The sequence below is a fragment of the Chlorocebus sabaeus genome, chromosome 21 (assembly GCF_047675955.1).
Source record: "Chlorocebus sabaeus isolate Y175 chromosome 21, mChlSab1.0.hap1, whole genome shotgun sequence".
Lineage (NCBI taxonomy): Eukaryota > Metazoa > Chordata > Mammalia > Primates > Cercopithecidae > Chlorocebus > Chlorocebus sabaeus.
This window is the reverse complement of record NC_132924.1, coordinates 35,297,106-35,369,194: the sequence shown is the minus strand read 5'-3', so window position 1 is coordinate 35,369,194 and position 72,089 is coordinate 35,297,106. Positions and strand designations below refer to the sequence as shown.

Here is a 72,089-nt window from a genome sequence, read left to right as displayed (position 1 = left end):
TGTATTTAGGGGAAAAACAAACAAATGACCTAGACTGTAAGCTCTGCCAGGGCCTCGAGTTTCTGGTTTGTTCATCGTTGAGCAGCCCCAGCACCTAGCAAGTCTCCTGGTCCACACTGAATGAACAAACAAAAGAATGAGTAGAAAAGTCAGTCAACGATAAATTTTGAAAAATGGAATTAATGGGTCAAAGGGTGTGCACATTTTCAAATCTTTTAGAGAATGAGTTTCTTATGAAGACCAGCTGGGGCAGTGGGAGAGGCCATAGTAATCTAAATGTGGTGAGCCCTGCAGGGGATAGTGCCTGGGGTGAGGCAGTGGCGAATGACACAGAAAAGAAAATGCAAATTTGAGATGCTCAGAGAAGAAAGTAACAATACTAGTGATAGGTGGGTTTGGGAACCTGCGAGACTTGAGCCAAAAGCACTTTTGGTTTGGATCACAAAGATGCTGTGTGAAGGATTGGAAATACCATGGTAATCCTTCACAAAGCCAGTCAGAAGCTTAGCTCATGGCAGAAGCCAAGTGTTGGCTTAAAAGACATAACTCAGCAACCTGTGGAGCAGCTCTGGGTGCACCATGCCATGGAGGAGCAAGCAGGAATGGCTGCGTGTCCAACAGCTGCCCTGCTGAGTCTGCCGAATCTGAGCCTCAGTCACTGGGCTGGGACAAGTGTGCTCCTGTCATACATATACAAAGTGTCCCCACCTCTCCTGGGGTTCCTCCCTTCTCCACCTCTCTGAGCCATCCTGCAAGGCATTGGTGTTTTCCATCTCTTCCCTAAGCTTTTCCAGAAAGCCCAGCCCTTGGAGAGCCCCTCCAGCCCCGGAACACTCCTAGTCCTCATGGCCTGTGGTGTTTATTTGATGCCTATCCCTGCCTGGGTGGCTCGCTGGATATGCACAGGGTGTCTCCCTAACTGTATGACAGGACAGGGAGAGCAGGGTCTGCCGCAATTTCATACTTTCCACACTTCTCATGGGATGCTCCCTCAGGCCATCTGGCTGACTGAATGACACTGATAAACCAGGCAACTTCTGGGAATGTTCCATTTCCAGTTCCCTCCTGATCCATATGCTTTTTTGGGATTATCCAGCCCATGAATGCCCACAGACTGGATCACAAGCAGGTCTCCTGAGACTGAAGAGGGGCCTGATTTCTTAGAGCCTCGCAGTGGAAAAGTACCAGGAGGTGCAGCGTCTTCTCCTTGTAGAACATTCCCACCTATAGGTGTCACCTGCTATATATGCTGAAGCAACTTGCTCCATAGAGAAATACGTTTAAAAGCTCTGCTGGCATAATTCCAGGTGGATTCAGCTAAGCTACTCTGAAGGAACATGCACACACACACATGCACACATGCAGTGAGATTATTCGTAGTGAAGGACTTAGTGACCCAGCTTTAAGGGCAGCTGTACGCACCCATCTTGGATAAACAAAGAAACCTGTAAATGAAATGATGAGATGTGATCTGTGACATTATCCTCACCTAAGAACTATAATTTGAAATTGTACTTCCATGCACCATTCCCCTGACCCCATTCTCCTGAAAGATGGGGCCAAGAGTCAGAGAGGACGGAGGGGAGCATCTTCATGGGTAGAATCTCAAGGAAATGGGCCACTTAGCTGGAAACTTGGAGGGGACTTGCTTCCTCCAGGCACCTGGCCCAGCTCCAAGAGCCCATTGCCAGAGCTAGGGGTGTGAAAATCCAGCTCACTTTCTGTCTCTCTTTCCTTTGCGTGTTCTGGTTCTTGTTTCTGGCCTCGAATAATGGGAGAGAAAGGCAGGAAAATGCTGTGTTTAGGAGCTCAGTTTTTGGAGATGGCAGTGAGGAGGGTGGGAGATAGGTTTAACTTCCTGTTACACCAGGCAGCGGGACCTTGAATAATTTGTTCAACGTCTCTGAGCTTTGGTTTCCTCATCTGAAGATGAATTGATATTTACCTCACAAGATTCTTGTGAAAAATAAATGGAATAATAATTGTAAAGCTTTCAGCATAGTGTCAGGTACATAGGAAGAGTTCAATAGGTACATGTATTCAGCAACTACTTATTAAGCACCTACTCTGTGCCAGGGATTGTTCTAGGCGCTTGGGTCACATCAGCGAATGATGGCTAGTGTTACGGGACCCAGCCAGCTTGGATCCTGGTGGAGTGGGCTGTGTGTGAGGTTGGAGAGAAGCATGGCTGAGCTTGTGATAGGGTAACCTCTATATACTATTTCTACTGAACCCCAGAGTGAGCAGTAGGAAGGGGAGAATGAGGGGGCCACATGATTGCCCACACCCTCAGAGAGACCTGGGTCCCTTCCCCATTGATAGCTGGAATGCAAAACTCCCACAGATGAGTCTAGTGCACGGGCCCCTGTCCTTTTACAGGGTAGGGGGTACCCAGTGATGTGGTCGAGAGCCTCCCTCACCCCTGCCCCGAACTCAGGTTAGCCCGAGCTGCCTCTCCCTGGAACCTGCTGTGGGCCTTCTCTGCTTTTTCTTGGTTTCAAAAGCACTGACAGAAGAAGGGGTTTAGTTAAGCATGGAACTATACTCAGGCTTCACTTGAAAGCAGTTTCCAGATCTCTTCCTAAATTCATTCCTTCCCTCCATTTACCTTGTCTGGTTTACCACGATGCTGGCCACTGCTCCCAGGGGTCAAGATTTGAGCACCTAAAAGACTCAAGGACAGAGGTGACTCTGTGGAAGTTAGGGTGGCACATTCATTTCCACGAACTGTTCCTTGGGACAACAGCAACAAAAAGGCATGGAGGAAGTAATTACAGCTGGAGCCACAGATCTTGCACATGGCAGCAGGAGTTGTTTTGCCTATTGGAGATTAAGAGGTATAGTTTCCATGTCAATTACAGGTGGGAAACCAGCCAAACTCAGTGCTGTTCTCTCATCCTTTCTGTATTTTAGGACATCTGTGCAGCCTTACCATTCTTATGGACAGAAACGCAGAAATGTTACCTCCGAACACAAGAGAGCTCGTATTAGCCAAACTCTGGGAAAAAGGCATATTTGGGGTTTCCTGGCAGCCCCTATGCCAGGGCTTGGTTTTCAAGGTTGCCTGCAGTCTGGCCTCCTGCAGGCCCTGCAGCAATGTATATTTAGAGCAATCCACATGCACAGTACTGATGGCTGGTGCCCAGAGGAGCCTGCGGGTCTCTTATGGGTAGGAAGAGAGTTTGCTTCTTGAACCAATTGATTAGGAAGCATGGGCCAAGGTCCCCAAACAAGGGGATTTTCTTAAGCACATCTCAGCATTAGGCACAGCTCTGGGGCACTTTAGGTACAGGCCTTAGGCAATGACAGCAGGGAAAAAACTCTACTTTCAGCCAGGTTACCTCAGTGTGCTACCAATGGGTATTTCAGAGTTCCTCAGCAGGGACTGCGTCCCAGGCCCTGGGACACCTTGCAAAACCGCCTGTTTCTATCGAAAGGGCCTGGGCCCACCCTACTGCTGGCCTGTGGTTCTCTTCTGCTCTTTCACCCTAGTTCGTTCTCCTAGGACACCATCACTAGGAAGAGGGGTGGCCAACCAAGACAGTCGGGTCGCCGGGGCCCCCACTGCCACTCTGGTTAATAATGATATCCCTTCCCCTCTGCTTCCCAGTACCAGAGATGTCTCCAAGAGCACCAACAACCCCAGCGATCTGGATCTGAAGTGGATATGTTCAGAGGCATCCTGGCCCACCCCACCCACCACCCCAGAGAAGATGCTGCTGCACTCAGAAGATGCCAGAGCTAGCCGCCACCCACACTGCAAGTCCGGAAGCTCCGCAAGGACCCAGCACGGCAGCCTGCTCAGCGAAGGCTTTATCTCCTGTGGCGGGTAGAGCAACATGAAGAACAGGAACGCTGGGCTGGACTACCCTTGAGATTTAATGACCAGAGCTGAGACCCCTAAGACCAGAATGACTATGGAGGGCTGTTGTCACCTTGCTTGACCCTCTAATGCCTCTCAGTTTGAGGAAGCCACTGAGGTGAAACTGAAGGCTGGTTTCATTGGAAGCCAGCGGCCCGTCCACCTGCTCCACTTCCCTGCCTCTTGCAGCCTCCGCTCAAACACTGTCGTGGCTTGGCAGCACTACGAGACAGAGTGAAAACAGATACCTCTGCCCACATTCCTATCTCCTCTTATTTACGCAGATTAAATGCTGTCTTTCCTTGTTTTACACTGCTAGGATTTTCATCACCCTGTTTTTTCTTTTTCTACATCAGCTACAAGAAGAAAAAAAAGGAGTTACTGAGCAACTAAGATGTCACAACTGTTTTCACAGTTTTATTAATGGGTTGTTACACTTATTTTACAGATAGAGAGTTACCATTATAACATTGCTCCATCGCTCATTCATCCATTCACACATCTGTCCATCTGTCCATCCACTCATTTGTCCACTCCCAAAATGGTCATCAATTGTCTACTGTGAGCCAAGCAAAGTGCTCCTTACTTTGGACTCTGAGTCCAGTGCTCTTTCTACTTCACCATAGACACATGCCCCTTGAGTATGAGGGAGCTTGATTCATTCAACCAATATTTTTGTCTACCTCCAATGTATTGGCATGTTCTAAATGCATCCAACAAAACCAAAACGGAACAAAAGAAAAACCCATTCCTTCAAGGGCATTGCATTCGGATTGGGGGAGACAGACAAAATAAAAATAATAAAGTCAAATATATATGCTAGTGACATGTGCCATGGGGAAGAATAATGTCCAATAGGTAAATGGGGCAATTAACAAATCTAATGTGAATAAATTATTTCCATGAAATCATTGACTCAACAACAGAGGGAACACAATTTGGTCCACAGTAAAATATTCCTTGGTATTAATAATTTCTTCTCCTAAAGTATTTCAGGGGCTGCCAAGTTGCTCTCCTGTTTCCTCTTCCTCGGGGCTGATTGCATCCCATGGTGTGCCACGGTTTTGAGACACTCCTCATGAATGAAAATAGAACTGTCTGATTCCTCCATCCATAGCAAGGGAGGCTGGACAGAAATAACTTCTGTGCATTTCTCCAGCTACATTTAGTTAAGTGATGCCTTTTCTTCGTTTTCTTTAAGATGTCCTATAAAACCCTATTGATTTAGCTCAGTTGTTTGAAATTTATGATGCTTTAGATAGGCTTTGGCCTGAGATTGCCTTGAGGAATGGTGCAGGTAAGCAAATTAAGAATAAAAATAAGATTGCAAAAAGTTGCACCACTTAAGGGAATAAGTTGCTTTTTTCATTATCTTGAATAATTTGTTCTTAAACGCATCAGAGGGACCAAATCATAGCTGACTGATCAGCTCATTATAAATAATTCTCACCTACTCGTAAAAGCAGGGGCCTGTTGTGCACTTGCTACCTCTGTTTAGAGAATATTGTGCTTCAAGCCCATTGGATTTGAAAGTAATAAAAATGGCCTTTTTAAAACAAACATTCTAGAATGAGCACTTCATTAAACCGAGACCCACCTTTTACCCAAATTTAGCTAGACTTTAATGTGCATCACACATCTCTAATCTGGGCTTTTCCTATAGCCTATTTCAAAAGACACATTTGTTCAGCCTTATCAGTAAGGTATTCAATCATGCTTCCCTTGTATCAGGCACCTCAAGGGCAGGAGATAACACAAATGTGCTTGGTTTTTAATAGCTGAAAATATGTCTACGTGAGGTTAACTGTATTTACCCAATGCCAGATACCTGAAAGGAGTGTGAAAAATTAAGGTAATTATTAATGTCTCCAAATAGCTGGATGATGGTGTCATATTTGCAATGCATAGATTATGCCATCATGTCGATTTGGGACACTTTGGGAGGTTGGGAATGGGATGGAGATGGGTGACAGTGAATAACATCAGACGGGGTGGATATGTAATTCCAAAGTTGGAATTAGTGTCTCTATTTTAACAGCAATTCCTTTATTTAACAGCAATTCTTTTCTGTTTATCATTTTAGGGAAAACTAGAAAATACAGAAACATATCAAGAAGAAAAAAAATTTAAAAATCACGAAAAATCCCCCCAACCAGAGACAGTTATTAATGATTGTGGTATATTTATTGTAAGCCTCTTTATTTCTGTGTTCATGCAAACAAATTTTTAAATAATGGACACTGGTATTATATTGTTTATACAACTTTAAATGCTGCTTTTTCACTCATTACAGTTAGGACTTTTTTTCATGTTAATAAATACTTTTTCCTGAAAACATAAATATCTAATTATTACATCATAATTTATTAACTTTCCCTTGCTGATAACATTTAGGTTGCTTTCATTTTTTCTTGCTTATATAAAATAAACATTCTTGAACATAAATACATGTTAACTGCTCAGAAAACTATTCCATGCCCTTATTCTTTTTGTTGTTGTTGTTGAGATAGGGTCTCACTCTGTCTCCCAGGCTGGAGTACAATGGCATGATCTCTGTCTCCTGGGTTCAAGAGATTTTTGTGCCTCAGCCTCCCAAGTAATGGGACCACAGGTGTGTGCCACCATGCCTGGCTAATTTTTGTATTTTTTGGTAGAGATGGGGTTTCACCGTGTTGGCCAGGCTGGTGCTGAACTCCTGGCCTCAAGAGATCCGCCTGTCTCAGCCTCCCAAAGTGCGGGATTACAGGCGTGAGCCACTGTGCCCAGCCATGCCCTTATTCTTGATCACCTTCCCTACTTGGAGGGGTTATGGAGACATACAGTGTGCCTAAGATCCTGATAACAGACCAGATGGTTTATTTTTTGTGGCAACGATGTTTTGCGGCAAGGATGTTTTGCATTGATCAGTTGAATTTAATAAATTAATTACTTAATTTATTCAACAGGAATTTACTAAAGTCATGCTATACGCTAGGCACTGTGGAGGGACTGCAAAAAGACTTCAAGGACTGCACCATCTTGTTGGAAAGATGCCTAGACAACATTTGAGAAACCTGATCGGTTTGATGACACATAACTGCTAACAGTTACATGGAACTTTCTATATGCTGTATACAGACATACAAATACATGTATGTGTATTTACTTCAACCTTCTCAACGGCTACTACTATTATTATGAATCCTGTTTTATAGTGAGAAAACCGAAACATGGAGAGGTTAAGTAATTTGCCCAAGATCACATAGCTAATAAGTGGTGGAACTGTGGTAAGAATCCAGGCATTTGGGCTCCAGAGTTCATACTCTTCACATACCACATCTAGTTTGAATATAACAATGTAGAGAAAAAGAATTATAGAAAGTATATGTCTAGGTAAGCATTTTCCAGAAGTCACTGTTTTTTTGCATTGGGTTTGTAAACTTTCAACAATAAAGCAGGTTGGACTTTGTATCAGTCAAAGCAGAATATTCTAATGTCACCTTTCCCAGTGTTTAGGATGTTAATGAGAATCGCTAATCCAAGAGAAGAAAATAATCTCATCTGATTTGGGTAAGTCAATTATTTGAAAGTAGAAGAACTACCCTTCCACCTCTCTTGTCCTAAGGAACCTCTGGGGGAAGTACTGGAAAAATAATGCTTTACAATAAGCCCAATAGGGCTTTTGATTCGTAATAACTATTTTAATAAATATCAATTCAATTCCTATACTTTTTAAGAAGTTCATTGAATGAATTAAAGAACAAATGAATGAGCAATGCTTTAGGCTTTAGGCTTTCAGAGGACATAATTCCATGAAACACGCTCAGTGGTATGCTGGCACCAGCTCCTATTTGCGTCTCTTTTCAACAACTTTGTGTTCAGTAACTTTGCCTTGGTAGCTTGACATCAGCCATAGTGGGAATATTTAAACTAAATAACTCAGAAAATGATTCATATTAGATAATTTTTTTTTTTTTCCTGGAACTAGGTGTTAAACATTTATCAGCACACCATTGCCTAGACTTGTTAGGAAATTCACAAGTGAGAAGAAATTCTGTGACTTCGGGAGATGAAAGAGGGAAGTGCAATGAGAATATCAACTTGAATCTTTTTATCCGTTGCTTTCTTTAATTGGGTCATTTCAGAGAGTGGGTAGATTTTGTTAAGACAGTTGAGATATTTAGGTAGGTAGAGGGGTGAGTGCAGTTGAAGAGTAAAGGCTGTTTGGGGCAGACAAAGGAATGATAGCACTCTCTCAAGTGCTCTGCTACCAGCAGTAAAAGTTGGGAGAAGGACCTAGCACCAGGACACCTATCTGTCCGGTGTAAGTGAGTGCTGAGTCAAAGGCCTGCAACTCAGGCCAGCGCTCAGGGGCACGGTCAGTTTCAGCCAGGCCCAACTCTCTTTCCCAGGTTCATGGCATGGATGGCACCCAGAATCCAGGAGGGGAGTGCTGGTGGATACACCTGGGAGGTCCTGGTGGAGGAACATTTGCGTGTAGAGATAAAGAAATAGACATGTTTGAGCTGGAAGAAAATCTTACACGTCTGATCCAATTCCCTCATTTCACAGATAAGGAAAAGGGGCCCCAAAGAGTGAAGAGGGGATGTCCTGAGGTCATGAGGCTCGTTTACAGCAAGGATCTGGACTTGACAGCAGGGTGTGACCCTCAGCTCTCCCCATACTTGCTGCTTGACATTGGATAGGTTATTTAGGCTCTATGTGTTTTCTCATAAGCACATAGAGGTTAGGTAAAAATGGTGGTGTGAGAATGAACTAATGCATGTAAAGAGCTTGCATGTAGTAAGCTCTCAATAAATATTAATAATACTGGGCACAGTGGCTCACACCTGTAATCCCAGCACTTTGGGAGGCCAAGGTGAGTGGATCCCTGAGGTCAGGAGTTTGAGAACCGACCAACATGGTGAAACGCCATCTCTCCTAAAAATACAAAAAATTAGCCAGGCGTGGTGGTGGGTGCCTGTAATTCCACCTACTGGGGAGGCTGAGGCAAGAGAATCACTTGAACCTGGGAGGTGGAGGTTGCAGTGAGCCCAGATCGTGCCACTGCACTCCAGCCTGGGTGACAGAACCAGACTTCGCCTAAAAAAAAAAAAAATTTAATAATACAGAGCCCTTGTGTTGGCACTGTTCTCTTTCATAGCCAGAGAGAGAGAGAGATTACAGGAAAGAAAAATATATTAATATATTAAAGGCATAATACTGTCAATTAATACTGATTAATTCAATGTACTATTATATAAAAAACCAGGATACTACTAATTAATAATATATGGAAAACCACCATACACATTAGTAAAATATTAACATTTTCAAATCTCCAATCCAAGCATTTCCCCCAACTCCAGATTGTGCAGGTATTTTAGTGAATGATTCACCTCACAAAATTACTTATTACATTTTTCTTTAAACTTTAATGGATTTGTAGCTGAATGAGGGGTCAGGTAATCACCAGACATCTTGGAAGGGCACACGCTCCCTCAGGCCTTTTCTTGGAGAATGTTTAAAGAAACCTCTTCCCTCCCATTAGGGAGGCCAACCATGAGTCCCTTTATGTTGACAGTGAAGGTATCTGGGGCTACACCTCTTTCATGTGCTCTGCCGCCCGCAGTAAAAGTCAGAAGACCCTGGCACAGGGCACACCTGATCTGTTTGGCGTGAGTGCTGAGTCAAAAGCCTGCAATTAAGGCCAGTGTCTGGGAGGAGGCCTGGCTCCTTGCTTTGCCTCACCCCACCCAAACACAGTGCATGTTCATCATCTGCTAGCCAGTAAGGAAGATGTGTGGGGTACAAGTTACAGGGACTGAGCCCGGAGCCTGACTCTCTCTAGGCTCTACCAGTTGCTCTCTTCATTTCCAAAGGCAAAGCACTTGACCTTTCTGAGCCCCCATTTCTCATCTATAAAATGGGGATGATGATAAAAGTGACTGCTTCATAGGATTGTTGAGAGAACCAACTCAAGTAATATGTGAAAAGTGGCGTATAATAAGTACTCTGTTTCATGTTTCTAATTTATTTTATGGTTTTTTAGTTTTTTTACTGTGGTAAAATATATGTAACATGAAATTTACTATTTTACTATTTTTAAGAGTAAGTGGCATTGAATACATTCACACTGTCATGAAACCATCAACACCATCCACCTCCAGACTTCCCCATCATCCCAAACTGAAACTCGACTCATTAAACAGTAACTTCTCATTCTCACTTCCCCTTAGCCTCTGGGAACCATTGTTCTTTGCCCATTTTTAAATGGAGGTTGTTGCTGAGTTGTGGGAGTTCTTTATTCTGGATACTAATCCTTTACCAAATAGATAATTTCAATTTTTTTCCTATTCTGTGGGTTGCCTTGACTATGTCCTTTGATGCATAAAATATTTTAATTTTGATGAAGTCTAGTTTGCCTATTTTTTCTTGTATTGCCTGTGTTTTGGTGTTAATTCCAAGAAATCATTGCACAATACAATGTCATGAAGTTTTGCCCCTGTTTTCTTCTAAGAGTTTTATAGTTTTAGCTCTTATGTTTAGGTCTTTGAACCACTTTGAGTTAATTTTTGTTTATGGTGTAAGGTAATGGTACAACTTCATCGTTTTGCATGTGGATACCAAGTTTTCCCAGCACTATTTATTGAAAAAAAAAGACTGTCTTTTCTCCATTGAGAGATCTTGGCATCCTTGTTGAAAATCATTTGACCCTATATATTAAGGTTTATTTCTGATTTCATTGGTCTATGTGTCTATCTTTATGCCAGGACCACTCTGTTTTGATTACTGTAGCTTTATAGCAAGTTTTGAAATCAGGAAGTGTGAGACCTTCAAATTTGTTCTTCATTTTTCTGGATTGTTTTGGCCATTCTGGGCCCCTTGAGATTCCATGTGAATTCTAGGATAGGTTTATCTATTTCTATAAAAAATGTGTTTGGGATTTTGATAGGGGTTGCATTGAATCTGTAGATCACTTTGGGTATTATTGACATCTTAACAATATTAAGTCTTCCAGTCCACAAACGCAAGATGTCTTTTCATATATTTATGTCTTCAAATTTTTTTAGCAGCATTTTGTGTTTTCAGTGTACAAGTTTTTTGCCTCCTTGGTTAAATTTATTCCTATTTAATTTATTTTTAACACTAAAATAATGCTAAATTTGTGTGTGGTTTTATACCAAAACTTTACAAATGTTAACTTTTCAATCCTTATAACACAACATTCTACAGATGGGAGTAACTGAGGCAAAAATATAAAAATAAAAGTGTAGCAGAAAGTTAAATAAAATACTGTGATGAATAATATGATAGGAGAAATAAGTTTGTCAACATATACAAATATTTATGTACATATACAATCTATGTTGACAAGATAAAGCAAGGTAAACAGATGTGTGTGTGTATGTGTAATTATTTTTTATGCCCTTGTTTTGGGAGTGGTTAAAGGTGTGACACATACCAGGATAATGTGAATTGATTTATGCCTTTTCCTATAATGTAGATGAATAACTCCCACACTTTGACATTTTCCTACCCTATTATTATTTCCTTTTTGTAACCTTCCCACTCCTATTTCATGCCTCCTAAAAGTGCTACCAAGCATATATTTAATTTTTAGTATAAAGTAAATTAAGACTGTCCATTGTGACCTTTTAGCGAGTTTTGCAAAACCTTTGGAGGTACTTGGAAACACCCAAGTGTATGGGAAATCAGAGTTTGGGAATTATTAGACTAAATACTTACCTGGTTGATATTCAAATTGATTATTTAAAGATATTTTCTTAATAAGACCTTCAGAGCAAGTCAGAGATGAATGTTTTGAGGGCATTTTCTTTTGGTTCCCACCTTTGTGCCACGATGTTAGGCTATAAAAGCCAGCTTGGGGTGTGGGGCCCTGAGTTTCACTATGTTTCTGAAGCAGGCAGGGTGACAGGCTACAACTGTCTTGTGTGGGGAGGTAACCATGGTTACCGAGGGCTGGCTTGGGTTGATGATAAGACTCAGCCTGAACAGCAGACCCCTAGAGAGCCAAGCTCTGTCTCTAAGACACCAAATCCAGGGTCTCCCAACCATGGCCTTTCTGGGATTCTTGTCGTTAATCAACTAAAAGGTGAGTCTCATTTGCCAGCCTGCCTCCTAAGTAACTTCGAAGCAGTAGTAGAATTCATTCATTCCTGCATTTATACTTAAGTAAATACCCTCAACACATATCTATTTAGCTTTTAGCCAGGCAAAGTATGGCAATGATGCCTAAGTCCAGTCTCAAGGAATAAGTAGCAGTGTGTCAGGTAGACAAGGGAGGTTTATCAATCTGGGTCCAATCAGGAAAGCAAAACTACACCATAGTTTGAACAGGAGAAGTTTAATATGAAGAATTGTCGACTATATCAGGAATTGGAGTAAGAGGTTATTGGCTAGAAATAAGTAAAGAGAATTTTAAAAAATACAAGCATAGCAGACCCAAGGAGAAGCCACTGCCCCCAGGGGACGTGGCCATGGCTCACTGATTGGCAGAGAAGATGTTATGTTGCTGTGCTGGTAGAACTTGCTGGAACCTGGAACTTGCCAGAAATCCCGCAGGGTACTGGGGAAAGCTGTTCATGAGAAGATGTCTCACAGGAGGCACTCTGATACAAAACTGCCCCAAGCTGAGGGATGCTAGGGGAAGCTACTGGTCACAGGGATGCAGGAACTGGGTCCTGGCACTGGGAAGTGCTACAGAAGCCTGCTAAGCAAGCTCATGGGAAGCAGGAAGCAAACCCTTTTTCCTCCTGCAGTGTCTCTCCAGCACCCTCTACTGATGAAGCTTAACATCGTGAGCTGACAAAGAAAAAAAAAATCATCAAAGGGCCCAGATCTATTTTCACAGAGAATGCAAAAAGGGTAAATTTGGAGCAGAGAGGCAAGGCAATGCATTGATAACCACCATAAGAGGGCAGGGAATTCCAGGTGGAGGGAATAACATGTGCAAAGGCGGGAAGGCATGAGAGGATGTGTCAGATTCTAGGAGTGGCAGGTTTTTATTTTGATAGTCAGAACAAGGTCACCCACATCTATCTACCTCTGATCTCTTTAACCACAGTGTATGTTTATAGAAGGGTCATGAATGGTGGTTTTATACCCCTGTATATAAAACCTCAACACAATCAGGTTCAATAACTATTGATTGATTAATTGTTGCAACACTTTGGATTATTCTGTTTGACAAGTTTAAAATGAGCTATCAAGGCATGCTGCTTGCATTTTTAGAAGTGTAGGGTGCAGCTGTGGGAGCTGGTTCCTCTCTACTACATGCCGAATATTGTGTCCATTCAGAACTCCCTACCTAATAAAAGTTACTGAAAAACAAAAAACAGCAACAACAAAAAGCACAAAGGATGATGTACCCAGGATGGTCAAGTGTTTGGAAACTTTATTTGCTACAGTTGCATCCTGTTTGTTCTCATGCCTCCTGGCCACACCCTATTTTTCTTGTTTTGTGCCCATCCCAAAAATGTTATTTACCAGGGTTTGGTTCTCAGTCCCCTTCTCTTATCAGCATCTGCTGGCTAACTTCATCCACACCCATGTCTTTTTTTTTTCTTCTTCTTTTTCTTTTGAGATGGAGTCTTGCTCTGTCACCAGGCTAGAGTGCAGTGGTACGATCTTGGCTCACTGCAACCTCCGACTCCCGGGTTCAAGCGATTCTCCTGTCTCAGCCTCCTGAGTAGCTGGGACTACAGGCATGCGCCACCATGCCTGGCTAATTGTGTATTTTTAGTAGAGATGGGGTTTTACCATGTTGACCAGGAGGGTCTCGATCTCCTGACCTCATGATCTGCCCACCTTGGCCTACCAAAGTGCTGGGATTACAGGCATGAGCCACTGTGCCCAGCCCACACCCATGTCTTTAATGGCGCTCATAGGCCTGTGACTTACACACCCATGTCTCCTGCCCAGATCTCTCCTCTGAGCCCTGATACCACTCACTCAATATCACCTGTGTCCCACAGACACTGCAGACTTGACACATGCAAAGTGGCACTCCCCAGCTCCCTGTTCCACTACTGGTTTTCCTTGTCTGTTGTCTGTCTTAGTCAGGATGTCACCATCCACTCAAGCCAGAAAAATGGGGTTGAATTTCTCTCACCTGCATGCCCACATTCAAGTTTTACTGATACAATATTTTCAGCACATTTCCAATGCATCCACTTCTTTCCATTCCCCCCAGCTGCTACCTTAGCTGAGGCCAGGGGCGTCTCTCCCCCTGCTCTCGGGGTGGCCTCCTCACGGACAACCCTGTCATCAACTTGTCCCTCTTGAGTTGCTTCTGTGCCCAGCAGTCAAGAAAATATTTCTCAAGCTGAGATATTATTATGTAATTTCCCTGCTTAAAACTCTTTGGCATGACTTCCAAATGTCCTTCGCAATCTGGTTCTGGCTTTCCTCTCCAGCATTGTCTTTTATTATGCTACCAGCCCGTGCCCCCTGTCCCCCATGACCAAACCTCTCCAGCAGTGCCACTGGGCTTTTGCACATACTGTTCCCAGTGCTCAGAGTAGCCTCTCACTCTCTCCTTCCCCATACACTGCTGCTATCTCCTTTAAGTGTCCATCCCTGATCCATTAACTCTTCCCTTCCATCCTATAAGCTCTTTGAAGGCAGGAACCATGACTTTCATCTTTGCATCCTAAGCATCCAGGATGCTGCCTAGTGGGAACTGAATTGAATTGAATTGACTTTTTCCTGGCCAGAATAATGTGAGAAGGAGAGAGAGGACCATGTGGTTGCTGACTCTGAACAATGAGAGTACAGTTATGTAAAAGAGGAAATTCTGTGTTCTTCACAAAAACATAGAAACCAAAATAGCAGATGGGTTTCCAAGGAGATAAAATCGAAGTCCATATAAAGGAGATTTTAGCAATCCCATCTGCCTAATAGTGGCAGTGTTGAAAATTAGTGAGTGTCCCCTACTGGAAATGTTCGTAAGTAGGCACTCCATGTCCACTCAGCAATTTCTGCTGTGGCAAGGTGCTTTGAGCAGATGGGCTGTGAAACCCTTCTGGATCTAGAGTTCCATGATTCTAGATACAACATAGAGAGAATTAATTTACAGTGACCTAGAATTTGCCCCCTAAGAACTTAATAATGGTGTCTCACCAAGACGTTTTCTGGTGAACAATGACTCGAACAAATGCCTTTGAGAACCAGAGTATAGTTGGTAATCAGTTGGCAATCCTGGAGATGGATCTGTCATTCATGAATCTGAGAAAGCTTCAGGAGTTGGTGACAGGACTCAGGATGTACAGGTAGCATGCTGGGGATGTGACAGAGCAGAGGTGGGCAAAGCCTGATTCCAGGAGTTCCTGCAGGGAGGCGTCCCAGGTGTGGTCCTGTAGGCGGGCAGAGTTCCATATGATGGCAACCTGGTGGCAGATGAATGGAAGTCCAGGCAGGCTAGGGTAGTACGGGGCCTCCAGGTTAGAACAACTGGCAAAAACAAATCAGGACCCCACTCTCAGGCACCTGAGGCAGCAGCACCAGGACTATGGCAGAGATCCTGCTGCTGTGGCTGGGCAATAGGAGGAGGCCATGTTTACAAGTGTCCTGCATAACGACCCGCCTCATCTGTAAGATCACGGTGGAACCACAGTTGGAAGCTTGGATACTGAAGCTCTGACAAGTTGGTCTGAGATCTTTCTTCTTCCCATCGCTCAGAGGGAATAGGGTTGGTTTCTCAACTGGGATACTCTGAGCTCCTTCTACTTGGAGCTAAGTAGCTGCTTCTTTGGAGAGGGCGCAGATGTGGAGGCATCAGAGTTCCATCTTCACAACTTCGAGGTTAACCTAGTAGGTCATCGAGATGATGGAGCCTCAATTTGAGAAAGAGTTCCCTCTACTGGCAGATCTAAGACAGTCTGTTGACTCAGGTACCTGCTAATTTTTGAAGATGCATTTAAGATAAAGAAGTTAAGCTATTGAGAATAAGAAAATCTTAGCTCGGCTTTGTTTTGTTTTTCTGATTGGTTAGAATATTTTTTCTCAATCAACTTTACTGAGGTATAATTAAAAAAAATAAAACATACTGATATGGCTTGGCTGTGTCCCCACCCAAAATCTCATCTTAAATTATAATCCCCATAATCATCATAACCCCCACATGTCAAGAGAGAGACCAGGAGGAAGTAATTGAATCATGGGGGCAGTTTCCCTGATGCTGTTCTTGTGATAGTGAGTGAGTTCTCACGAGATCTGATGGCTTATGTGTTTGGTAGTTGCTCCTGCGTTCATTCTCCTTCCTGCCGCCGTGTGAAGAAGGGGTCTTGCTTCCCCTTCACCTTCCTATACGACTGAAAGTTTCCTGAGGCCTCCCCAGTCCTGTGGAACTGTGAGTCAATTAAACCTCTTTCCTTTATAAATTACCCAGTGTCAGACAGTTCTTTATAGCAGTATAAAAACAGACTAATACACATACAGACACATACACCTGAGTAACAATCACTATCGCAATCAGGATATCAAATATTTCTATTGACCTAAAAAGTTCCTTTGTGATTTTTGTAGTCAGTCCCCACTCTTGCCCCAGGCAACCACAGATCTGCTTCCCGTTATATAGATGAGTATTGCCTGTGTTCAAATTTCAAATACATAGAATTGCACCATGTATGCTCCTATGTCTAAATTCTTTTCACTTAGCATAATGTTTTTGAAATTCATTCATGTTGCATTTATCAGTAGTTTTTAGCATTGTATTGCACTGCAGTATTTCATTGTATATATCATCATTTGTTTATCCATTGACCAGTTGAACATTTGGGCTATTTCCAGTTTGGGGCTATCTTGAATAAAGGTGCTAAGTTCAAGTCTTCTTTGCAGACATATGTTTTCATTCCTCCTGGGTAAATACCTGCAAGTGGAATTTCTGGATCACATTGTAAGTGTATGTATAATTTTATAAGAAATTGCCAAGTTGTTTTCCACAGTGGTTGTATATCTCACCAGCAGCATATGGGAGTTTCACTTCCTTCATATCCTTGCCAACATTTGGTGTGGTCAGTCTTTTAAATTGTAGCCATTTTAGTGGCTGTGTTGAGTATATGAAAAATCATTGTTAGGTTTAGTTGTTCTCCTCATAGCAAGATCTTGAAGCCTTAAATCAAAATTTTTTAAAATTTTAACTGTAATAAAAAACACATAGCATAAAATTGATCATCTCAGCCGCTTTTGAGTGTAGTTCAGCAGTGTTAAGTATATTCACATTATTGTACCACAGCTCTCCAGAATGTTTTCGTTTTGTCAAATAGAAGTTCTATACCCATTGAGAACAACAACGCTTCATTTCACCTTCGCCAGGAGCCTTTTAAAATTGCGCCTTTTATTTTGAGATACTTATAAATGTATATGCAGTGGTAATAAATAATACAGAGATATCCTGTATACTTTTTACCCACTTTCCCCCCGTGGTAACATCTCACAAACCTAAAGTACAATATCACAACTTATTGGAGCCTTTTAAAAATACACACCTCTCAAAGTGGAGTAAGAAGTCACAGAAAACAGGCACCATTAGATCATGTCCTGTGCTCCACTGTCAATGAGACAGGCAGAATCCGCAGCATCAGAGGCTGTCCTAACCATAATGCCAATGAATACTCTGAGAATCACATTTCAGGGACCGCAAGAACCACTGATCCGTTAATATTGGCAACACCAACGCTCAGTGCTTCCAACCTGAAAATGCTGCATCTGGAATTTCAAATTAGGCATCCCTGATGAGAAAGCGAGATGCAGAGTGAAGGGCAAGGAGATGGTCAAAAGCAAGAGGTTTTCATTTAGACCTCTGGCAGTGGGACTGGCACTCGGCATGTCTTCTTTTCTCACCTAGACATTTCTATCTTTCTGACTTTAGGAGTAATCATGGGTGGTGGTTCCATTCAGGGAGAATAAAATAACTGTGGACCCCCAATCTCATTTGAGCTAATAGCTTCAAAATACTTGGCAGATGCCCAAATAAGTAATGAAATGGACTAGTTTTAGTTTTAGCTTTTTGTGCTTCCACTGCCCATCTCTAGTGGCGGGAAGGCTGAGCGGTGGAACGACGAAGGTGCAGGGAGTCGGGGTAGGAAGAGAAAGACCCAGGTGATCTTCAGACTGGATAACCAGCCCCTGCGGGCTCTGGAGCTGATGGTAATGATAGGAAGCAAATCCTGAAGGTAAAGGTTATAAGACAGTCCTAAGGGCAGGGAAAGGTGAGGAATGAAATCAACTGCAACAAGTGTAATTTTTAAGATAACCAACGAGAAAGAACAAGATGAAAATTAGCTTGATGAAAAATGGATGTAGTGAATCTCTCCCCATTTCCTTCAGCATCTTCCAGAAGATGATCATTTTAGGGCAGTCCCCACACGATGGTGACAGGACAATCACTCTTTTGGAGATCATTTTTGATATTATGGCAAAGTCAAGGGCACCCGCTGTAAGTTCCTCCACATCCTCTTCTCCGTCTCCAGCTCTTTGCCTGTTCTGAGCTCCTGTCTCTAAAGAATCTCTCCACTTCCATTGTGAGTTCATCCCCCTGTGCCCTTGGTCCCTCCTGCTGCCCTAAAGTCTCGCTCTATGAGGAACACATGCTCCCCTTGGATCTTCCAGCTCTCCTTTCCGGGACCTGCAAGCATGCTCCGATCACCCTTTCCTTCAAAATGCATCCCTTAGGCCTGCTCCCCAGTCACCTTACTGACCTCAACCCCTCCTTCCTTTCATGAGTAAATGTTTTAAAAGAATACTGTCACCACCTACCTGTCTCCTTGACCTTGGGCCAACTGCTGGTCACCTTTTCCCAGCACTGTTGCCTGATGGCTGTCAGCGCCCTCCTAATCTCTGCATCCCCGGCCTTTTCTCCTGGATCATCGTCTCTATTGCGCTGGACACTATGGACTTGTCTCTCTCTCCTGTGTCACCGTGTACTTCCTGGGATTTTATGCTGTCACCCTTTTCCCTTTCTCCTTTTCTAGGACATCTTTGCCACTTCCTCTGCCCCACAGATTTAGGCCTCTGCAGAAGTTCACTTCTGGGTGTTTTTTCCTGTTTTGCATAGTCTTTCTTCTAATAGTCTCGTCTGCTTCCTCTGTTTCAAATACAGCCTCTAAGCAGATGTCTTTGAGCTTCATTGGTTGGACCTTTCTAAGGTGCCTAACTTGTGGGGTCGTGTCAGGTTGAGATTGTGCTTTTGATTGACCTTTGTACCCTCTAGCATAATGTCTGTCCTAAATATAGTAGAAGCTCACATGATATTTGCTGAATAGCATTTGTATCCCCAACCTATTGGATGGTGGGATGTTGGAATCCCTCATTTTTTTTTTTTTGTCTTTTTTTTTTGGTGGAGATAGTTATACAGAAGTTAAAAGGAAATTATTTAGGCAGATAGCAAGGGTAAGGAAGTCCTCAGTAACGTTTTCCTTTTAATGAATAGCAGCCCCCAAATCATTTCTTTTCTAACAAAGAGCAGCCTGTAACCTCAAGCTGCAGACATAGATAAGCAAGCTGGAAGCTTGCACCGGTAAATGCTGGCAGCTGTGCCAATAGGAAAAGGCTACCTGGGGGCCAGGAATGTTCAACATGGCAGCTCTAGCTTCCCTTTTCTTTGTCAACCAAGTGTGCAGTAAGGAGCAGGCAACATGGCACCAGCCAGGTAGAGACCCCATCTGTATAATAAAAGATTAGGGTGGGATGGCTGGCCTCTTCGTGCACTATGCAAACATGACACCTGGTCTGAGCAATGTCTTGAGCCCTGTGTAAATCAGACACTGCCTCCTCAAGCTCATCTATAAAACCCCATGCATTTTACCACAAAACTGGAAGACCCACTCAAGTGCCCCCTCTCTGCAGGAGAGAGAGCTTTTCTCTTTTCTCTTTCTTTCACCTATTAAACCTCCACTCTTAAACTCATTTCTTGTGTGTCTGCATCCTCAATTCCCTTGGTGTGAGACAATGAATCTTGGGTATTTAACCTAGACAATGGCACTGCTTCAATAGGATCTTGCTATGTTGCTCAGGTTGGTCTTGAACTCCTGACCTCAAGTGATCCTCCTGCCTAGGCCTCCCAAAGTGTTGAGATTATAGGTGTGAACTACTGTGCCTAGTCGGGATCCCTTGTTTTGCTGGCCTCTTGACATTGTGGTGAAGGGAAGCCAAGTAAATCTATAACCCCTCCCCTCCAAGATGCTGTCCCAAGAAACAGCCCTGGTTCAGGACAGTCGGTAGTCTGCCATGTGCCAGTTCTCATAAATGACAGAAAAGCCTTCAGAATAGAAATCCTGGGAGTAACTGAGTCATGATTGGCATGCCCTGCACTGTTCCAAACTGACAAGTGGGCATGGCAGCATACGCCTCTTCCAAGTGGCATCTAATTTCTCGAAGGTGACTTTACGTTGCTTTACAGAGGCTGGCACACTGATTCAGGAGAGCCTACAGGGAGTCGCACCTGAGCCTGGTGCCTGACTGCAGCAGACAGCTGCCTAGTTAAGGCAAATTTTACAGTTAAATTGTGTTCTGCTTGGGAGTTGGAAACTACTGCAGAAGGACAAATGCAAATGCAATTCCAGTGCAGGGCAGGGGCTTGTTACAGCCGTGCCGCAAAACCTGAAATCTCCCTGGTTTCTGTTCAACTATTGCTTTGGGGAAACTCATGGGCCATTTTCCGAGGGGCTTTAGGGGAGAGAGGTCAGAAGTAGCTTCAGTGCAATATGAATAACATGGGCTTTGGAGTGTGACCATGTCCGTGTTTTTACAAGCACAAGTATCAAGCTGCATGGTTTTAAATGCTAGCTCTACCACTTACAGGCTGGATAACCTTGGGCAAGTTACTTTATATCTCTGAGCCTCAGTTTCCTCATCTGTAAGCATTAAATAATAATACTTACCTTGTTAGGAGTTAAAAATACATACATATAAAAACCTTAGCCCAGTGCTTGACATATAATAATATTTCAGTTAATACTAGCAATTTCACCATTATTATTACTGAATAATTGTGAGACCTTGAGCAAGTCACTTAACCTCATGGTGTTCTTTTCTCCGTTTCTTGGGGGTGGTTTTGTGAGCATAAAAAAAAAAAAAAAAGATCTATGAAGCATTTGGCACATGATGGGGCCTTCATAGGTGCTAGCTATTACTGTTACTATTATAAATAGCTGGATATAAACAAACTTGCTTCATGTACCTTAGGAGAGTGGGTACCTGCTGGTTAGGGCTCTCTGGAGAGCCAAGTATGCCCAAAAGAGCAAGAAAAGATAAAGTCAGCATAAAGTTTAAGAGAAAAGGTCAAGTCAGATGGACCTGATTTTCCAGTAAATGACCTGACCTCCCTCCAATGCGGCTTCCTTCTCTGTGAAATGGGGATCGCAATGACAATAGCCCTTCTGCAGAGTTGTGGTGAGGACCACCGTGCTTGTCAAGCAGCCAGACAGGGACTCTGACACACTGTCAGTGCCCATAAAATGTAGCTGTTGGTATTGAGAGTGGTGGGCGGGGCACAGGGTTAGTGCAGGATTCTTGGGTGAGGGCTAAAGAGAGTGGGAAGGAGGGAAGCGGTGGGAAGAACAGGAGGGGGAGAGAGTTTTGCTCAACACCACGTAATGGAGATCCTAACTTGGAGGAGACAACCCTGGATTTTGGCTGAGATTGCCTTTACCCTTCATGTGTCCCCTGAATGTATCTCTCACGGTGCCAAGCATAATGTCTTTTACAGAGGAGGTCATTAACAGATACTGATGGAATTAGAGGTTACCTCAGACAGAGTATATGTGCTTGATCACTTCTTCAAGGTTCTGGAACTCAAGACCATGGTGTTCCAAAAAATGTTCATGTCTGGGATGGGGTTATGGGGTGGGGGGAGTCTCTGCAATGCCAGCCATTCATTCCCACCCATTACTGTGAACCGGAAGGATCTGATACATCTCCATGGGTAATGGTTTGATTCTTGACCAAAGAGGGTGGCACAAACCCAGAAGTGAGTCTTGTGAGAGCAACAGTCGAGCTCATTCAAAGTTCATTTGCAGCATATGTGGGGTGTCCCCATGACCTGGCAAGTCACAATTTAAAAGGAGACAGCAACACAGAAAGAAAGGAGTGAGTCTTAATCAGTGTGGTGCTGGGTGAGCCTGCACACTCGCAGGCCCGCTGCAAGAAGAGCTCTGTGAGTCCGGGATAGAGCTGAGCTCTACATCATCTGCTCATTGGCCAAACTGCAATGGGAAGGAAGGGCTGTTTATTTTCCTCCCAGAACAGGAATTCTCAGAAAATCGATTCTCCCTCATTGACAATGCATACTAAGTGATTGCAAGGCCATTAAACCCATTAATGGGGTGCTCTTTAAATAAAATAAGTCCCTAAAAGGGATCTTAGACTTGGCAAAGCCAGTAGAACTGACAGTGTGCTGGGCCTGCCCAGGGACCGTAAATATACCAGAACAAATACATGAGAGCAGGAGGGGGGCATGCAGACAGAGGATAAGGGAGGCAGCGACGTTGAATAGCGTGGTGCATAAAGGACAAATGTTGCCAGACAAGCTTAATGGCTTTTATTTTATTTTTGACAGGATTTACAAAATGAGTAGATGAAGGGAAGTTTGCATCTTGATTTCAGTTAAACATTTGGCATTGCATCCCACCAAATTTCATGCACAAAATTAATTCAAATTGTTTTGGATGGAAGTGTGTTCACATGGGTGAAACTTGGCTGGCACTCTCTCCCAGAGCAGCAGGGGGAAGAAGGCGGCCCCTGCTGCGGTCAGCATGGTGGCAGAGTCTTGTTCTAATTCTCATCACAAACTGGGCTCCTCATTCTCTGGCTCTCGCTCTAAATAATAATAATGATAATAATAATATTAACTTACATTAATTGATCACATAGAAGTTCACGACATTTTATCTTATTAAGATAATCTTTCTCCTTTGTTCTTTTAGCTCCAGACATTTCTCTTTACTCTGTCTTCCTTTTTAAGCAGCTGTGTCGATCGCCTCCGGGGACAAATGGGATAGAATGCAGAGGATGTGGGGTCATGGGCAAATGTTTGGGAGAAACCAGAAGTAGTTTCGCTCCTCAGATGAGAAAGAATTTTCGTGAGAGGCGACGTGAGCGGACAGGATGGAGGGCAAGGGTGGGGCCATGCACCTCTTTCCTAGGCAGAGGGACTGCCTGCACGTCCCACAGCCCAGACAGGGAGTGGCCTGGGGAATCCCCACAGAGACTCCTGCCACCTGCATGGCTCAGAGCCAGAGCAGCCAGGTCCAGAGGGACCATTTGGGCAAGAATGTAGACCCTCGGGCAGTGACATTGTAGACTGAGTGGGGTGAGCTGGCTGCCTGCTGTGCCGTCTTTTCACAGAAAATGAGTTATGAGCATTTTTTTCTGGCACTCCTAAGATTGTGGAGGCATTATTAGCTCAGTGAGTCTGCACCGAAATGTTGTAACGAACAGTTTGGAAAATGGAGGCAAAGGCAGGTAAAGTAGTAGAGCCAGACAGGAACTAACACAGGAATGCAGAAGCCCCTCTGCTGAGATTCTGCCCTCCCACAAAGGCAGTGAGAGCTTTCTGGTTCTATCCACGTTGCTCTTTCATCGAAGGGAAGGACCACTTGGTAACTATGGTGAATGCAAATACATTTTTGGAAATAAATAGCCCCTCTGAAGAAGGCACTGATATTCCTGAAGCTCTGTTCCTTTTTCTGATCTCATTCTTTCATTCATTCAAAAATTCTTTTGTTTATTCAGTGACCTGTATTGAGAACCCATTATACGTCAGGTGCTGGGCAGACAAGCCTAAGTCAGGCACAGCCTCAGCTCTCAGAGAGCTTGGGTCCTGGTGAGGATGTACACACACACGTACAGGCAGTTTTTTTCAGGGTTATTTTTACATTTTTAAATGTCCTGAACATATTCCCCTCCTTGATCCATCTCAAGTAGCATTTAACTTAATTTTTATTTTATTTTATTTTTTTCGAGATGGAATTTCACTCCGTTGCCCAGGCTGGAGTGCAGTGGCACGATCTGGGCTCACTGCAAGCTCCGCCTCCTGGGTTCCCGCCATTCTCCTGCCTCAGCCTCAGGAGTAGCTGGGACTACAGGCGCCTGCCACCATGCCCAGCTAATTTTTTGTATTTTTAGTAGAGACAGGGTTTCACTGTGGTAGCCAGGATGGTCTCGATCTGACTTCGTGACCTGCCCACATTGGCTTCCCAAAGTGCTGGTGAGAGGTGACAGCGTGCTGGCAGCCCTCGCTGGCTCTCGGCACCTCCTTGTACTCCGTGCCCACTCTGGCCGTGCTTGAGGAGCCCTTCAGTCTGCCACTGCACTGTGGGAGCCCCTCTCTGGGCTGGCCTAGGCTGGAGCCGGCTCCCTCTGCTTGCCGAGAGGTGTGCAGGGACAGGCGCGGGCAGGAACTGAGGCTGCACAAGGCGCTTGCAGGCCAGTGTGAGTTGAGGGTGGGCGCGGGCTCGGCAGGCACCACACTGTGCGCGGCCGGCTGGGGCCAACCAGGCCAGTGAGGGGCTTAGCACCCGGACCAGCAGCTGGGGAGGGTGCGCCGGGTCCCCCAACAGTGCCGGCCTGCCACGCCATGCTGGAATTCTCGCTGGGCCTCAACCGCCTCCCCAAGGGGCAGGGCTCGGGACCTGCAGCCCGCCATGCCCGAGGACCCCCTGCCCCCTGCCCCCGTGGGCTCCCATGCAGCCAGAGCCTCTCTGACAGACGCCACCCCCTGCTCCACACACCGGGTCCCATTGACCGCCCAAGGGCTGAGGAGTGCAGGTGTGTGGCTGCAGGACTGGCGGGCACCTCCACAGGCAGCCCCTGCCAGGGATACACAAGGGGAAGCCAGCTGGGCTCCTGAATTGGTGCGGACCTGGAGAACTTTTATGTCTAGCTAAAAGATTGTGAATGCACCAATCAGCACTCTGTGTCTAGCTCAAGGTTTGTAAACGCACCAATCAGTGTCCTGTGTCTAGCTAACCTAGTGGGGACTAGGATAACTTTTGTGTCTAGCTAAAGGATTGTAAATGCACCAATCAGCCCTCTCTCAAAATGGACCAATCAATAGGATGTGGGTGGGGTCAGATAAGGGAATAAAAGCAGGCTGCTGGAGCCAGAAGCGGCAACCTGTTTGGGTTCCTTTCCGTGTTGTGGAAGTTTTGTTCTTTCACTCTTTGCAATAAATCTTGATGCTGCCTACTCTTTGGGTCTGCACTATCTTTACGAGTTATAATACTGCAAAATTCTGTAGCTTCACTCCTAAAGCCAGCGAGACCACGAACCCACTGGGAGGAATGAACAACTCCAGACGTACTGCCTTTAAGAGCTGTAACACTCACTGCGAAGGTCTGCAGCTTCACTCTTGAAGCCAGCGAGACCACAAACCCACCAGAAGGAAGAAACTCCGAACACGTCCGAACGTCAGAAGGAACAAACTCTGGACACACCATCTTTACGAACTGTAACACTCACCGCAAGGGTCTGCGGCTTCATTCTTGAAGTCAGACAACCCAGAAATTCCAGACGCTCTGGGATTACAGGCGTGAGCAACTGCGCCCAGCCTAACTTAATTTTTAAAATGTTTCAGATTCAAAGTTTAACGTTTGATTTTTTAAAAAAACAGCAAACTCAACATATATTTGGTCAATTGAGTTTCGACAGAGGTGTCAAGGCAAACCAGTTGGAAAAGGGCAGTTTTATTCAATAAATGGTGCAGAAACAACTGGATATGTATTTTTTAAAAAAGAATCTTGAGTCTTACCCCACACCATCACCTAAACACGAAAGTTGGAATTATAAAACTTACAAAAGATAGGAGAAAATCTCCATGATCTTGTCTTATGTGAAGTTTTCTTAGGACACAAAAAGCACTAACCATTTTTGTAAAAAGACAAATTTAAACTGATAAAAATAAAAATGTTGATTACTTGAAAAACTATAAGAAAATGAATAGGCAAATAAGATATTCCGAAAACATATATATATGACAAAAAACATGTATCCAGAATTATATGAAGAACTCTTACAGTTCAATAATAAGAAAAATAACTCAGTTTTTAAAATATACAAAAATATGAACAGTAACTGATATGGTTTGGATTTATGCCCCTGCCCAAATCTCATGTCGAATTATAATCGCCATGTTGGAGGAGGGCCTGGTGGGAGGTGATTGGATCATGGAGGCAGATTTCGCCTTTGATGTTCTTGTGATGGTGAGTGAGTTCTTGCGAGATCTGATTATTTAAAAGTGTGTAGCACTCCCCCTTCTCTCTCTCTTTCTCCTCTGAAGTAGTAAAATGTGTCTGCTTCCCCTTTGGCTTCTGCCATTGTGGTAAGTTTCATGAGAACTCCCCAGCCATGCTTCCTGTACAGCCTGTGGAACTGTGAGTCACTTAAACCTCTTTTCTTGGCCAGGCACGGTGGCTCACGCCTGTAATTCCAGCATTTTGGGTGGCCAAGGCAGGCAGATCACCAGGTCAAGAGATCAAGACCATCCTGGCTAACATGGTGAAACCCTGTCTCTACTAAAAATGCAAAAACAAAATTAGCGGGGCATGGTGGCGGGAGCCTGTAGTTCCAGCTACTCGGGAGGCTGAGATGAGAACCCAGGAGGCGGAGCTTGCAGTGAGCTGAGATTGCCCCACTGCACCAGCCTGGATGACAGAGTGAGACTCTGTCTCAAAACAAAACAAAACCTCTTTTCTTTATAAATTACCCAGTCTCAGGTAGTTTTTCATAGCAATGCGAGAATGGACTAATGCAGTAACTTCACAAAAGAAAATATATAAATGGCCAAAAAGCACATGAAAAGATGTTTAACATTACTAGTCATCAAGGAAATAGAAATTGAAACCACAACAAGGTATCACTACATACCCTGAGAATGGCTAAAATTTAAAAAGACTCACAATACAAAGTGTTGGTGAGGATGTGGAACAATGAGAATGCTCATACATTGTTGGTGGAGATACAAAAACGGTCCAACTGCTTTGGAAAACAGTTTAGTAATTTCTTATAAAGTTGAATATACTGTTGCTATATTACTCAACAATTCCACTACAGTTCTTGTTAGTTAACCAAAAGAAACCAAAACATATGTCCACACAAAAATTTATGCATGAATTTATTGATAATCATTACAAACTGGATGTTTCCAGTTTGCCCAAATGTGTATCAACCATTGAGAGAGAAGCAAATTGTAGGATATCCACACAATGGATGTCCTTTTCCTACTCAGCAGTGAAAAGAAAAGGACTGCTGATGCCTGAAGCAACACAGATAAATCTCAAATACATGATGCGGAGTGAAAGAAGCCAGATACCAAAGACCACATAATATTAAGTATGAGTTCATTTATATTAACTCATAGAAAAGGTAAAACTAATCTACGGTAGCAGAAAGCAGAGCAGTGGTCTCTTGGGTTTAGGGATGGGGGAGACTGACTACAAAAGTACACAGGAAAGCTTTTTGGTCATAGTAATAGTCTGTTTCTTGATTGGGATGATGGTTACATGATGAGTGTACACAGCTGTCAAGACTCATGGAACTATCTACTTAAAGTGGAGGCATTTGTGTAGAGCTAGACCTCAAAAAAAGGGTTTAAAAATAACAAGTGAAAAGTAATAAACATTTGAATAAATAATCACATTTTATTTTTATCAAGGGTTCAAAATATATACACTAATTCCTTAACCAAATTTTCTCATAAAATAGGAAAGTGTTACTTGTAAGAAAAGCTCCACATCTTGGCCATGTTCTCACTGAAATGTAAGGCTCTCAAAACAATGAAACATTCACCGTCAAAATCAGAAACAGCAGGGGAGGAAGAGCTCCCTTAAAATCCTCGAGGAATCATTCAATTCCTACTTACTGCCTTTTTTTTGTTTTCTTCCCAAATGACCAGGAGAGGTAGGACACTGGCCATATATCTACATAGTACCATGAAACTCACAATTACTCAATCTGCTGTCTCCCCTCTCCTTCCAGATTTCCACAGTGGCATAGAGTGTGGGACTGACTGGCTTCCCATTAGAGCCAGGAGAAGGGAAAAGAAATTTCCACACTAGCTTAAGAAAAGGACTGTCTGATGAAGAGTCAGCGTATTTTATTAACTGATGAAATGGCAAAAAGTTTATAAGTAAACATACTATGTTTTGTTTTGAACATTACATTTCATTGACAAATAGTGTGTATTTTATAACATGCTGCTGACACCTGTTATAAACAAGGCTCTAGAATGGCATCTGGGTGCATTCCCCCTTCCAAAACACGAGATTAAAGTGGTTTGTGCTGTTGGAGGGATGCCTACGGTGTTCCATGGAACACGCCTAGAAAACAGAAGCTCTGTGGACACCAAGTGCTTCCTGGGAGGAGTCCTGAAGGTACTGAAGGAAGAAGGAATTAACTGCAAAACTGAACCCTGTCCCGCTTTGGAATTTGTTAAGTTGTCAAGGGTTGATATTTTGTTCTGGTTTTCAAAGCAAAAGGCCTCTTGCATGACCCATGTTTTAGAGAACGCAGAGGCAAATACCAAATTGTGTGTCATTGTGTTATCTTAGATCGTGAAACAATAGATTTGATTCCTTTGTAAGTTCCACAAACAAAGAATCTCCCTTCACCTGGGCTCCTGTCTGGACCCTGAGGGGGTTCTCATTGGCAATTTGCATGTAGTTCTGGGTGAGGTCCCCTATGGATCAATATCTGCTTTCACCCCTGCCATGTTGGGAGATAGGAAATAGGCCCAGGTGGTGCACAGACAGTGGACATGAAAACACTGCCCTGTCTAACTGTTATTAATGTCGGGGGAGGGGTTGTGTGTGGTGGGGGGCAGGGACCTGTGCAGTTGAAGATCTGTTCCTGACCAAGTATCCCTATGACAACAGAGGAGCTATTTTTCTCTGATGGAACAAGGAGTAAGAGAAGCCCCAGAGATATTCAAGGTCACCCTCTATGTCCACTGCATAGGCAAGCAGGGCTTCTCCCTGGGATTGTTTTTCTTTGTAGTATCTTCAAAATATAGACAGTTTTCAAAGATCTATTCTTGGTCCTTATCTCTTCTCTTGACACCTGGCAGTCTCATTTTCCTGCATCCAGTGTCTGCTCTGCCCTGATACTGAGTCTGTGAAGGTGACTGTAACCCAGGCAGGGCCCTCTGTGTGCTCACAGTCAATACTGGAGGCCACACATGGCCCCTGATGCAGTGGCGAGCATACTACAGAGGTGAGCTCAGGGTACCCACCACAGAGATGGCACGATGGAGGGCAAGATGCGGGGGTCAGGGAAATGCTTGTGCAGATGTAATGATCTGAAGTTGGGGAGGGAAAGAACATTCCAGCAGAAGGACCATTATGAGGAAAGGCATCATATTGCTTGGGTAATTACAAGTATATTGGCTTGAATTATAATATTACTAACAACTCCCATAGAATTTACGATATTTACTATGTACTATGTGCATGGTCCTGTCCAAGCTTTTTTTTTTTTTTTTTTTTGAGACGCAGTCTCGCTCTGTCACCAGTCTGGAGTGCAGTGGCACAGTCTCGGCCCACTGCAAGCTCTGCCTCCTGGGTTCAAGTGATTCTTCTGCCTCAGTCTTCCGAGTAGCTGGGACTACAGGCACCTGCCACCACACCCGGCTAATTTTAGTATTTTTAGTAGAGACGGGGTTTCCCTATGTTGGCCAGGATGGTCTCAATCTCTTGACCTCGTGACCACCCGCCTCGACCTCTCAAAGTGCTGGGATTACAGGTGAGCCACTGTGCCCAGCCCAAGCATTTAAAAATATTTCTACTATCCATCAAAACCCAGTACCAATGATATTCCCCCCAGTAGTGTTACTGGGGTCATTCCTGACCTCTCTTCATGGAAACAACCTCACCTTCCTCTGTACTTTCATAGCATATGGCCTAGGACATTGATTTTCTTTTTCTTTTTTTAAAAATTTTATTATTATACTCTAAGTTCTAGGGTACATGTGCACAACATGCAGGTGTGTTACATATGTATACATGTGCTATGTTGGTGTACTGCACCCATTAACTCGTCATTTACATTAGGTATATCTCCTAATGCTATCCCTCTGCCCTCCCCTGATCCCACGACAGGCCCCGGTGTGTGATGTTCCTCTTCCTGTGTCCAAGTGTTCTCATTGTTCAGTTCCCACCTATGAGTGAGAACATGCAGTGTTTGGTTTTCTGTCCTTGCAATAGTTGGCTGAGAATGATGGTTTCTAGCTTCATCCATGTCCCTACAAAGGACATGAACTCATCCTTCTTTATGGCTGCATGGTATTCCACGATGTATATGTGCCACATTTTCTTAATCCAGTCTATCACTGATGGACATTTGGGTTGGTTCCAAGTTTTTGCTATTGTAAATAGTGCCACAATAAACATACATGTGCATGTGTCTTTATAGCAGCATGATATACAACCCTTTGGGTATATACCTAGTAATGGGATGACTGGGTCAAATGGTATTTCTAGTTCTAGATCCTTGAGGAATCGCCACACTGTCTTCCACAATGGTTGAACTAGTTTACAGTCCCACCAACAGTGTAAAAGTGTTCCTATTTCTCCACATCCTCTCCAGCACCTGTTGTTTCCTGACTTTGTAATGATCAGCATTCTAACTGGTGTGAGATGGTATCTCATTGTGGTTTTGATTTGCCTTTCTCTGATGGCCAGTGATGATGAGCATTTTTTCATGTGTCTGTTGGCTGCATAAATGTCTTCTTTTGAGAAGTGTCTGTTCATATCCTTTGCCCACTTTTTGATGGGGTTGTTTGATTTTTTCTTGTAAATTTGTTTAAGTTCTTTGTAGATTCTGGATATTACCCCTTGGTCAGATGAGTAGGTTATAAAAATTTTCTCCCATTCTGTAGGTTGCCTGTTCACTCTGATGGTAGTTTCTTTTGCTGTGCAGAAGCTCTTTAGTTTAATTACATCCCATTTGTCAATTTTGGCTTTTGTTGCCATGGCTTTTGGTGTTTCAGACATGAAGTCCTTGCCCATGCCTATGTCATGAATGGTATTGCCTAGGTTTTCTTCTAGGGTTTTTATGGTTTTAAGTCTAACATTTAAGTCTTTAATCCATCTTGAATTAATTTTTGTATAAGGTTTAAGGAAGGGATCTAGTTTCAGCTTTCTACATATGGCTAGCCAGTTTCTCCCGAACCATTTATTAAATAGGGAATCCTTTCCCCATTACTTGTTTTTGTCAGGTTTGTCAAAGAGCAGATAGTTATAGATGTGTGGTGTTATTTCTGAGGGCTCTGTTCTGTTCCATTGGTCTATATCTCTGTTTTGGTACCAGTACCATGCTGTTTTGGTTACTGTAGCCTTGTAGTATAGTTTGAAGTCAGGTAGCGTGATGCCTCCAGCTTTGTTCTTTTGACTTAGGATTGTCTTGGCAATGCGGGCTCTTTTTTGGTTCCATGTGAACTTTAAAGTAGTTTTTTTCCAATTCTGTGAAGAAAGTCATTGGTAGCTTGATGGGGATGGCATTGAATCTATAAATTACCTTGAGCAATATGGCCATTTTCACGATATTGATTCTTCCTATCCATGAGCATGGAATGTTCTTCCATTTGTTTGTGTCCTCTTTTATTTCGTTGAGCAGTGGTTTGTAGTTCTCCTTGAAGAGGTCCTTCACATCCCTTGTAAGTTGGATTCCTAGGTATTTTATTCTTTTTGAAGCATTTGTGAATGGGAGTTCACTCATGATTTGGCTCTCTATTATTAGTGTATAGGAACGCTTGTGATTTTTGCACACTGATTGTGTATCCTGAGACTATGCTGAAGTTGCTTGTCAGCTTAAGGAGATTTTGGGCTGAGACAATGGGGTCTTCTAAATATACAATCATCTCATCTGCAAACAGGGATAGTTTGACTTCCTCTTTTCCTAATTGAATATCCTTTATTTCTTTCTCCTGCCTGATTGCCTTGGCCAGAACTTCCAACACTATATTGAACAGGAGTGGTGAGAGAGGGCATCCCTGTCTTGTGCCAGTTTTCAGATGGAATGCTTCCAGTTTTTGCCCATTCAGTATGATATTGGCTGTGGGTTTGTCATAAATAGCTCTTATTATTTTGAGATATGTCCCATCAATATCGAATTTATTGAGAGTTTTTAATCATGAAGGGCTGTTGAATTTTGTCAAAGGCCTTTTCTGCATCTATTGAGATAATCATGTGGTTTTTGTCTTTGGTTCTGTTTATATGATGGATTATGTTTGTTGATTTGCATATATTGAACCAGCCTTGCATCCCAGGGATGAAGCCCACTTGATCATGGTGGATAAGCTTTTTGATGTGCTGCTGGATTGGGTTTGCCAGTATTTTATTGAGGATTTTTGCATCCATGTTCATCAGGGATATTGGTGTAAAATTCTCTTTTTTTGTTGTGTCTCTGCCAGGCTTTGGTATCAGGATGATGGTGGCCTCATAAAATGAGTTAGGGAGGATTCCCTCTTTTTCTAATGATTGGAATAGTTTCAGAAGGAATGGTACCAACTCCTCCTTGTACCTCTGGTAGAATTTGCGCTGTGAGTCTGTCTGGTCCTGGACTTTTTTTGGTTGGTAGGCCATTAATTATTGCCTCAATTTCAGAGCCTGTTTTTGGTCTATTCAGGGATTCAACTTCTTCCTGGTTTAGACTTGGGAGGATGAATGTGTCCAGAAATTTATCCATTTCTTCCAGATTTTCCAGTTTATTTGCATAGAGGTGTTAGGACATTGATTTTCTTACCTTGTAGCCTAGTTAATAAAGCATTCTTGATAACCTGTGTTTAGCTATAAGGTCTGAGGGTCTGGATACCAGCAGAGTCATGTTTCAGCCCTCACAGCACTCAATATCTTGTACATATTTGCTACTAAAAAAAAGTTTGTTCCATGAATGAATGAATGAGTGAGCGAATGGTCTCTTCAGTGCTATTGTGGGAACTCACTATCACTTTTTCCTTCTCAAAGACACTAGTTGAGATTTAGAATTCAAACCACCTTTCTACTGAGTATAAGTTTTGTAGAGAACAAGGCATCCCCACTGCTGTCCAGAGCCATTGCATATCTTCTAGCTCAGCCCAGGTCAACCCTGTGCAGCAGGCTGTTTTAATCTTCCTCACTTCCCTCACTTCCTCTGTTTTCTATAGCCTCATTCCTGGAAAAGTTCTTTCTCAGAGCTCCCTGTCCTTCTATCTAATGGCTTCTAGGTGCTGCCTTGATTCCAGGGTGACAATGCCTTTCTTGAAATCACCTCACCCCAGATAATGAACTCCCTGAGTTTTGCCCAGATAATGTTCTAGATATTCATACCTGGTACACAGTGTTTCTCTCCTCCCCCTTCATGTCTTGGAACTGAATTCCTTTAAATGCTTCAAGCTTTGCACACCTGCCCCTGCCTTCCCTCTTCCCTGGATCTTACCTCTCTCATGGCCCCTGAAAATCAACTTTTATAAAAACCTTACATTTTGAGTAATCTTGGGTTTTTTTTTTTTCCATTCCATATATCATGAAAAGTACTTAGCTAATGTCTCCCCTGATAAGAAAGAGTTACTTTTGCTTCATTCAGCTCCCCGTTGCTCATATTCTCTCCTATTCCCTTATAGAAATGACTTCCCCCTTGAGCTCCTTCAGGTAAACTAAAGCCCAGACTTTCATTTCATGGGCACTGATATTAATGAGCACATATTACATGCCAAACATTGTGATAGTTTAGTGGCAAAAGCAGACGCGTGGAGAAAAATTTGTGTGTTAAGTGACCAGGGAGCAGGGAAGAGTGTGTGCAGGGGGGTCAGATTTCAGGGAGATTTCATCCAGCAACTGACTTGGGAGCTCAGTGTTGCTGGAGAAGATGGAAGTCACTAGGTAATGTGGATGGGATAGTGGTGGGAGGAGATGGAGAACATTTCAGGAAGAGTGGGAAGATACAGGACTGGCCTTATTTATGAAGCCCTTTTTCTCTCTCTCTCTCTCAGGATTCCTGCTCTGCTACCTTGGGAATTTCACTTAACAGACATCTGGTCTCCCCAACTCTAGTTTAAGTGTCTTAAGAATAAAGATGCTTGTCATTTCCTTGGGATTCCTTGGGAAATTACTGGAAAGTAGCAGGCACTATTTAGTATACGTGTATTGAAAGATCACCTTATATCCTATAAATACGTACAATTATTATTTGTCAACTAAAATTAAAACTTTAAAGAAAGAGAAAAAGGAGAGCAGATGCTGGGTAGGTGTTTGATGAGGGAGTGATGAGGGAGTCTGTAAGGGAGGGTTCCTTTAAATGGAGTGTTTGTCCTCCTGTGTGAAGACAGCTCAACTCCTGCCTTGAAATGAAGAGTGAACAGACGATCAATAGCTTCTTGCATCTGGCCTGGGTGTGGTAACGTCTAGGCCATTAATATGCTGTTGGGCCCTTCCCACCGACATTTGTTTCCCGAAGCTGTGCTGCAGCATTTCTGAGTGTTGCTTGGCTTCACTTCCTACCTTTGCACACCCTCCGGGAGGAAGGGCTCTCTCTCCCTCTCTCTCTCTCCCTCTGTTTATGAACAAGGTAATGTGTGTCAAATTGCCTTGGCTTAACCAGGCAATTGTGCACCTTTAAAAGGTACCAGGAAATGTTTCTCTGCGGTCAGATTGGCCCATAATGCACATCTGTTCTCTTGACCACACTCCAGCAATCTGCCCTGGCTTAGCTGCAGGCTGCACAACCTGCTCCTGGCTGGAGTCCCAAGCCCAGCAGGGGAGTCTCTGCGAGGTCAGCCCCCTGGGTTTCTGGCTGTCTCAAGGCACCAAGGGTGCTGGTCAAAGGACTCAAGATTTGTGGTTCGCACAGCTTCAGGGCGTCCCCAGGAAATCTACAGAAACTGTGGGGACAGGAGGAAAAAGAGGGGAGAAGTGAAGAGGATTTGCCAATAGAGAAAGGATGTTCACTGCTTTGGGGAAGTTTTGAGTGGAAACTGAAACCAGTATCTGTGTGGGTTTTCCTTTTAGAAGATGACCTACAAGGGGGATAAATTCAATTTATGTGTGAAAGTCCAGACACACTTTTATATTTCCCCAAACTCTGGCTTCTGTACTGAAGTAAATCCCTGCGAATAAGGCACAACGATGACCTGGATGGAACAGTGTGGAACTGAGCCGTTGTCTCCATTGAGAGTCTCATTTCCAAACACCTTCAAAGGCTACCCAGCACCCCACAACCTCTCCCCAGCCCACACCACCAGCCTGTCTCTGTTCCTGGGATAGCCCGCTGCCTGGTGTCCTTGCATCTGCTATTCCCCCTCCACAGTCTGTTCTCAACACCAGCACCAGGTTGCCTGTTAAAGTAGGGCAAATCGTGTCGTGCCTATGCTCAAGACTGCCCAAGGGCTGCCCACCTAAGGCAGAACAAGTCAAGATCCCCCTATGGATATCAAAACCCTCGACTCCTGCTCTTGTTACCTCTCCGACCTCGATACATCCCCTGCCATCACTCACTCTGCTCCAGCCACATTGACCTTCTTAGTGTTCCTCTGGTTGGAGCACTCTTCACCCAGGTGTCTGGACTGCTTGGGTTCTCTGTGCCACTGCCACTTTAGGTGGCTCTGGCACTGTCTTCAGGTCTTTGCTCACACATTGCCTCATGCACGAGGCCTTCGTGTTAGCCCCATGTGAGATGGCTCTGGAGGCCACCCAGCACTTCCAATTCCTCTCTCCGGTAGGAGCTTTTCCATAGGACTTACCATCCTCTGGCATATTATAGATTAACCTCTTTTTAAAAATTTTTGTTTTTTGAGACAGGTCTCACTCCGTCACCCAGGTTGTAGTGCATTAGTGCCATCTCAGCCCACTGCAGCCTTAACCTCCTGGGCTCAAGTGATCCTCCCACCTCAGCTTGTAACTGGAACTACAAGCGTGTGCCACCATGCCCAGCTAATTTTTTTATTTTTTTGGTAGAGACGGGGTTTCGCCATGTTGCCCAGGCTGGTCTTGAACTCCTGGGCTTAAGTGATCCACCCGTCTTGGCCTCCCAAAGTGCTGGAATTACGGGTGTAAGCTATCATGCCTGGACAGATTTTACATTTTTTTTCTTTTTTTTGAGACGGAGTCTTGCTTTGTCGCCCAGGCTAGAGTGCAGTGGCGTGATCTTGGCTCACTGTAACCTGGGTTCAAGTGATTTTCCTGCCTTGGCCTCCCGAGTAGCTGGGACTGCAGGCGTGTGCCACCACACCCAGCTAATTTTTTTTAATTTTTAGTAGAGACGGGGTTTCACCATGTTAGCCGGGATGGTCTCAATCTCCTGACCTCGTGATCCACCCGCCTCGGCCTCCCAAAATGCTGGGATTACAGGTATGAGCCACTGTGCCCAGCCCAGATTTTACTTTTTGTTCTTCTGTTTATCTCCCTGCAACTGGAGCTTATCTGTGGTTCCCTGTTGGATCCCCAATGCCAGGACCACAGCTGGCACTCAGTAAAAATGGGTGGAGCAAATGAAGAAGTGACAGAAAGCTGAATCTGCCTGAGAAGGAGATATAAGACAAAAATCCTAAAAAGCTGAAAAGATACAAATAGTGACATCATCTGAAAACAAGAGTACCCTGGACTTGATCTCAGGTTGTGAACCATGACTAGCGCAGGAAAGAATAGGAGAGAGGAGGGGATGGAGGCGTCCCAGCACAAACTCAACATTCTGGGGAAGAGGTAATCCACTACTTTTTGCTTCATTTAGAAAGGGGAACTGCTATAAGATGCAGACATCAGTCAGGAAAAGTAGAAAGGGAGAGTTAAACATGAATATTCATCCACTTTTAATTTCATACATACCTATTGATTATCTGCTTTGTGCAAGCCACTCAGAAGAGGCTATGGAAGACCCCATTGCATTTTACTTCGTTATTTTCTTTCATAATGTAACTTACATTACATGCATTACGTGTGTTCTTATGACTGTACCCACATGGCGTAATGCTTTGAGTCTGGGTTTTGAAATAGGCATGGGTGTGAATCCCATTCTCTGCACAACCTTGGGTGTGTTCCTTCACTTCTGAAACCTTCCAAAATGGTTATGGCTATTATTTTTTGAGAGTTCACTGGGTGCTAGGCACTGTACTAAGTACTTTTCGTCTATTATCTCATTGAAGCCTTGCTAAAGCTCACAGGTGTGGGTAGTGTCATCCCCGTTCTACAGGTGATGGAACTGAGGCAGAGTGGGCTCAGGCGAACTCACCTGGGGTCCCTCAGCTAGTGAGGGGTAGGGTCCAAGGCAGGTCTGCCTCTAAATTCCTGCCTTTAGCCAATTCATCACCAGTCTTCCTCGTCTGTGCAATGGGATCATTTAACATGGTTCCGCAGGGCTGGGCTGTCCTGCGTGCCAGTGTCTCTGTGAAGCGTGTTATAAACCTGAATGTCTGTAGGGCACTGGCTGCTGTCAGAAGCCCTCAGCCTGTCCCTCTTCCGCAGCAGGTGCTGCCTGTGAACCAGTGTGGGTGACGCTCTTGCAATGCCATCCCACTCCTTGTAGGCTCAGAGGGGCTGGAAGCGGGGCCGGAATGGGAGCTGAGGGAGGGTGCGGTGCTTGTGGCTGTTCCCCTGGACAGCTTCCCTGTTGGAGCTTTGGCTTCTGCAAGCCTCAGGCACAGAGGGGTAAGCAAATGAGGAATCTTCACTCCAGGTTGGACCCTGACCCCTCCCCACCCCACAAAGCTGGGAGCAGTGGCAGCGTTCTGGAGGATGCGCCAGTCTTTGCTCCTCCACATTTGGGAGAAAGCTGTGCTCTTCTCCTCTTTTTGCCATTGTGGCCTGGGTGGAATCAATGCCACGTGTGAAAGGAGCTGTGTGCATCTTGGGCGGGCACTGTGTGGGCCAGTAAGAGAACAGGCAGGTGGCTCGAGGACTGGCTACTGCAGGCACTTCGACCACCTTTAATTATAGCCACTTAACTGGCTTCTCATTAGAAATGCCCCCACAGACCTCTTGTCTGGTTCATCTTCCCATCTGTCTCCAGCAACAGATTCCCTTCAACTTCTTCTTAAAAGCTCAGAGAGTTTGCCTTAACTCGGGGAGGGCCGGGGTGCAGGTGGGTTAAACGCAGAAATTTCTGCTGGCTTCAGTGTTTGTTTCTGAAACTCAACGGCTTTGGGTTTTTAGTTTGTTTTTAAACAAACTGTCTCTGAGGTTAGTTTCTAGGGTATTAATCTCCTATGCTTGGCAATTAGTGCATTTAGAAAGTGAGTAGGATTTTGTTCTCCTGAAATTGAACTAATTTACCATTTGTGGTTAACAGCAAAGCTCAAGAGACTGTGGGGTGCAGAGCAAATGTGTTTCTCCTTTCTTGGATGTAGACCCTTGGCGGGTGATACCCACACCAATGATAGCTAAATTAGAGGAACTGGCTTGTTTATTTTTGATACTTTGTAGCCATTCTGTGTTTTTTATTTTCTGTTGCCTTAGAGAGGGAAGAGAAACAGTTACAGAACACTCATGTTCTGGGCTGCTTATGTGTATTATTTAGTTTAATTCTTGTGACAGCTCATGAGGAAAAGTGTCATAATCCCTACATTTCTCAGATGGGAAACTTGATGGAGAAAGTGTCTTGCTCAAGGTTACTGTTAGTGGAGGAGACAGGATTTGAACTTAGGTTGGGCTGGCCCCATAGCCTTCCTCTATGCCCTCTGTTTCCCAGGCCTCCCTTGGACTAAACACGGCATCAAAGGAGAGCTGGAGCAATGGCTCTCAAGCTCAGCATGGCGACAGGGTGGCCCTGTATGCTGGGAGGTCACATACAATTTTTTTGTTACTACTTCATGTTGTGAATAACATGTTTTTTCCCATAGAGAGAATCTGTCTCTCTCTCACCCACTTGTATTTTGATGTTTCTTTGGAAGGTAGTAATTACAAACAGACTGGATTGGACCACTTGAGTTCCCACGCCAGCTCTGCCACGAACCCTCCCACATCACAAGTTTCTCATTGATAATATTGGGGTCCTAAAAAGAAAAAGAAAAAAACTGGTGTCCTAATAGTGTTTACTCTCAGTCGTTAATAGTGAAGTGAGGTTCCCCCCACAAGGTGTGTAGGTACAGAGGGAGGCTCCGTGTGAACTGATATTACTGAATGGAAAGGAAAAGGGTGTCATCAGAGCTGGCACCCATGGCCGTGCTGCTCTTGTGAAAATCACCTGTCACCTGTGTCAAGGCAGGATGAAGCTCTGGGTCAGAGCCAAGGTCTGATGAGGCCTGGGGTAGATTCTGCTGGTGGTGGTCTCTCTCGGCCCTCAGCACTCACTCTCTGGCAGCAGATAGAAACAGCTTATCAGAATTTACGTACTTTGAAATGAATAAGAGGGTGTACATTTCTGAGTCAGTGCTGTAATGTATTATAAAAAAACATGGCCAACAGAAACCCTTCCTATTTGGAAAATGATTACTGGCATTGAAGTTTGACTTTTGTTTGTTTGTTGTGCTTTGTAGAGTATGTTACTTGGGGGAAAGTATAAGCTCTTTTTTCTTTGCAACACCTCTTCCCTTCTCTTACCTGCTGCCAAATATCTGTGTAATTTTGGATTTGTTAACTCATTTATTTGACAAATATTGAACTTTATCTTCCTAGGAACTTAGACCTGCATCCTATAGGTGCAGAAGGAGGCCAAGTTCTAGTGCAGGGAGACATCCACTTACATCATAGGCGTATCACTTCAAATCAGACACAGGAACTATGTTGGAGCCAGAAGAGGAAGGAGATATCTGTGTCTGGAAGACAGAAGGAAAGCAAGGGAGGCTCTGAGATGGAGGAAATGCAGGGAGGAGGAATGAGAGGCTAGTATATCTCCCAGCTTCCTAGAGGAACAAAATTAAAAATGCTGGAAATATTTTAAGAGAATTATCAAATAGATGAAGCCAACTCTGTAAGTTGTGAAACATAAAAATCATGGTTCATTGGCCAGGCACGATGGCTCACGCCTGTAATCCTAGCACTTTGGGAGGCCGAGGCTAGTGGATCATGAGGTCAGGAGATCGAGACCATTGTGGCTAACATGGTGAAACCCTCTCTCTACTAAAAATACAAAAAATTAGCCGGGCGTGGTGGTGGGTGCCTGTAGTCTCAGCTACTCGGGAGGCTGAGGTGGGAGAATGGTGCGAACACAGGAGGCGGAGCTTGCAGTGAGCTGAGATCGTGCCACTGCACTCCAGCCTGAGCGACAGAGCAAAACTCCGTCTCAGAAACAAAAACAAAAACAAACAAAAAATTCATAGTTCATTTTTTTTCACAGCAGTTTAAAAGATGTCAAGATTTTTGCTGACAAAAAATAAAACAAGGAAAACTATGTCCAGTGGATGAGATGGGCCTGAGTTCCCAGTGTGCATGGTAAGGAGACACAGAGTGCCAGCACTCCATGGTGTTAGGGCCACACACACCCCTCCCACTCCCAGAAAGAAATGGTACCTGTGGTGGATTTGATTCTTTTCCAAATTTTCCACCTTCTCCATCAATTCATGATGTAATCCAATTGTACATCCACAGCCTTCCCACATGACTCCTGGAAGAGCTGGTGGCACATACATCCTCTCACCATTGACATTAAGTTTAGCCATGCAACTTGCTTGGTTGATAGGAGGTTAGTGGTTGTGATACAGGTAGACATTTTAAATGTGCTTGGGTTTTGCTTGCACTTAAATGTGCTTGGGTTTCATTTACACTTCTGTCATCTACTGTGAGAAGGACATGCCCTTGAATGAAACGCTCATGTATGAAAATAAAAAGATGTGAAGGTTATCAGTCTGGAAGAGCTATAACCCCAAATTATCTCAGTGATCTTTTTTTTTTTTTTTTTGGTAGCAGCTTTATTCAGATATAATTCAATACCCTGGAAATCAACCATTTAAAGTATATGATTGGCCAGGCACAGTGGCTCATGCCTGTAATCCCAGCACTTTGGGAGGCCAAGGCAGATGGATCATGAGGTCAGGAGATGGAGACCATCCTGGCTAATATGGTGAAATCCCATCTCTACTAAAAATGCAAAAAATTAGCCAGGTGTGGTGGCACGCACCTATCGTCCCAGATACTTGGGAGGCTGAGGCAGGAGAATCCCTTGAACCCGGGAGGCGGAGATTGCAGTGAGCCGAGATCATACCACTGCACTCCAGCCTGGGCTTAAGGGGGAGAGACTGCTTCTCAAAAAAAAAAAAAAAAAAAAAAAAAAAAAAAAGTGTACAATTAGCTTGTTCTTTATATAGTCACAGTGTTGTGCAGCCATCACCATAATCAATTTTAGAACATGTTCATAACCTCCACAAAAACCCCATACCTTTAATGATTACCTCCCACTACCCCAACTCCTAACCCTCTCTCCAGTCTTAGGCAATCATTCATCTACTTTCTGTCTCTATGGATTTGCCTGTTCTGGACAGTTCATATAAATGGAATCATACAATAGGCAATATTTTGTGACAAGCTTCATTCACTTAGCATGTTTTCAGGATTTATCTATGTTGTATTATGTATCAGTACCTTATTTCTTTCCATTGCCAAATAATATTTCATTGTATGGATATACCAGATTTTATTCATTGATTCATTTGCTGATGAACTTAGTGGTACTTTTGACATAACTGTTAAAATACATAGAAGAAATAAGAGAGGTTCAATGTGCTTTTGACTTCATAGGACAAATGACTTTATTGCAATATACTGTTCCATCCATGCATCAGTTCCATTTCTCATAGTAAATAAGTTGGCATATGATATTCTATAAGTCTCTCTGAGACTTACTTGCATTAACCAGTGTCCCCAGGTATAACCAGCTTGCAATCGTAGACAAAGTGATGTTTCTGTAGAGCTGACGCCAGAGTCTGGATGGCTACATTTTCCAAGGCAAATGCTCCTTCAGATACGGGGGGTCCAGTTGATCTTTTTGGGCCACTACCTGTGATGTTTATTATGGGCTTAAAAAATTCTACATAGTTTATGAAGTCTGAAAGTTTCTTGAAACACAGGTAATTAAATCATTACTTTTATCTGTTCCCCTGTGTATGATGATGGTATCGGAAATCTCAGTGTTATTTCTTCCTTCCTGGCCTGAATTCTTGGACAGCTCTATTTTATTGAGCTTGTAGGTTTACCAATGCCCAGATTCAAATACATCTGTGTATATCACTTACATTCCACCAAGGAGCTCTGTCATCTGGATGATAATGAAGACACCACAGTGAGTAAGGGGACTGTGGAGTCCTGCCAGGCCCAAAATGTGACATGTCAGACTAGAGCAATTTTCTGTGGAGTGGTGACAGTTAACCGTAGGGATGGAGTAAATATCTCAAAAGTGTGCACTATAAAAAAAACCCCAATATTTTGTCTCATTGCTTTGATTTATTTTCATCCCAATATTTAGTTTAGATTGAATGTCAATTATTATTAAAGGAGGGCAAGAGGACTTTATCTTATCAAAAGTATTCAGGGGAAGGAGGAACATTGGTTTAAAAAGGCTAAAAAATACTATATTAAAATAAACTCCACAAAGGTAATAAACCCAAGTGCCTACAGGACCAGACAGGAACAGCCAGTCAGAAGAATTGGAATGGACTTGGGCCACGATCTCTTACGATAAGCCGATAAAATTAGACGTAAATAATCAAATGGTGGGTAAAAATATACTTAGACATTATGAAATTTACTCTTGAACAACCTTTTGATAAAAGAGAAAATTGAAAGGTAAATTATAATTTCGTAGGAAGCAAGGGAAAGTAGAACAGTTTGTGTGAATCTGGGACAGAGTGAAAGCTGAACTCAGAAGAAAAAGTATAGCCTGAAATGCCTATATCAAAGGTCAGCAAACTTTTTCTGTAAAGGGCAAGAGCTTTGTCGACCCTATTGTCTCTGTTGAAGATTCCTTTTGGTTTTATTTACAACACTTTAAAATGTAAAACAATTCTTAGTCCCCAAGTTGTACAGAAAAAGGTTGTGGGTCTGATTTGGCCCATGCATAATAGTGTGCTGACCCTTGCTTTTATTACTATAATGGACAAAAAGATTTTAAAAAAACCTAAGTAATAACCTTAAGAAATTAGAAAAATGATGACAACAATGACACAAAACACAGGAAATTATAAAGCGAAATTAATAAAGACAAAAGCTGAAACAAATGATATAGGAAATAAAAAAATGTAGGAAGAGTGAATAAATCCAAAAGATGGTTGTCAAGACAAGTGAAATAGAGAATCCCTTTGAAGTTAGACTAAGAAAACAGGAGAGAACAAAAATATATAATATTAGCAATGAGAAAGGGAGACATGGATACGGGAAAGATTAAAAATAAAATCTAAGAGAACATCACATACAGCTCTTTGACAATAAATTTGAGCATATAAAATAAATGATTTCCTAGCAAACACTAACAAAATTGATCCCAGAAGAAATGAAAACTCGAGTGGGCCAATTACTATAGAAGAACATTGATTAAAGATTTACCATTGAAAAAGGCACCAGAATTAGATGGGTTCACAAAAACAAGTAATTTAGTTTTTAAAATAACATTCAAGCAATAGAAAAAGGAAAAAAGTTCAGTAAGTTTCTTTGCTTAGAAAATAAAGAGCTGAAAGTTCGAGCACAGGAGTGGTAAATTGCCTTGAGTGCCAGCTTGCAGCAATGGGTAGTGAAAGAGATTATGAGGCCCAGTTGAGATCCAGTGGGAAAAAACTGGGAATTAGTTTGCCATTCCTGACTCAGCTTGGAATATAAAGTCAAATGGATCTTATGTGATATTTTCTGCAGAGATAGCCAGGAATTACTCTATTGATGTCCTATGGATTTCTGATCAATTTATTTGAGAAAACTTCTACATTCAGTAATTTACATCCCTCTAATGACCATTCAGTAGCCACATGAAAATCATCTAGATTAGGCTCCCAAACCCAAATTGAACTTTGCATTAATTATCAGTGCTGTGGGGCGTAGCAGATGGATCAGAGAAGCCTGTGTTTACAGAGCTGAAGAACTCATGGAATATTTCCCAGTGAGAGGACCATCATAAGAAGGGTTGTCTTCCTTGCCTTTGCTGATTTGTAGCTGAACAGAAATCCTTCCGTTTCATTCATTGGTCTAATCGTGATCTCAGGGCTTTATTTTCCTAATTCACCAAATACAAACGCAACTGGACAACATCTCTTCCACTCTTAAAGGGCCGCTCATTCAAGTGGCTTTGCTGACCAACCCTACCTGGGCTTCCCCAAGTCCATCACAGCTACCGCTGCAGGTGGAAAAAGCAAAAAAAGCCAGACACAGCAGTAAGGAAGGAAGAAAGAAAGAGGAACTGCCACCGCAATGAGTAAATCTTCATTATTGTAAAAAAGGAAATCATCACTTTACTATCCTCATTTTTATGATGAAGTAAAATAAAATGGAAAGGAAGAGCGAGAGAAATGATTGCTTGGTAAACGGCCTCAAACCTAGCACGTGTTTATTTAAGCGTCTCTGCAAACATAACCCGGGGTGTCCGTTAAATCAGCAGGCATGTCAGTTGGCACTTCTGGTTACAGACCATTTTACGGCCATACATCATTCACAGCCGTAAAAGCCATTTGCCCTCTGTCACCCACCCAATCAGGATCCAGCCAAGAGGAAGCTGAGCAGGAGCCTGGCAGTTTTCTTCGGGCTCCTCTGCGTTTCCGCAACCTGGTTCAGGAGAATGTCACAAAAAATTAACTCCCCTGGGTTATCAAGGACCCCTCCCCACTAAGGAGCAATATGGAATTTCAGGGTAATATTTACCCCTCCCCAAGCAACACCTTGTAACGTGCCAGAAGAGGCAGAAGCGCAGCAGGCATCACACACAAGACCTGGGTAGCACCTGCTGCTTTGAACCGTTGGAATGAAAGGCCGAGGAGGGGTCGCTGCCCGTCCACGCTTCAGCGATTCACTCCCGCTGCCCGCTTGCAGCAGACTTGAAATTGATGTCAGCGTCTAAGCCACCCAGCTAGTGACCTTGGCCTGCCCTTGCTTCACTCTTGCAAGTTCCCATTTTTTCATTCTTGCTTCCTCACTATCATTTCATTACCGAAACCAAAATGCCTGCCGAGGCCTGCCGACTACCTGGGCCCTGCTAACCACGTGTCTTTGGGTCCTCCCCACACCCTTTGCCTCCGGGATGGGATTTCACTTGAAATGCCTCTCCAAATCTGTGTTCTCTTTACATCTATTATTTGTTAACTCTTTCTTATGCACTTCCTCACTTATGAATAAAGCCCAGCAGCAGTTATCATAACCCCAGTGGGTGCTGGGACAGCCCCATCTGGTCCCCCACTCTATCTCTGTTTGGATATTTCGCGTATCTTCCCGCCTCTCCAGTCGTAACAGGCTAGGATCAATTTTCCAGTGGCAGCTTGGAAATAATAGTACAAAATGTATATTAATACAGAAATATATTGTGAAACTGTCCTTAAACAAACAAATGAGCCACTTTAAAATATTACTGCTATAAATGACCATGACAGTAGCACAGCACATATAATAAAAAATAACTGCTGAAGAGAAGCTGCTGAATTACTATAGTAATAAACCAGATGTGATTATTATCATTTAACACGGTCATTGAATACCATGAATCCCTGAAGCCATTAAAATATTTATGATTAAACATTTGCTATTCCTTATAACAGAACATATAGTTGGGTACTAAAAAACTGTTAAAGTATTATTTCAGCTAATATATGCGAGTTCTATAATAGAGGTCAACCAAGATTGCCTGAATCCTTCAAAAGAGGGACAAACAGCTGCCTCTCCATATCTTGACATATTGCAGGATGTTTATGCTAGTATTATATACTCTCATGGTACTGGGTAGCGTGTATCAACTATACACTACTAAGCTGGAAATATTTCCCTCTTCTATATGTTCATGGACAGATGTGGGCTTGGGGACTGTTCTAGTCATTCTAGAGAAAAAGCAGATGGAGCAGATGCTTTCAAAGCCCTGTTCATAGCCTCTTGGCACTCATCTCGAGCATCCTACAGCAAGTGTCTCCACCAGTGGACCTCCACCCATGCCTGAAGTACCAGGGGATTAATGCCCCTGCGAGTAGCCCTCAACTATGGCAGGTGGAAGTTGGAGAATAAATATCTTGGCCACATTTATGGACATACCTCTTGCTTGAAATCAGTCCCCTGGCTGTGCTCTGGATACCCTGGTTGCTTCCCGGATGATTGTTTTCAGTTAAAATTTTGGGTGGGAAGATGGCTTTAGCCTGGGAGTTTGAGACCAGCCTGGGAAACATAGGGAGACCCCCATCTCTCCATAAAAGGAAAGACAAGAAAAATATTAGGTGTGGTGGCAAACATCTGCAGTCCCAGCTATTCAGGAGACTGAGCTGGGAGAATCACTTGAGCACGGGAGGTCAAGTCTGCAGTGAGCCATGATCCTGCCCACTGAATCCAGCCCGGGTGACAGAGCAAAACCCTGTCGTATCAAAAACAAAAACAAAAGCAAAAACAACGGAAAACTTCAGTTAAATATAAAGTGGGGTTTCTTGTACTGAAGAAAAATATTACAATCAGTGTCTTAAGTTGAATGAGATACTTCTGCACACAGGGCCAGTCTTCCAGGGTGTTTGCTGCTTGTCTCTTGCTCCATTTCCAGGTCCGGCTTCATCAGTGGACAGGGGTTGATGCCAGGAAGGAAACTCATCCACTGGACGTCCTGTCCTGGTAGTAGCCCAGGAGTGGGCGGACTCTGTGTTAGAAAGAACTGAGTGAGAATTCATCACCATCACTTGGGGCTTATCTGAATATTTCGAATATTCACATTATCTTTGCCATAAAATCCAGAATTGGCTATTTATTTTCAGATGAATGCTGACAGTAAGGGCAGTAAGGGCCTTTCCTTATATCTTTAGGGATATATGTTATCCAAAAAATAAAGTGCTTGAATTGTTGAACTCTAATAAGGAACAATATGGTGAAAAGAAAAAAGGCGGGAATTTTGGGGAGAGACCTGGATTTTAGTTCTATATGAAGCATATGTTATGTAACTCTTTCAATCTTCCTAATTTCCCAGAACCTCACATTTCTCGTATGTGAATGACCATAGCAATTAACTGCTATAAATTGATATAATAAATAGCAATAAATTGATATAATGTATATAAGTTTTTATGTATACTACCATATGGGTAATAGGTATTTAATAAACATTGATTTATTAAATAATGAGTGAATGGTGAATTTAACCACTCTGAAGCTGTTTCCATGCTATCATGGTGACAACTCAATTCTTGGCATAAGTTGTTACCTATTGAGAACACATTTGGTTCCCAGCATGTCTCTCTGGAGCTTCCCATAATATAATTTTGGCAGTGTGACATGTCTCTTGTCATGTGGGTTCCATATTTGCCTTTACACTTCCAAATTATATTTGTATAGGGCCACCCCATTCTTGTTGTGGTTTCACATTTGTAGGTTTCATAAACTGGGCAGTGGTCTGATGTGTGCAGGAAAACTCACAAAGCCTTAGAGTGGAATAAAAAACATTTTCAAAGACCCCTGCTGGCTCAGTCAACCCTAATGAGCTATTAGGTCATTAGAGACTCTTTGCCATCAATTAGTCATTAGATCAGCAACCATTCACTGATGACAGCGTTCTCCTCCTTAAAGGGACAGTACTATTAGAATGCAAATGAGCTGTTGCTGGCATCTCTGAAACTGAAAAAGTAGTTCCAGTTTGCCTTTTCAGCTTGTCAATTACTCCAAAATCTGAAGTGAGGCCTGAGCCAGAATAGCTGCTTAAATTTTCAGACTACTTTGATTTAGTAAGAATTTCCAGCTAGGCATGGTGGCTCACACCAGTAATCCCAGCACTTTGGGAGGCCAAGGTGGGCAGATCCCTTGAGCCCAGGAGTTTGAGACCACCCTGGAAAAGACATGGAGACCTCATCTCTACATAAAAAAACAAATAAAGTTAAAATTAGCTGGGCATGGTGGTTCATACCTGTGATTCTAGATGTTTGGGAGACTGCAGTGAGAGAATGGCTTGAGCCTGGGAGGTCAAGGCTGCAGTGAGCCAAGATCGTGCCACTGCACTCCAGCCTGGGTAACGCAGTGGGACCTTGTCTGAAAAAAAAAAAAAAATTCCAATGAAAGAAGATTAATCTTAATATATTTTACATATAGATATATAGCTCAGGTGGGGTAAGACTGGCTCAAATTCTTTTGTCCATGTGCTGTATGAATCTCTCATTGCCTTGCCCATGATTTCTATGATTTTGCAGGGACTCATGTTCTCTTGGTCCCTTCCTGCAACCTCTCGTTCTGACTGACCTCTTATTTCTCTTGGACCCCAAGGTTATTCTCATTTCTCTGCCCTGTGGCCACCAAGATACTGCCAGTTTCCTTGAGGGCCTCCAATCACTACTCAATGCAATGTATATAGACCTATAGTGACAATTCCATGTGTGTGTAGGAGATGGTACCTATGAATCCAGCTTTACAAAGTTGTAATAATTTACAAATCCAGCTTTACAAGAATTGAATATTGGACATCATTTTTTATAATAGTTCCTCTAACATGCCCATGCTTACGTAAACCTCTCTGTCAGTTTTCTTGCTAAATGTCTCCCAAGCACTGACTAGCGGCTCGTCTGTCTGTCAAAACTCTCCTCTCCTTTATCTGCTTTTCAGGCTGATCCCAGAACCTCAAAATTCCTCCAACGTTATCATGCAGAGCAATTTACCTCTGTCTTGGACCACATCTAAATGCCATCAAAATGGTCTAAGTATTTGCTAAAATAAAGGCAGTTCTCTCCCCTAAGAAGAATTCTGCCACAGCTCAGCAAAGATACTTCCCCCCCAATATTTGTGATATTTGTGCAAGTTATTCAAAGATTATGAGCATTAACACTTGATTATCTCATTATTTTCAGGAGTTATGTTGGAGAATTCCATTATCCACTCTTTATCCACCAAGGCATTGCACTTCCTGGAATGAACCTTGGTCTGCCTTGTTGATTATAGGTGAAACCAAGGTTTGTTTCTATGGGAATGCATTTCTGAAGTTACAATGAGCAAATATGATTCCCAATATATAAATATTCATTTAAAAATGCTTCTTGGCTATGTTTAAATGAAAGTAAGTTTTATTACCTTTAATAAACTGGTAAGAGTGCTTTGGGGGAGCATTCTTCTGCTGGGGATGTCCAGGACTCAGTGGGAAGATGAGTCCTCTTTTGAAGTGGATAGAATTGAGTTGTGTGATTCATTTCTGCCTTAGAGTAGTAGTTACTCCAAGACTCCATTGCTAGCAATTTTTACTTGAGAGTGCTTATTAACTTTAGTTCGTTTATCTTCAAATTTACTTTAATGTTCTGCAGACAGTGTTATTGTTTAGTTCTCTCCATAAAAAAAGAATTAGAACTGCAGGGTAAAGCTTGCATATTCTTGCAGGTAAAATGTCATGATTCTCTAATATTAATTTCTTTAGGAATCCTGGGATGGTACTTAGCAATAATGACAATAATTGCTTTACTGATTTTTTCCTGAGTTTTTTACTTTATGAGAGTAGCAATGCAAAGCCCTACTTGTGCATTATCTTCTGTCTTCTCATACGGACACTACGAGGCAGGCATTATATTAACCCCTATTCTATACTTGAGGAAACTGATCTCATGTCACTTATATATCACTGTTTTTGGAGAGGGCTTCCCTGGCTTCCCCTGTTCTCATGCCTGTCATGCTTTATTGTTAATGCTTGTCTGACTGTTTACTCCACCAGGTCAGTGTGGACAGGAATCATATCTATGTCAACACCTGCTACCCACTCAGCACCTGGTATACAGTAGGTGCCTAATAACTATTTGCTGACAGAATGACTGGATGGATGAATCCATGTAGGGAGCAGGAGTAACTCACTCAAAGTCAATAATGAAGTAGCAGAACTAAGACTCTACCCATGGCTGCAGGACTCCCAAGCCCAAGCTCTTACATGTCATGCAGAGGTTTCCTCCACCTCCTCTCCCCCGGCTCCCAAACAAAAACAGTACCTTAATCTGTACAGGAAAACAGATCCTGTCTGTTGCCAAACACACACCTTTAATCATCTCTTTGTGGGAATTTAAACTCCACGGCATAGCATCTTTCATCTTTGGGAAAAGGCTGAATTCCTCCGAGGCTCTGTACTAGGAGCTCTTTACTGAGCAGGGTGTAAAGTCATAAAGGAAGACAAAGATAAAGGCACTGCCCTCAAGAAGATTTGAATCTAAAGCACTGGGTTGATACCACTCGGAGCCGTGTAAGAAGCCCAGACCAAGACTCATCCAGTCTGTGGTCAGATAAGACATGAATTTAAAACTCTGAAGTCTGGCTTGAGAGTCTTAAAATACAGAAGTGGAGGTGGGGTGGAGTGAGATGAGGGAGAATGGAGGATGGTGGGGGTTGTGCAGAATTTCTTTTCTTAAATGAAAAGCCCAAATAAAATAAATAAATGAAAACATAAATCACAGTGTCTTCTCCAGGCTCCTGGCTGGAGGAAAACAAATTAGAAAGGGCTTGAATGAAAGGAGTATTGAGGAAGCTTGACTTGAATTAAGTGGTTATATATTTTAAAAGCACTTTGCTGGGTCCTGTAAAAATAGCAAATAAAAAGGTAGTAATATCCCCTGGCTCTGCGAGGCAAATACCAGTAATAAAGTAAGCTTGGGGGGAAAATATAAGAGGAGTAAACTTCAGTAGAAGGGAAAAAGAAAGCATTTGGTTTAGAAACACTTTCACTTCTCCCTTAATAATTAATGAGGAGATGCTATGTTTTCAAATAGGTATCGTGTGTCTTTCTAACACCATTCACTTTCCTCTTTAAATGGCCCCCCCAAAAATTTAAAGACGTAACCTGAAAATTTTTTCTTTTGAAAGGCAACCTAAATGAACTATTTCAGGGCTATCAGATTGTTATAATTTGGGATCCATTTTACAATCCCTTTTTTCATAGTTTGAAAAAAAATTCACAATGAAAATTATAGCCAGCATTCACCACAGGATTATTAAACATTAACTGGAGAGCTTAGATATTTTTACAAATACATAGGGGCTTGGGCAATGAGTCTTAAAGATATAGCTCAGAAAGAAAATAACATGAGAAAAGTTACCAGGAAAGAGCTAAATGAACTTCCTTCTTGTTAAGAAATGTTTCGGTCCTTTTGTTTGCAAATGGCAGGTGGGTCATACAATTCCAATGTAATTTCAGAAAGCCATCTTCTGAATGTAATAAACATGTCTGCAATAATAGGATTCAGAAAATAGCAAAACGCATTCCAGACGCCCTTTGATTGTGCATACAGAACAGAGAATTTAGCTATAATTGGCTATAACACAGTTATGGACACCAAATGACACACTGTGGGGTTGGGTGATGTAGCAGCTCTGATTAGGGACGGTACATTTCAGCCCAACACCAGAAATCAAATAGCAGCATATAGTGACACAGCACCTTCCCTTCCCTTCCCCTCCCTCCCTCCCTCCATTTCTCCCTCCCTTCCTTCCTATCTTCCTCACTTTCTCCCCTTCTGTGCAATTAAAGTATCATAAATGAGACTAGAAAACTTGTTTTATTATTATTCAACTAATCAGTTGTCAGCCAAGACTCCATTCTCTTCAGGAGCTAACAATTGTTTGGAAAGGGGAAGTAAGAGTCCATGGAGAATTGACTTTTGGAGAACTAGACGTAATTTAAATCAAGAATTATAATAGGAAATAAACCATTGCAATAAACAAGGAAACATGCACACAGTTACTTTCATCGTGTAATTTTATTCACTCTAGTTGAGAAAATAAAGAGATAATACTGACCGAAGCACCTGGGTATTTAATGCAAACTATAAAATCTATTATATTAAACAAAGTCAAAAGCAATGTGAAAGATCTTGAATATTCAAGGCATGCACCTCATTACAGACTTAGCAAATTAAAACACAAATAGGATTAGAAAAGAATAATGTAACAATCTCCCACTACGGTCCCTAGAGCATTAAGTCATAAATTGGGTTTGCATTAAATTGTGCCTGCAGTATTGAATTCAGGGAAAGAGCTGTGGGCTGGAGATAAACCATGCTGGGCTACTCACCAACTTTGGCAAAGCTATGTGTTTTCTGAGACATGTAGTAAATTTGTTACAATACAGCAGGTCCACCAAAAAAAAAAAAAAAAAAAAAAATGAGCACTTCATATCTTAATTAAAAAAATGTCTGGTGTCATGGCATGTGAGGCCTGCAGAGATGTAAATGCAGACAAAATCCACATGTGAAATGGAGCTGTATTTACTACTTAAGTTTAAAGTCATTTCACTAAAGATGCTGCTTAATACCAGACACATTTAAAACAAAACGAAAGTCCTCAACACAGGGGTTTTCATTAATTTTGTTTTGGTTTGGTTTTTATTCTTGTTTGTTTGATTTTGCAAAGGAAAGAAGAAAAGGAGAAAGCAAATCAAACTCTGTAAAGAACACGTGTGTACTTCCAGAATATCCAAAGAATGTCCCCTTTCATTCCATATGAAGATCAGACCTTAACTATTCTGGCTGATCAGTAGAAACATACATATGACTTATTTTAGAAAGCAAGTGAATGTACTTAAATCAGTTTTTAAAATGCTGCAGGCTTTGAAAAAACACTTGACTACAAAGCACGTTCCTTCCATTTCAAGTTTATTCTCTTGGGTTTGTTTCCTAATTCCCCTGTACAAGAGAGGCTGACTCGGGGAAAAAATGAAATTGCTGTCATAGTTCTATGGCATCCACGTGATATGCCTTATGTTAATTCCTACTCGCTGCCTCTTTGCATATGGGCAGGCCCACTCTGCTCCAGCTGTTGGTCCTTGTTTCTTTAAGGCCATTTTCAGGCACAGAACACAATTTATTTTCTCTTCCTTTTCCTTGGCATCCTAAGGCTGTTATGAGAATTAAAATGGAAGTAAAATGCCAAGGAGATAGTGGGTGCCCAAAAATGCTAGTCTAGGCTGGGCGCGGTGGCTCACGCCTGTAATCCCAGCACTTTGGGAGGCCAAGGCGGGTGGATCACAAGGTCAGGAGTTCAAGACCAGCCTGGCCAATATGGTGAAACCCCGTCTCTACTAAAAATATGGAAATTAGCCAGACGCGGTGGCAGACACCTGTAATCCCAGCTACTTGGGAGGCTGAGTCAGGAGAATCGCTTGAACATGGGCGGCAGAGGTTGCAGTGAACCGAGATCATGCCACTGCACTCCAGCCTGGGCAACAAAATGAGACTCCATTAAAAAAAAAAAATGCTAGTCTACCTGCTCCCACTTCATCACTGAGTACAGGTCATGAAAGCAAAATCTGCAAGGTATCCCAGCCTCGCACATTCCCCGGCGGAAGTCTAAGCTGCTGTGCTCAATGGTGCGCAGACTCTTCGGCTCTGCGGTGAAATGTCTAGACATTGCTGTTCGGGGGAGTCCAGGCCTCCTCTTCCTCCCCTGTTTCTCTTCCCTTCCTCACCCCTGAGCTCCCAGGGCTCTCCCTCCCAGCCCATCCAGCTGTCGTGGCCTCCAGGCGACAGGTTTCTGCATCACACTTAGCAGCAGTCTGTTTAAGCCTACGTTCTCTATTTTTAAAAGCTTGTTCGAAAGTCTAAATGGCTCCCATTTTGGCTTTAGTAAAACAAATATGGGCTAAAATACGCGGTGCCCCTTAAGTATAATGGATACTCAGGACCCTCTGAAGTTTCCCATCGCCAAAGACTGGCTTCTCACGGTGGCAATTTTTCTACCATGTTATTTATGTGGTGGTTTTACTTCTAATTATGGCTCATCATGACTGTTAGTGCTGAGCAGTAAGAGTGCAAACTGCATTGTACTGCCATTTAACTCCAGCCCATAAAATGGGCAATAAAACCGAGGGTTTAAAAACCGAACAAAACAACAAAAAAAACTTTCTGTGACAAGCTCACATCCGCTTCTGCCATTCTCAGGCTGGAAACTCTCACTGAGGAAACACATAGGGGCAGGTAACTTCTGGGGCCTGGGCGCCTCAAATTTCAGCTTTCAGCAATCCTTTATTGTAGACAAAACAATCCCAGACCTCGGATATAATTAACACATGCCAGGTTTAATCAGAACCAGTGTACTTCGTTGTTTAGAAACTAATGAAGGCAAATAGATGTTACTTAACACTGTAAATAATGAAAGGTCTTTTGTTGTTCTCAATTTTGATTACTATTTTTTGATGCTAAGAAGAATGCCACTTGGTGTGTGTGTAAACAAAGAAGATAAATGGCTGGGATGAGAATGAGTTGTCCATAATCTGATTAAAGCGATAGAGCTGGCTCCTAGGAAAACCTCACAGGGCTTAATGATTGGGTTGTTGTTCTTAATATGTCTAATGTTCACTCTTAAAGAAATCAAGAAAAATGTTAAGAGGCTCCTGATATTTCACCGTGGCAGTGGGCTGTCAGAGCTTCCAACAGGAAAAGAACATTCTCTGTGGCTGGAGCACAGTGTCCAGCCATGTAAGCTAATTTGCCCAGATGATATTAGGAGGCATTTTAAAACCTAAATCTGCTCCAATTCATTCACTCTGCTGGCGAGCCATCAGGGACAAGGCAAGGACAGGCTCGGTTTTGTTGAAGTCGTGATGTGGTAAAACAGCCGGGAAACTCTCTATTTTTCTTTTTCTTTGGTTAGTTCTTTTCCTTCTTGACACAATGCTCCTGGATTCCGTTAAATGTCTGCTAGTGTTTGGATAATAAGTACATTACTTAAAAGCCTGTGTATCCTCTAGCCCGTTAAGATATTAAGGAGGAAGCTTAGACTCATTGTTGTGCTCTGCAAGAGCTCATTTTGGTCAAATGTCATTACTTAACCCTTCTGTCTTATAGTGTGAGTTCTGTAGTTGTGTGTTTGTGTGTGTGTGTTCATGCAACAATTACTCATAATTAAGTAGTGCTGTACTCTTAGGAAGGTCTGTGTGCATTGTGCATTTCCTCCAGTATACAGTCATCATGGAACTTGCAGATCTCCTAATAAATTTTAGGATTACCCCAATTATATTAGGTCATTAGGATCTTTGTTACCTTTGAAACTCCAAATTGGACAATCAGATTTCAGATGGACAGGAACTGAATTATTCTGCTTATTTTAAGCCAGCAACCCAAATGATTTTGAATACTCCCATTTCAATTCAACAAATATGTATAGATAGCCCACTGTGTGCTAGTGTCCTGTTTTGTGGATGAGAAGCTGAGATTCAGAGAGGTTAAATAACTTCCCCAAGACAATTAGCAGGGTGGGTAGTCAGTAGCCTAGTCCTAACTTTAAACAAAATCCATCAGATTCTCAAATTCATACTCTTCCTATCACCCTGTGTACGTCAATCATCAGTTAAACCTCTGTGTTTCAACCAATATTAAATGTCTCAGACTGGGCTCTTTTCTTGGTAGTGTTCATGAATCTGATAGAAACAAGCAACTGACCCTTTCCGAGTCCAAAAGAAGGAGCGGTTGGCAGGGATGTGGCCAAATTCCTCCCCATACCATGGTGAGCGGGGTGCCTCAAAGTACTTCTCGGTCCCCCAATGTGTCTGCCTCCTCTTTCTCTCACAGATCAGCATTTGACTTTGGTCACTTTGTAAGCCCAACAGACTGAGGTTGGATTCCCAGAGACCCTGGGAGGACCACGGGGTAGAAAGGAAGAGAAAGAGAGAGGGAGAGTGAAAGTGAGCAAGAGACAGAGTTTGTTCTCTTTCTGTCTTTTCCAACCCTTTTCCCCCTCCTGCTGGCCTATTTTAGAGCCATGTTGTCACACACTGGCACACCAATCTGAGGGCAGAGAGGGAATGACAGAAGATGAAACAAAATCACAGCTGTATTAGAGACTTCTGATTTTTGAACAAGATGTGGAAAAAGGTTGAAACTAAGCTGCTTTCTCTTAGAAAATGGTTGCAGTAATTTTAGGGGCAGGGTTTTAGCGTCTGAATGTATTAGCTGAAGTATTTGAATATAATGAGCTATGCTGCATGGGGGAGTGGAAAGGGGCCAAGGATAAGTGGGACAGTTGGAGTGGTCTTGGGCAAGCCACTTCACCTCTCTAGGCCTCAGTTTTCTCTTCTTCCCCAGGTACATGTTGAGCCAGACAATCCCTGAGATTTTACAGGAAAGCAGTGAGGAGCAGAGCAGCACACTACACTGCAGTCAGCTGAGTGGCCTGAACCTTAGCTCTGTCACTTAGCTGGAGCTGTGTGACCTGGGTTGAGTTACTCAATTTCTAAGAGGCTTAGTTTCTACCTCTGTGAAATGGGGATAAGGTGTCTGCCTCAAAGGGTCATTAAGGGGGCTAGATTGGCAAATGCACAGGCAGCTTCTGGAGAAGGCATTTTCCCAGGACTAGGAAGAAGAACTGGTGTGTGGGATGCTTTGAAGGTGAGCAAAGGAGGATAACTTGTCTATGAAGAATTTCAGACTGGGAAAGGCCTGACCTTGGAGTGGGTTGGGGGTGCTCTGGGCAACCCTTTTCAAGGGAGGAGAAAATGGAGTAACTGTCAGACAGAAAATAGGGTGCCTTGATGCTAAGCTCTGTGGGGACATTGCCTTGGAGGAAGAAAAAGAAATCTTGGAACCCCTCTCTGTTTACTACTTTTCATTTCTTAATTCTTTATCTATAATGAAGATGGGAAGGTTTGCAACTTTGACGGTTCTATTTATTTCTACCATTTTCACCTAAAACGATACAAGGAGCATCAATTATTTCCACCCTGGTTTCAACTGCAACTGGATAAAGTCGGTTTAATTAAACATGTTCCATGTCTGAGGGTCTGTTTTGTTTCTCTGTCTGTCTGTATCTCTCTTTCTCTACCACCAACCACCACACCATCCCTGTCCCCTTCTTCCTTCTCATCTCCATTTTCCAATCTCACAGCTGGGCCCAGGAAAACACGGAATAAGGACCCAGTGAACTAAAGGGGCTGAAGCCATGACTAGGAATCATGTGTGTGAAGAAGCCCAGAAGAGCAAATCCTCCCCAGAAGGGCACGCGGAGACCGCTAAGGAAGGAGGGAGGATACCTTCTGTTCCTGTGTTCAGGCTCTAATGCGTCCAGGTCACAGGAGGCTGCCCCTCCAAGCAGAGAAAATGATCTGTCCCTATCAGTGCCAGGCGGAGGGCAGGGGATTTTGCACCTGAGCAAGGGATGGGATGACTCCCAAGCTTCTGTTCTCCCTGGAGTTCCTCCTCAGGGTCTCTGTGGACACAGAGGAGGAAGCAGGAGCTTTGTTTGCATAGTCATGGTCAAATATTTATATTTGTTTAGGATTTGCTTCTATAGAATGTTTTTGTCATTCAAATCTATTTCCAAAAGAAATCTGGATCTCTTTTATAAGAAAATGCAATGAAAACACCAGAATGATAAAGAAAGCAGAACTGAAATTACTGAAAAGGAGCAAAGGAATTAGATGTTTCCAGGCATCTGAGATGAGATGATTAAAACAGCCAGGTGGCTCTGAGCTAAGGCAAAAGGCAGAATCTGGGGCAACACAGTTTATATCATCTGACAACATAAAGCATGCACATCCTTTGTGTCGAGCCACACTGCTTCCTGGAACAAACTCAAGGCAGAATTTATTACCTGGGTTCCTGTTTAAGTGCATGTTCAATGACCAGTTGACAAAAGCCTTCAAATAGAGTTTTGCAAAAGAACAAAGAATGAGACATGGAGTACCGACCCTCTCTGAAAGGGTTCCAGAATTAAGATTACAGAAGCTGACCCAACATTTGCTCACTACATTTTAAATTGAACTTAATACCACCTTTTAAAAAATAACCACTTTTAAAACAATTTTTGCTTATATCAAAAGTAATACATGTTAATTGCAGGAAATTTGTAAAATACAGCTTAAAAGAGAGGCAGTGGGAGGAGAGAGAGAGAGAAATCTATAATTTATCACTCACCACTATTGACAGTGTCATCTTCCTATGTTTTTGTTTATGCATAGCTATGCATATCTATTTTGCAAAGATAATAAATTGCTGTACTATATCTTTTAAACTTTTTTATTTAATAATGTACTATGAATATTTCCCATTCAATTAAATACAATGACACTGAATGCTTATGATACTGTATTGATATTAATACTGTAGAATACATCCGGAAGATATTATTACAATATGTTTAACCAATCTCCTGGGTGCTAGATATTTGGGTTTCTAATATTTCATCTTTTTAAATTCTGTGATGAACATCTGGTGCTGTTCTCAGGGTACCCTCCATGACCAGTTGTGTTTCAGAGAAGGCAGGTCTGGTCTATTCAAGGCCAGGATCCCCCGGAGGTCAATACATTATTTGCCCAGTGAATTGTGGGCATATCTATACTTTTTGCACTTTTCCAGACAGGAAGGAGGAAGTAGTACTGAGAACCCACAGTCTTGGGTTAAGGAGCATTCTCTGGGCTGCTTAGGGAAGAAGATTTCTATCCCAAGGTCCTGCAGCCTTGGGATGGGTAGGATGGGAGCAGAGAAGACAGAGTGTGGGGCCAGCGTGGAGGCAGCAGGGAGGGGTCCCTCATGGCCACTGATCAGAGCCCTCATATTCCTTGTGGGGAGGCTCTAATTTCTCCAGAGATGCTTCTCTACCTGGAGGTCTGCCCTGTGTCGGGAGCATTAGTGGCCCTGCAGAGAGGTGGAACGTATTTGGATACTCTTACTTGTAGTGAGTTTGTTGCCTCCCAAAAGGTGTGTGGCATTTCTAAGTTGTTCTGCTTTTCCATGGTTCTTCAGAAGACTTGAATACGGTTTGTAATCTAGGCACCAAAATTGAAATTCCCTCCAAAGAGCCACACGAATAAATGACCTCCCATACCATCAAGTTCTCTCTACGCATGGCAATCCCTAGTTAACCTCAGACAGATAAGAAGAGAGAGTATTTTTCATCAGTGACAAGGAAAGTTTTTTCTGGCTAATGTGGTATAGTGGCAAATGCAACTAAAAAACACCCCCAAGCATGTCTTTATTCATTTGTACACATCCAACAACATCACTTTTAAGTACGCATAGGTAGGATAAATATTAAATCATTAAATATCTGAAGTTATTGTAATCCTATTCCAGCACTATTCTTTTTTGCTACATTAAAAAAAAAATTTCTGGACTGTGCTTCAACCTCAAAGGACATACCTTGGAAAGAATATTTCATTAAAGACATTGTTGGAGCAACTTTTATTATTCATTAGTGTGTTTTAAAGTGGACCTGAACAGAAAAGCTTTTTGCTAAAGTAAAAATACATCCGTTTCTATGATCTAATTGTGCAATTTGTTAGAATTTCTATCTATCAGTTCAAAGGGAAACTTGGTTTCAGTGAATTTGTTTTTAATAAAAATGTGCTATCTGTGATAAATATATTTCACTTTGTTCAAATGGATTTGATTGGGAAAACATATTGAGCAGAAGTACTGGTACAGCTTAATTTCATTGCTTTGAGAAAACGTATTGAATGCTGGTTTGAATTAAATTCTATTTGTTTTAATAAAAGTGTATTGGCCTGAGTGTACATATATTTGTTTTAGTGGCAGTGCATTGGATCCAATAAAACTATATTGGCTTCACTGCTTATGTCTCCTTTTCAGTGAAAATGGATTGAATGAGAAAACGAAATAGGCATGAAGCAGCCAGCCCCAAGGTCTCTGTTTGGTAAGAGTATCCAAATAAACTGGGAGAGAGGGGGATTTCCTTAGACTTTATATCAAAATATGCTTTTAAATTTAAATACCTTTTACAGTCAAGGACTCAGATGTGAAACTGAATTGCCACCATAAAGAATGCAATTTTCTGAAGCAGCCCTTTCCATGGACAAGTTATGGGACTGTCCAGGACACGAGAGGAAGAAATCCTCTGACAACCCAGAGCAGGTTCATCAGCATCCCTTAAACTTTACACGGGACTCATTGGCTCCAATTAAAGGCTGTCTACCAAGCATTCCTAAATCCCTTAAATGAACAGAAAAGGGATCATGAGTACTCCCCAAGGATGGTGCTGGCCCATCAGCATGGAAACAGGTCTGACTCTGAACTGATTAAAAAGAGGGGAAAAGGGAAACAAGTGTCACCCTGAGACACCCTTCAGAATCACCAGACTTCCCAAAGATTGTAGACCCTCGGAGAAGAATCGGCTTCCCACAGGGAGTTGATGCTGGTACTGCCATCGAGAAAATGGCAGCCTCTGCCAAGTGCCATCATTACATTGTGTAGCTGTAAATGGCTCCAAGATGCCAGGCCACAGATACTCCTTTGCATAGGTGACCTGACCCGAAAGCCAGTGTTAAAATAATGGGGAGTCATGACAATATTGGCTGCTATCTCTACGTGACTGTCTCTCCATTAAAGAAAGTATGTGCTCTGAATTGTTTTTCTACCAGAAGATGAACTTGATCTCGACTCCTCTACCTAGTTTCATTTAGCCTTGATGAGAAATAAATGCAAACACTACTTTCATTAACACCTTTCTTCCAACTAAATGTGCTAACGAGCTCCAGACTTCAACCTTCCCACTAATAACCGCTAATCCTGAAGTAGTATCATTACCAAGGAAATCTAAGCCCTTAGTGTGTAGTTGCTCATCTTTTGAATGCCTGAATCCTTATAAGACCCTACAAGGATAAGACAGAAACATTTATTCACAGATTCTTTTTTCCTAGAAATAGTCCCAGTTATATACTAGAAGTCAAGAAAAAAAAATTGAGTTTCTGATAAATAAGTTTTCTGTGCTGTCCTTGGAGGAGTGGGGTTGTGACCCTGGGGGACAGCAAGTGGTTCACTTTGTCAGAATGTAGCACTGATCAGCCACATTACATAAATATGATGTGGGGTGAGATGATTTCAGAAACTCCCAAAAGGTGAATGGAGAAATGAGACAAAGAGGGGAGGCAGCTAATGCAGGGTTTGTTGTTAAGAACGTTACCACTGTGGGCAACCGGAGCTTGAGCCTGCTGTGGGAAATCTAGGAGTTGGCAGAAAACCTATGTCTTAGAATTATCCCACTCAAGGGGCAAGGGGGCTGAGGTATGTATAGATCATGCACATTTATACATTCGTTTCCATCCTCATTAGTTGAGAGCTGCTTCTGGGAGCATTAATTCTCTAGTGGACCCAGCCTGCTAGGTGAGCAGGCACCATGGGCTCTGACCCCCAGAAAAAGCCTTAAGGCAAAGAATGCAGTTGGAAGTGGTAAGGCTGAAGGGCAGGGCAGGGCACTGGTAAGGCCTGCTACCCTATGAAGCCCACTTTACAGATGAGTAAACTGGGAAGTAGAGGTTTAGTAGTTCTCCTAGCGACACAGACAATAGGTGGCACAGGCAGAATGCAGACCCAGCTTCTGCCTCACTTGAAAGTCAGTGGCTTAACCCTTTAGCCACATGGCTCTGATCATGCTGTCCAGCTGAGGAAGCTGGCATGCCTCCCAAGTTTTTTTGTTTTTTTTGTTTTTTTGTTTTTTTGTTTTTTGTTTTTTGAGGCAGAGTCTCGCTCTGTTACCCAGGCTGGAGTACAGTGGCACGATCTTGGCTCACTGCACGCTCTGCTTCCCGGGTTCACGCCATTCTCCTGCCTCAGCCTCCTGTGTAGCTGGGACTACAGGTGCATGCTGCCACGCCCAGCTAATTTTTTGTATTTTTTGTAGAGACGGGGTTTCACTGTGTTAGAATGGTCTGGATCTCCTGACCTCATGATGTGCCGGCCTCAGCCTCCCAAAATGCTGGGATTACAGGCATGAGCCACCGCGCCCGACCTTGCCTCCCAAGTTTTAAAAATCATGTTTTGAGGGTTTTTTTCACTGAGTCAGGGGTGGGGGCCGTATTGCAGATAGGAGAAAGGGAACTGGAAGTGTTACATTGCCTGAGCTTCTGCATCTTGAAGTGGCCAGATAGTGATCTCTTTCAGGCTGAACTGAATCTTAGCATCTAGTGCATGTTTATGGGATGCTAAACTCAACTTGTCCTATGATACGTATGATACATCTTTGATTAATAGGCAATTGCAAGTGACTGCATGACCGTGTGCTCCTGGGTTATTTTCAACAAGCCAGGGACTCCCAGCTATCACCCAGCTCCACCAGCCCCCATGTTGTTGGCCTGTTTGTCCCTTTTTCATGCTCATCCTTTTGCAATGAGCTTTTCCATTTCAGCTGTGCTTGCTGGCTGCGAGCTGCTTTGTGAAGTAACTTATGATGACTTTGTGCTATAAAATAAAACAGCAATCCTCACAGCTGTTTTGATTCCATTTAATGAAATGGTGGTGACATCTGAATGTCACAATTGCAGAGAGGCGGATGGGTTGTTGCAGTTGCTGAGAGGAGAAAGATCAGTATTATTCCCTGGGCTAATATCTCATATGACAATTCTGCAGTTACCATTGCTCTGTGTCAGGCGATGGTGGCTGCTAGGCTCCAACGGACCTCTATTTTTTTTTCACTTCCTATAAATACAATAGGGCAGTGGGGTGGAGAGGATGCAGACGGCATTGTGAAGATTGGGAGAAATATTTCAGGGGAAAGAAGCACACACCTAACAGTTGCTGCCATTCAAGAACTTGAAAAGTACACCGTTTTGGGAAAAGCAATAGCATACATGTATCCCATTGAAAAGTGCTGGAAAAATCAGTGATTTCTCCTTCCTGACCGTGTGTAAAGCAGAGAGCAATGCTGGGAAGACATCAGACAGAAAACATGGAGGCAAGTCAAGAAGCCAGTCTCTCCTCAATCAATTATGCGAGAGTATTATCAAATCAATGCATTCACAGTGTGAACGCTTGCGGCAGATGGACGAACACTTGTCGGCTATCTGGAGCCGCAAGAGAGTCAGATTTATTTTCAAAGCTTGTTTGTCTCATTTCTCCTGCCTGGTGCTGGAAGGCAGAGCATGCAGCTGTGATTTTTCAAATGTAAGAGATCTCCAACTATTTTATAGTGTGTGAGATTGGGCTCTGCAAGTTCAACTCTCTAGGACTTCTGGCTTTTTTTCCCCTCAGAATGAGGACAAAGGAGTGCAGGCTTAGCCAGCGCTCTCTCTCTCCATGCTTGCAGTTCTCAGCAATGGAAGGACGAGGTTGGATGGATCCATGACTGGCATTCGGGTCTTGGCTGTGATGGTGAGGTTTCTCCTACTGCGATCTCAGAGTTGGGGCATACAGGACGGAAGAGGAAGCGTCTGCCTGAGGCACAGCCTGTGTTAGGACGATGGGCCCTTAGCGCCGGAGGGTGTTACCAGTGGTTCTCAGGCAGTGGTAGCACTCCTTCCTGCCACCAAGGGTTCTGGTATTCTTGGCTGGCAGAGAACTTGATTCTGAGCTGATCAAGGAGAAAAGGGAGATCATTTTGAGTCAGAACTGGTAACTTCACAGCCTCTGCCATCCAACTGCAGAAAGTATTTTTCAAGTTTCTCCTTGTGGTAGGAATCTGGTTTTGTGTATTGGGCCAAGTGGAAGTTCATTCGTGGTCTTAAAGTCAACAAGGAGTTCATGAACATTCTAGGTCTGGATTTGCAGCCTCCTGACCCAGTGCACGACCAAGAAGCCTTGTTAAACAGATTCTAAGTACTTCAGAGCAGAGTGAGTGGTGGAGGATGGCCAGGGTCTCAAGGCTGTATGCCTCAGTGTATTCATTCATTCTTTCATTCATTCAATCAGTTGATCAGCAAGCCTGAATTAGGCCAGAGGTTCTCAACCCTACCCTACCTCTGACTAAGTCAGACTTTCTGGGTGATTCTATCACGCAGTCAACATTGAATTGCTGTGCCAGGCACTGAGGATACCATGGTGCACAGAACATTGTCCCTGTCCTCATGGTCCAGGGTGACAAAATGGAACCCAGCTGTGATAGAAGTAAGCTCAGGCTTCTTATAGAGGCAGCCTCCAACCCAGATAGGGCAAGGAGAAGGAATCCACAGTGACTCACCTGAGGAGCAGACACTGCACTGATTTCACAAAAGAAGCAGGGATTCTGAATTATCTAGTCAAAGAATGGGGAAGGCGCATTGCACAAAGTCCTGGAGAATCTACAAGGAGCCTCTTGTAGCCATCGTGTACAATGCAAGCTAGAGGGAAAAGTGGGCAGATGGGGAGAGAGGTGAGCTGGACTGGATGGTGGGGGTTTTGGTGGGTCATGCTGGAAAAGTGAGCCCCTGTTTTATGGGGAAACTCTTTGAAGGGATTGCCAAGATCAGATTTCATTTTCAGAGAAAACATCTGGCAGCTGAGTGAAACAAAAGATAGGAGGGGGCTATGGACAGTTACAAACTGAACAAACGAAAATCATTCGTATTTGCCACTGTTTACAATTAGGGTTTGGTTCTTGGGGGAGAAAAGATAGATGGTAAAATTTTATTGAAAAAAATTTCTATAAATTTCCCATTGGGTTGTTTTAGGCAAGCACTTTTTAAAAAATTGAACTGAACTTGAAGTAGAAAAATTTAAAGGTTTGCTCTGAATATATGTTTTTGGGGATACACACACATATTTGTTGGATTCTCTAAACAAATCACTTCTGGCTTGGGATTTTAAAAACATTTTTTGGGAGGACAGGATCTTGCTTTGTCGCCCCGGTTGGAGTGTAGTGGTGTGATCACAGCTCACTGCAACCTTGAACTCCTGAGCTCAAGCAATCCTTCTGCCTCAGTATCCGATGGCTTGGGCTTTTTTGGGGGATGGTGGTGTCTGATGAGCTCAGCTCACCTCTCACCCCATCTGGCCACTTTTTCCTCTGGTTTGCACTGTACACACTGGCTACAGTAGGCTTTTTATAGATTCTCCGGGACTTGGCACAATCTGTCCTGCCTTCCGTCTTCTCGCTGAAAGGATCATACTTTGTAGAGTTAATTAAGAAGTCAGCTTCTGGAGGCAGAAAAACCTGAGTTTAAATCTCATTTCTGCCCCTCCATACCTCAGATTCCTTGTCTATAAGATAGACTGGGAACAGCACCTTCTTCCTGGTAAAACAATGAAATGTATGTAAATACATATATATTCTTGTGAAGAGCTTAGCACAGAGACTGGGACATTGGAAGCAGCCACAAATGGTAGAAGCAACCAAAGAGCAAAAGATGGAAAACAAACGACTCAGAAAAGTAATGTGCTGGTCCATCAAGTGACCCGATTTCTATTTTATTCCACTTTGGCATGATCTAGCAACTTTTTTTTTTAAACAAAAAGGAAAAGGGACTTGTAGGTGAGAGTCTTAGCAACCAGTCACTACAAGCTTTGTGCAGAAGAGCTATATGAACTCGATGATTTCTGCTCTGAGCTGCTGAACTAAAACTGACTTGCAAAATGACCCACCTCTGCTCTGGTGACTGTCGCTTGTTCTGAAGGCAGGAGAGAATTTGGCTCCTTCGCTTATGATATCTACAGTAACCCATCAGCTGCTGTGCTGAAGGATGTGTTCAGCGCTCCCCTTTCCCCTTTAATGTGCCATTAAATCAAATACTCTATTAGCAGAATTAGTTCATTCCGTGTCTGCACTGAAACGTCCTGTGAATTGCGTGATGTCTTCGTAAATGGCCCTGTACTCTGGGGTCTACTTCAGCAGTTTATATCCTGCGGAGGAGGGCCAAGTTGCCCAAGGATCTGATGGCCTTCCTCTAAGTGAATTATTATGGCTTCCACAAAGGATAATTATTTGGATCATTTTGCCATGTGCAGGCCTGGTTAATTCCATGCACTGTTGATCAGGCTCTGGCCCAAGACCTGCTGTCCTCACACCTGCAGCCAGGACCTGCCTTGGCCACGGGCTTCCCACCTTCTCAGCTTCTCAGCTATGCATAGGTCCACTCTAGAGACTGGTTCCAAAATGCATGCTTTTCCTGAGAGTGAAAACATGGAAAAATTCCTTTTCTCAAAGAATTTAGGGCAGGAACTTAGCATGTCTACATTTTTGTTTTCTGAAGCAAGAGCTGGGATTGAAACTCAGCATCTATATTTCCATTCTCTCTTACTTATACTTGTCACCCAATACATGTGAAAGCAGGCAATGACAACTGCTGTACCTCTGTCATAATAATCTCATGCTCTGAAAATTAGCAAGGATCTCAAGCATGCAATGTCACATTCAGCCTGGGCATGTTGAGCACCAGCATGATTCTTCATCTGCCAGGGCTCTGGGCTGCTGCTGTGGGCACTCCGACTGCTTTTCCTTTATGTCAAGTTGCATGTAGCCAAGGTGCATTTCATCTGTTATGCTCTCTTTTCCTAAAGCAGAAAGTCAGTATGTTAGGGGAGTATTTGCTCCATATCAAGTAAACCTTAGAATGGTGTACTGGTAAATGTTTGGCCTTTTTTCAGGGGATGGAAGGGAAAAGCCTGGTTTATAATGTCCCAATTTCCATGGTGTAAATACTGCCACTGTGGCTGATTTCAAGCTACCAACATGACATTATTGAATACAGAGCTGGAAAGAAATGTTTGCAACACTCCCATTCCATGGTATTTCCATGAAAATAACCTCAAGAACCGTACGTAATAGTTAACTACATAAAATGATTAGGATGGGATGAGTTTTGAATATTCATTATATCTTAAAATGTAACCCATTTAATTATAAGTTTATACAATTTAACTTTGAAAATGACTGTGTTTACAATGGACTTGCAAAATTCCTCAGAATTTAACAACTGGCTCTCACAAGCTAATATAAACCAGCTCCACACACCACTGAGTTTAAGGATAGAAAATATTTCTCACTTACAACTCAGTCCAGCGTGGATATTTGACAGTGGCTCTCCACATGGTGACTCAGGGACCCAGGCTCTCTCCATTTTGAATCTCCATTCCCTTAAGAGCCTCAGAACCCTTTGCTTCCAGCTTGGGGTTGGGGAAAGCACAGAAGTTTTCATATGGGTAGTTCTCGTGGCCCAGACTTGGAAATGGTTTGTCACTTTTGTCCATATTCTGTTGGTTGGAATTCTGTCACATGGCCACACCTGACAGCCAGAGAGTCTGGGAAATATAGTCTAGCTGTGTGGCCAAGAAAGACAGGAAATGGGGTGGGTGAGCATCTAGCCCGATTTTGCCACAGCACTGGGATTGACTCCTTTACTGGCTGATGTCAGGAAGCAGGTAGACTAGGGAGGAAGAACAGCTGCCCGCCTGTCCTTATTGAGCATTCGGGAGTTTAACAGGCATGAGCAATGAAATTAATTGTTATGAATTTGGCAATTAATAAATAGAACTATGCCTGTGTAGGAACAGGATAAATGTTATTTACTATTACTGATGGGCGGGATGTTGTGGCAGTTGCATGAGCTGGTTTTTCAAAGCTCAGTGGTCCCTCCATTCACTCATCCACATATCCAATAAACCTTTAGCGAGGCTCCGTGTTAGCTTCTGGGGATGCAGATGTGCTTAGGACATGCTTATAGTCCAGTGAGGAAGACAGAATCAGACAAGCCAAGGCCAAGATCAGTGTTCTAACCAATGAGAGAGCAGCTAAAATTCTGGAAAGTTATTTTCCTCTTTCTAAGGAGGAGACAGTTGATGTGGTCCTAGATGGATGTATGGGTAGAATTTTCTAGGTATAGAAGGGGAAAGATATTCCAGGTAAAGGAAACAGCTTGTGCAAAAGTTGAGGGGAATGGCAGAGCATGGCTTGTTCCAGAAATGGCAAGAAACTCTGTGTCCAGAGATGGGGCTGAATAGATTGGCTATGTCAAATTGTAAAGAGCTTTCCCTGGAGTGGATGGGAGTTTGGAATTTACCTGTAGGCCCATGCTTCTCAAGTAGGGGACACCTACCTCCAGGGATACTCAGGGATATGCCAGGAAGGATGTAAATACAGAGGAAACTTTCTTTATTTCTTCCCTTGATGGTAAGCAATTCAAAATGAGTTTTGAGAAGTCCTAGAAAAGAGTTCTTTCCATCTCAGTAGAGTGGATATCATCTCAGTGGACTTCCATCTCAGTGAACTGATACCAGCCCTGTGGTCAGTGCAACACTATGCTCAGATGGGCTTAAGCTGAGCCACGTGCTGCACCCCTGAGCCCCGGGGTGGGTGCCCAGCCAAAGCCCGAGAGTTAAGAGAGGGGAAAGGGTGTTCTAGAGGAAAATCCAGACATGGGAACCAAGAAGGGGAAATGGCTGCCAGGTAGCCTGGCCAGCAGCTGACCCCTACAGGTGACAGCAGGTGGACAGCTGTCTCTAGAACTGCCATTTGCAATAGAGAGCAGGCCAGGTATGAGAGAGAAAAAAAATCATTTTCTTTCAGTTTTTGGTTCTTAAAATAATGGGAGGTCCAACAGAATAATGAGAGGGCTGTTTCCACAAGATAAAATCAGGTGGGAAGTTGGGGTGGGGCTGGTCCCTTCATCTCCAGCCCTTGAAATATAAACCAGCTCCCATCCTGTTTCCTCTCAGGCTCCTGGCCTGAGTAGCTTCTGAGCAAAGCCAGTGGCTTCATTGTGGTCACTGTAATTGTGCCAAGTCATGAACCTGTAGGCTGAGCCAGGAAGGCCCCAAAGCGGATAAGCCAGGCTGACAACATGAGCACCCCTCACCTCACATCCTGCCCCATAAATGGCTTGAGTGGGAACCAGAAAGCCTGGAGCAGATTTGGCTATGCTACGTGCTCTTGGGAAAAGACCCACAGCCAAGCCAAGACCACAGTCTGAAGACCCTGAGCCCCACAGGAAAGGCATTATTTGTGAGGCCTCCACATGGGGGGTGTGGTAGGGAGAGCAAGACTTTGAAATCAGAGAGCCTAAGGTGGAATCCCAGTTGTACCCTCTGGGATTGTCTGGGGACAAGTGGCTTTAGCTCCGGAACTCAGCTCCCTTGCACGTATGTGGGGATGACAACTCCTGCCCTTCAAGGTTGTGAAGATTCATCGAGACCACATGAGTAAAGCACCTGGCATCAGGTGTGGCACAAAACAGGTCCTCAGGAAATGCCAATCTGCTTAATAATAAGAAGATAGGCCGGTAGTGGCAGCTTACGCCTGTAATCCCAGCGCTTTGGGAGGCTGAGGTGGGCAGACCTCCCAAAGTGCTGGGATTACAGGAGTTCAATTCCCAGGAGTTCGAGACCAGCCTGGTCAACATGGTAAAACTCTGTCTCTACAAAAAAAAAAAAAAAAAAAAAAAAAGCTAAAAGTTAGCTGGGTATTGTTGGTGGCGTGTGCTTGTAATCTCAGCTGCTTGGGAGGCTGAGGCAGGAGAATCACTTGACCCAGGAGGTGGAGGTTGCAGTGAGTTGAGATCATGCCACTACACTCCAGTCTGGGCAACAGAGCCAGGCTCTGTCTAAAGAAAAAACAAAAAAAAAAAAAAAAAAAAAAAGGAAGAAGAAGAAAAAGGAGGAGGAAGAAGGAAGAGGAGGAGGAAGGAGGAAGGCGATGACACTTAGCAGTAGTTACTATGTACACTCAGCGCCTTCCCATTCCTTATCTTATTTAATCCCAATGACTGATGCAAGTCCCATTGTTATTCTCACCTGATAGCTGCAGATGGGGAAGCTTACAGAGATGGAGTCGTCGCCCAGGGTTACACACTTGGTGAGCAGAGAGCTGGGATTTGAACCCAGCCAGCTGGGGGCTGAGGAGGCCGAGGGAGAAGCAGCTGGCGATGAAGCCTAGAAAGGAATCAGGTCTGCTTCCTTGCTTGGCCTTCGGTGCCATTGACAGCAGCCTCCCCTCAGCAAGCAAAACTTGCTGCAAATTGAGCTGCGAGTTTCTTGCAGGGTGGAGCTGCCCTCAGCTGAGTGGAGCTGGGAGGTGAAACAGGAGTGTGAACGATGTGAAGCACCCATTACAAATTTCTGGCCGCCATCTAATTTTAGAGGCTTCACGTTTCAGTATGAAATGTTGTTGTTCGTGCCACCAAACTAGGAAACAGAATCGTGCCAGGAGAAACCCCCTCCCCCACCAAGTCTGATGCTGTAAAAATGTCTAATGGGGAAATCTTCTCAATGGTAAATTACTCCACTGCCTTCTTTTCCTCTCATTTTGCATCGGAAGCTCTCCTCAATTCCTACTGGAAGATGTTCAAGGCTGGGCCAGGAGAATTCTGGAGACTTCTTCCCCAAATAGGCACCGTGTTTGTGGAGAAGTCCACTAAGAATCCCAGACTTGACATAGCCCTGGCATTCAGCAGCCCCCTCACTCTCACGTGAGTGAAAACCAGGAAGACAGCAGAAGGTGGCAAACCCACTGTCAAGAACCAGAGTGTCAAGAGCCAGATTGTAGTGATAAATTGCTACACTGGCTGAACTAAAAATTGTAATAATAATAACAATTAACATTTATGCAGCATGTACAATGCTCCAGTAAAATATTCTTTTAAGGTCACGATGTACCTTTATCATGATGTTGTCATAGTGTATCTACAATAATAGCAGCACTAGCTAACATTTATTGAATAATTACTGTGGTTACTTTATCTGTATCATCACATTAATCTTTAAAACTTCACAACAACGCTTTGAGCCTGGTGCTTTTATTATTCCCATTGTACAGTTAATAAAACAGGTTTACGTAGTTAGTGGCTGAGCTGGGTTGCAAACTCAGGCATGTCTGAATCCAGAGCTGAATTCTTACCCACTCCAGTCACTGCCTCTCAGAAAAGAACAGGGCAATGTTCATTCTCCTTTTATTTTCTTTAAGCACCTGATCATTCTAAAAGCATGTATTCCTCTGTGTGTGTGAGTTACGTACACGTGTGTGTGTTTCCCTTTCTTTTCTAGGAGTTCAGGCTCATGACTGCTTATTTGCATGATGTGTTGGTGTCAAAGGTGGGTCAAATATCTTCTCTACATACCCAGCTTCCTTCCACTCTAGGAGTTTAACTTCTCCAACATTGTTGTGGGGTACTTGGTGACCTCAGTTTCTCCTCTCCGCTTCATCCAGGACTTCACCTGAAGCTTGAGCTACATGTAAAGCTTCATCTACCTTGAACAGGGCAATGGAGAGAGGTAAGTTTCTGGGACCAGAGGGGCATTGTCTTATCCTCAGCAAAGGGAGTGCAGAGGAGGGATGGAAAGGACAGGAGAGGACTGACTTCAGAAGGGGTCAACTGGGATTGTTCCAGGCAAACTAGATGCATGTCACTCTGCTTTGCTCCCTTCTTGCAAACGGATGTGAGAATACATCTTCAACATCCCTTGACCTGTGAGGCTGACCCATTACTGAAGTATGGAACTGAGAGTTGCACTGAGTAGAAGCAGTAACAGGCAGCAGGTGCTTAACTGTTGGCTGGCTTTTTCTTGGCTGCTTCCTCTCACTCTTTGAAGGTGCAATGCCTCATCTTGATACTGGATCACTTCTGTAACTAACAAGTTTTGCAGATTTGCCTCCTGGAATCTGTGATGCTTCTGTGAGACTTCTCCTTCAGTGAAATGAGGGATAATTAAGTAGCCTGCTGCATCTTACCTTGGCCTGCCTTCCTGTGAGATGTCTACGTGTGCCTGTGCACACACACGCCCACACACACACAGGCATGCACACACACATGCATCTACACACCCATGCATGCACACACACATACATATAGGTGTAAAGTTTAGTTACATTGGAATTATTTACTTGTTTTCAGAATGCTAATTGTAAATATGTGTTTATATCACTGGGTCACTAGGACTTTCCCATTTCTGCCTAAGTACCTGAAGTTTCTATTTCTGTATTTTTCAAAATTATTTTTAAATTAGAAAAATAATACTCAAACACAGTATCATTTAAAAAGACTCAAACAATACAGAAGGGACGTATGGGAAAATGTGAAAAAATCCCCTTTATACAACCGATACTTCAAAACGCTCTCATTCCCATCTACCAACCCTCTAACAATAGAATAACTTCATATTTATGCTGATGGTCCTTTTCCTATATAGTGTAAGCTTAGTGTGCAAAAAATATCTACAAATCTTTTTGAAAGTGCCACTTTTCATACAAGTTTTATATTCTATGAAGAGAAAATCTGGTAAATGTTACTTCTCTATAGTACTGCCAAGTTGCTTCTCTGAGCCCTTAGACAACTTTTACCCCGTTTCCTCCCCCTTTGCCTTATTGGTTGAATGTGGTTTTTGAACTGTTAATGGGTCAGGTGTGCCATGAAGGAAATAGCCTGGGTTTTGGAGTCTAACTTCGTTGGAATCCCAGTGAGATCCCTGTTTAGTCTCACGGACTGGGTAAACTATAGTCATTCCTTCCCAGGTATCAAGGGCCAGGACTCTGCAGCCACACTGCTGCCCGGGTTCAAATGCTACTTCCCCCTTGACTCAGTGGAAAGCTTTCAAAAACCACTTGACCTCTCAGTGCCT

At 43.2% G+C, this 72,089-nt stretch overlaps 1 pseudogene; it reads right to left on the bottom strand.

Annotated features, from left to right (window-relative positions):
* Positions 1-55,177: 55,177 nt before the first annotated feature.
* Positions 55,178-66,731, bottom strand: LOC103227373 (uncharacterized; annotated as a pseudogene).
* Positions 66,732-72,089: the final 5,358 nt, after the last annotated feature.